This window comes from Lontra canadensis, unplaced genomic scaffold (genome assembly GCF_010015895.1).
Source record: "Lontra canadensis isolate GAN:19392208 unplaced genomic scaffold, GSC_riverotter_1.0 scaffold55, whole genome shotgun sequence".
Classification (NCBI taxonomy): domain Eukaryota; kingdom Metazoa; phylum Chordata; class Mammalia; order Carnivora; family Mustelidae; genus Lontra; species Lontra canadensis.
In genome coordinates, this window is record NW_022631049.1 from 3,323,475 (window position 1) to 3,395,563 (window position 72,089).

The following is a 72,089-nucleotide window of genomic DNA, read 5'->3' on the forward strand; positions in this document are numbered from 1 at the left end:
TTGTATTTGTAAGAGGAGGAGGAGTAATACCTCGATGGTGAGAATTTCAGGGTTTACGGGGGAGAAGAAAGCTCTATCTGGGGCCAGGGACCTCTCAAATCATTCTTCAGAAAAAGCCACCATCTCTACCTATCTAGGGTGATTTAAGGGGGATCCTCAAAGTCTTAACTTTGCCCCTTCATCAGACGGGCCAGTGTCCATGTCCACATTCTACAAAGAAAACCGCCATGAGCCCACAGTGAAATGGGCTGGCTAGGAGCCAGGAGCAAGCAGGAGAAGAAAGTCACCTCCATTTCTCTGCCCAATGTCAGAGTGTTGTGTCTGAGGAAACCCCCATGTTGCCTATCTAGAATGGTGTCTAGAAAAGCCTTCACAGTATTTTCATTCTCAAGTGGGAACAAGACCCACCACTCCCTGGCCATGAGATCAAACTTGCAAATTCCAGAATTTCCATGGTTGCTCCCAACGTCATTCTGTGCTGCCAAAATGGACTCTCCATTGGGCCATTAACTGATCAGGATCAGGTTGTCTCAAAACCATTCCTATGTTGGAAAACGGTTTAAATAAAATACTGGGGTGGGGGGGACCTTCTTCCATATGCATAACCATGCCGTAAAAATATACAAGTGTTAAAATATAAAAAAGAGAAAAACAATGGATTGGTATGTTTCAATTACATCAATACTTTTAAAAACTGGGACAAACCTACCTACAGACTGGTCTGTTGCGGTAATGAATAATACAGGTTTCTTTTTCCAGGCTTAGCCTCTACCCATTTGTTAATGACTTTGTCATTCATGCTCAGCAGACAGTTCTTGATCTCTCTTCATTCATAGTTCACCAGTTTCATTTAGGACAACTCTTACGTGAATCAACAGATATACAAATGGGAAGTCTTAAACATAGTGATGGGTTTGTCGAAGATTCCTAAAAATCCCACATCACAGCAAACTCCAGAAGCTGCGATACTGTCCATGGGTTTGTTTCTTTGGGATCTAGTGTGGACACTTTCAAATATCAGCACAGTCAAAAAATTCCTGCTAAAACACCTTCCCCAGAAAATTCACCCTTCGTTTCTAGTACAGCTGGTAAACTTCTGATGTTCTTCTTCGGTAAAAATCAGAGGAAATGGTCGAGTAGCAGTGAGTATGTTCATGATTTGATATATTGCTTTAGAATAAGCATCCAGCTTTTAAAACGCCTTGGAAAACAAGGCATTTCAGCATTGCCGTTCAGCATTGTTCCGGCAATGGGCACACGGAATGACAAAACCCCACTAACTCTTAGTCTGTTTCTTCACGTTTCCAATCAGCAGCTATCATTGTTTATTTTGAATTTATTGTTGAGCCACAGGAATATGTGATTTTACAGGCTTTAGAACAGAAGGGTTCCAAATCATTAGGGACTTCTTCTCAAAACATACTCTTGTGGGCAGATCCACTGGAGTTGGGGGTTAATTCTCAAATTAACTTTCATGTAGAATGCAAGGCTTGTTAGCAGATAAGTGATTTAAATGTGTTAATTGAAGCTTACATCCATATGAGGGAAACTCAACAGCAACCACAGCCATTATGTAGGACTCAGACCAATAAAAAATTGTTTTCAGAGAGGGTATTCTGATCACTGACGTGGTGCAGATTTGCCAGCACGTGTTGACAATAAAAAAATGACCGAATTTTAGTTTGTTTTATTGTTGTTTTAAAATGTCTAGATGATGCACCCCTGATTGCCTGCACCTGGGACAGATGCCCCCACTGCCCGCCCACCCCTGGTGTCCCCCTGCTCACACAGGGAGCGGGGAGACTGCAGCCCCAGGCCAGCTGACCTCTGAGTCTGGCCTTCTACTCCTTACTAGGAAGCCCTGGTGACAGAACTCACAAAGCAGAGGCCTGCATCCAGGTCATGGACCTATTTTGTTTGACAGAGGATGTTAAAACCAAAATGTCTTTCGGTGGTACGCGTGCTTCCAGCTGACCACAAGCCCTGCCACTCCTGTTTTTCAGACCTTGATTCACCTGCCCACTTCTGTCATCTGCCTGGCCCCTGTAGGCATCTGACTTTGTGACTTTGTTTCTAGAGCTGTCCTGATAGGAACCTGAATGTTCTCCAGTCATTTTGCTTTGTAGGGTTTGCTCTTCTGCTCTGCCCTCACTGACCACAGCTCACCAGCCTCCCGCTGGCACCTCGACTCTGCCACTCCAGATGCCCCTTTTCCTCGTCTCTAACCTGCGTTTTTCTTCTCTTACACCTCCTTTCAGCACTGCCCCTCTGCTTCCGGAGGCAAGAGCTGAGTACTCCTTCATGAGCATGAGCCAGGCAACTGCCTCTCTTTGGATGGGGACTTGGGTCTCCATCTTCGTCTGTGACACTCAGGAGGCCGGTGAGGAGTGGCGAGCATGCACTCCTCCTCCCAGAGTCCAGCAAGGGGCTGGCTCCCCCAGTTAGCAGGAGGGGAGATGGAGGGGAGACACTGCGTCAGGCCCTGAACGCATGAGTCCCGAGTCCCACCCATGGTTGGCTTAACTGAACAAATGTCACGGAAAACACATTCTTGACCATACTGCCCCATATCAACACAAACAACTACTTTCAACCAGGGGTATGTTGGAGCTAGTCACGCCAACTCCTGAGAGGCAACCGTTAAACACTCAGAATTTTACCAGTGAGTGGTATCTTGAAATCAGCCGAGGCAGAAGTGTTTACACCAAAGATATCAGTAAGTGTTCTAAATAAGGCATCTTGAGGGAGGGTTACCAGCCTATCACTGCTTTTAGACCGACCCAACATGTCCTGCCCACAGGGACTAGAGATCTTCAGTTATATCTGCTTTCTTTTCCTCCCTTAAGCTTAAAGAGAGATTGTCTAGTGCAGTTGGTGCTGGAGGGGGGAGGGCAGGGGCGGGTGGGTGTCACGCCCTCTGAGTTCAAGTCCACGTCCTGCCTGTGAGACCCAGAGCCACTGCTGAATCTCGGTGCTTCCTGTTCTCATCTCTAAGGTCACGGTGGTCTTAGCACCTTCTCCTGAGATTTTGGTGCATTTCTACGAGTCAGTAAATATGAAATACATGCACCTAAAAAGTGCTCCACAAACACTATTGTCCTGAGCCTGAAAGGTCCTACAGTTCTCTTATTTCAGCTGTGTAGTTAAAAGATGCAAATATCTAGTAACCAATTTAAACCTTGCGCTGCTCACTGACTATAAATATCACTAATATGCCATCGTTTTGATTGAATGTCTATCAGGTCAACTCATGTCGTCTTCCTCTCAAAAAGATAGCAATGGCACGGGGTAAAAGTCTATTGAAACTATTATTCCAATACGTGGGTATTGGTTTTTGTCTCTCAATTCCAGAATTAGAAAAAGTCTCTTCTTGCTTAGTTTTTTTATAAATTCTGCTTTAAAAAAAAATCATTTTTAAAGTGCACTGTATTTTTCACATGTTAATGGTCCTGAAATCAGAGCAGGTGTTTGAGTTGATGTGTGCATTTGATGTGGCCATGTTTCTTTCTCTCTCCCTAAAAGCAGTTATTAAACTGATGGTACATCTTACAACCGATGGTGTCTTAGAATCTGAGAAGTGCGATCGTAATTGTCAACGGCATAGTAAGTTATACGACCCAGGAGGCCAGCCTCCATGTCCAAACGTCATGTCCCCAAGATCACAGTGCTTCCAGGGGTGGAGTTCTGTCACTCCACCAAGGCTGCCCATCCCTACCCTGAGGCTCAGAATTGGTGTGAGTTGGCCCAGGCCCAGGGTTTTTCTGGGTTTGTTTTGTTTTAAGTGTGCGAAGATTCTTCTGCATTCTTCAGTTAGAAGGACCATGCACCATGCCCAGCGGCTGGCATCTGACCTCAGGAAGGGAAAGCAGTGAGACAATGTGAGAGCGAAGGTGGAAGAAGGAAAGAGGCTTCAGGACGCGGGGCAGGCCCAGCTGTGCCCAGCAAAAAACACACCCGCGGCCCCGGCGTTCTGTTCTGAGTCATCCCCTTCCTGGTTCCACATGGTTGGGCTATACGCCACACTTTCTCTATAATCTCAGTTTCCCCACCTGCTTTCTTGCCCAAACTTGTGGTGGCTTGTGGAGTTTCAGAAGGAGAAATCAGCACAAGACTAGAAGGGACCGTGACAGGAGATCTGGATGTGGACACTCAGGGGGCTCCTCCCCACCTGCCCCCTGAGCCCGTGCTCCCCTACAGGTGCCTCTGGGCACCTGACCCATCCCTGAGCTGGAGACTCTGAGCCACAGCCCCTGGGGCTCCTCTGTGTGAGCTGGGGCCATGCTGCCGGGATCCCAGGCAAGCAGCAGCTGGAGTAGAAGCCCCGGGAGTGACCCCCTCAAGGAAGCTAAGCTGCCACCCACACCCTGATCGTGTCTGTTCTGGCTTTGCCCGGACACTGCATCCCATGGCCCAGAGCCACTCCAGAGCCTCAGTGGGAGGGGAGCACGCAGTCAGGGCTGCACCCCACTGCTGTGGCCATATGCGCAGCCCAGCCCCGACCACCTTCTTCATCACAGGAGCCAGAAGCCTGGGGTGGAGGAGGAAAGGGAGACACAGACCTGTCAGGCTGAGAAGCCTCATAATGAGCATCAGAGTGGGAAGGCCAGGGGCCAGCTTCACCCAGCCACTGCCCCCACTGCTCTTTCCCAGTTCCTGTGGCACGAAGGTGACCACCATCAAGAGGCCACTCATCGTTCCTGCTGCAGAGAGCAGGCCGGCTTAGAGGTCCCAGTCGCTGCCCCTCGGGCTCCACCCCTACATTCAGCCTGAAGCCACACTCCCTGGACTGAGCATTGGGGAACAGCAGATGGACTCATGCGGGCCATTCCTGAGAGACCCAGGACTCCTCCAAAACAGTTTTGGCTCTGGCACTCCCCATGTTTCTGGCTGAACCTTTCTCTGAGCTGTGCTACTAAGACTCTTCCATCTGTAGTAAAAAATTGAGCCTTGCCCAAAAAGAGGTCTGGCCTTTACCCTTGACTCCTGGGAGCTAATCTTTCTTTGCCTGGGGGCATTGGGCTGGCCTGCTAGGAGCCCCAAGAGTTAGGGTAGGGGCTGGTCACTCGAGGAAGGACGATGTGGTTCAGGGTGCAACTTTGGTTCCCGCAGTTCAGGCAACCCAGAGACAGAGATGCCCTACGTGGGCAGTCAGCTGGTCATGCCTACGTGATGAAGCCCCACAAAAGCTCTGAAGACCAGGGCTCAGCTGAGCATCCCTGGTTTGTAATACTCAGTGCATATTATCTCACACCGATGCATGGAAAGCAACCCGTTCTGACTCCGTGGAGAGAAGACAAGAAAGGCGCTGGGTCTGACATGTCCCTGGACGCCGTCCTATGTGCTTCTTCCGTTGGCTGACTTCAGTCTGCATCCTTTCCCTGTAATAAACTAAGCCTCAGCTTTCAGTGCGTTCCATGAGTCCTTCTAGAAATCACTGAACCATGAGAGTGGTCCTGGAGCCTCTGAACTTGTAGTTGGTGTCTGAAGTCAGGGTGGCCTGATGCAACTGTTCCCTCGGAACTTTGCAGTTGCCCTAACTCTTCTCACTGTCCATCCCTCCCCCCCACCTTCACAGGGACCAGAGCTGCACTGGGGTTCCAGCTCACCCCCTTCCTGGGCTCCTACCCTTTGACCCTACCTAGGCATTTCCCCAGTAGATCTCATTTATGGCCAAACCCATCTTGGCGTCTGCTTCCTAGTGGACCTGAAGGAATGTAGGTGGTCTGTGAGCCACCAGCACTGGAAATGCTCCCCCCGAGCCCTGCTAAGTTAAACACTCAGGAGGTGGGGCCTAGTGATCCACACCATAGATAAGCTGCCCCCACGAGTCAGACTTTAAGGGCCACTGGCCTGGAAGTTGGGTGGTTTCTGAGCAGCTGCTGCTGGGGAGGCTCAGACAAAACGCAGCCGCAAGTGGGAGGTGGGTTTCTGAGGTACCGCCAGCCCACCGCCCCGGGTGGGACACTGAGCTCTCCGTTGCAGCATGGCTGAGTCCCGTGGCGGTCTGCTGAGTAGGGGTGAGTGCGATCACCACAGGAGCTGGCCCCACACAGGAGGCCAGGTGCTTCCTGTTCCCTGCATCCCCATTGCCTGGTCTGAGACATCAGTCCATTATCCTCACACTCATCCCAGCTCTTTGAGAACCCAAGCTTCAGACCATCTCCCTGCAGCATCTACTTTCCATCTCCCTACTCCACCAGGATGCTGGGCCCTCTTTTCCTTTCTCTGGATCTCTTGCCATCACGAAAGCTCCATCATTCCAGGGCTTGACAAACACGAGCCACTTCCTCTTTGCATTTCCACTTTTGACAACACTTCCATTTATGCACTCATTTATTCAACAAATACTATAGAACACTTGGTACACAGCACATACACACTGGGGGGAATCGTACCTTACCCCCAAATGGAATCAGCCTGGATACAGTGGACTGAAGAACCACAGATTTTGAGACCACAAAGTTACTTGATCTCATAACAAGAATAATAAGGTGGTTAGATTAGTCACTTACAGAAATCACCCTAGAAATAAACTACCATGAAATACAACATATGAATTCACTGCTGATATGACTAAAATGCCTCCAGAACTTCCCTAGGAGCTTGGTTCGTGTAAATGAGTGCTCGCAACCTTGATGACCACACCTCTAATCCCTTCCTCCAAGAGTGAACCTGGGTGGCCAAGGACTATATCTTCAACAAGCTGCTCTTAACATCTTTTGAATTAGGAATCTCTGAGAATTTGATGAAGGCCATGGACCCTTTCTCCACAAACAGTCTTTATACGCAAAATTGTGTATACATTCCAAAGAGCTCCAGCCCCAGCTCACAGACTGAGCCACAGGAATGTTCAGCACAGCATTACCAATATTAGTAATTAACAAAAAAATGATTTCTCTACTCACCACATTTCTGGCACAAAATGTGGGGGGAGGGATTGCTGCATCAACCAGTTCTCCAGCTCTCCAGGCACCCACTGAATGTCCTGTGATTTAATTCAATTCTGACACTAAGAAGGTTGGCACAGATCACCTGAGTCAAGGGCTCAGACCCACAAGAGCCTACTGCAGACATCAACTGCAAGTCCCAAGTTCTCACACATACTTCCGACCAACTGGCTATAAATGTGGGTTCTCACATCCCCCTCCTCAGGGTTGATCATTTGTTTTTATAATGAGCTTTTGTGACTCACAAAACTCAAAGAGACATCCACTTATATTTTTCAGTTTATTATAAATATATTATAAAGGATACATATGAACAGCCAGGTGAAGAGGTACGAAGGGTGAGGTCCAGAATGTGCCAGACACAGAAGCTTCTAGCCTCTCTGCATGTAGATGTCCTCAACGACCCAGAAGCTTCTGAACCTTATAGTTTTGAACTGAGGCTTCATCAGGTAAGTGCAATCATGAACAATGATGAACTCAATCTCCAGCCCCTCCCCAAGAGGCAGAGCTAATAGTTCCAGGCTTACAATCATGGCTGGGTCTTTTTGGTGACCCATTCCCCTTGTGAACCATCCAGGAGCCCACGCAAAATTGCCTCATTAGAACAAAAGACACTCCCATCAGGAAATTTCAAGAGATTTTAGGAGTTGTGTGTCTAGAACTAGAGGCAGAAACCAAATATATTTTTTTGTCATGTCACAGTAGTAAAAAAGAAATTAGAAATGATCTAATAATGGAATTGAGGTGCATTGTGACCATATAATAATGCATTATGTGTCTTTGAAGAGATTTTTAAAATATCCTTGCTGACATGATAAGAGCCAAAACATATTGCCTATCCTGTGACAGACATGATTTTAAGTAGTTTAAATGTATTAACTCATGTGCTTTTCACCTATACCCTATCAAATATGCCTTAATTTTACTCTTATTTTATAGATAAAGAAACTGAGGTAGGGAGGTTAAGTAGCTCGCCCGAGATTATACAGTTACTAAGTAGAGGAGCAGGATTTGAATCCAGGAGATCTGAGCTATAAACACAAAAAGGTAGGATACAAAGCCATCCATACAATATGATCCCATTTTAGGTTTAAAAAAAAATTTTTTTAAATCACGAATCCGTCGCTTAACCAACTGGAGATCACTGTGGCAGCTTTAATATAGGCCCACAGTTCCTTGATTCCCATCCTTTCATGAGTTAGAAGTTAAGTCCTCTCCCCTTAATTGTGGATTTGACTTAGTATCCTTCTTCTAGTGAGTACAATATGGCAGAGTGACAGTGGATGACTTCCAAGACTAGATCATAAAAGGCATTGCAACTTCCTCCTTTTTTTCTCCCAGATCACTTGCTCTGGGAGAAGCTAACTGCCATGTTGTGGACATTCTCAAGCAGTCCTGGGGAGGATCCATGTCATCAGCCTTGTGAGGGAGCCATCTTAACAATCTGATTTTCCAGCCCCACCCAAACCCCATTCAGAGGACTCCAGCCTTATCTTATGACAGACTCTAAGCCAGAACCCCCATTGAGCTGCTCCTGAGTTCCTGACCCATAGAGACTGCACGATAATAAACATCTTTTGTCTTCAGCCACAAGTTTTGGAGTAATCTATTATGTAACAGTAGAAAACTAATATAGCCCCCAAATCTTCACCACAGTGGGATTATAGGTGATTTTAATTTTTTATTTTTTGCCTTCCCTGTATTTTCAAATTTTTCTTCAATAAATCTGTATTACCTGCATATCTCAACAAGCGCACAGAAAGATAGAAAGAATAAACAAAGGGGCAACCACTGTCCTGGGTTACAGACACCCCACCAATGATAAACACTTGTGAGACATTGACCTGAAACATTTGCATCAGCCTTTGCAATCTGTGTTCTACTAACAAAAGTGGGCACAAATCTCCAAAGGGAGGCTTGGGCGCTCAGGAGGCAAAATGGCTGAACAGGGCAGGGCAGCTGGGACTCCTTGATTCCTGATGCAGTAGCACGGGGTTGGGGAGGAAGGAGCACCAGATCTGGGCCCAAGAGAACTAGATCTTATCCACTCAGTTTGGGTTTTGCTTTTTTTTTTAAGATTTTATTTATTTATTTGACAGACAAATCATAAGTAGGCAGAGAGGCAGACAGAGAGAGAGAGAGGGGAAGCAGGCTCCCCACCCATCAGAGAGCACGATTCAGGGCCCAATCTCAGGTCCCCAGGATCATGACCTGAACTGAAGGCAGAGGTCACCCAGGCGCCCCTCAGTTTGGTTTTTTTAAAGATGTATTTATTTATTTGAGAGAGTGAGTCATGGGATGGGGCGGGGAGGGCAGGAGAGAGAAAATCTCAAGCAGTCTCCATGCTGAGCACAAGGTCCAATCCCACCACCCTGAGATCACAACCTGAGCCAAAATCACAAATCTGTCACTTAACCAACTGGGCCACCCAGGCATCCGGCACCCCTTCTACCTTAGTTCTATGTGCGGCCCAGACAAGTCACAAGCTCAATGGGCCTCTGTTTTCTCGTCTGTCAAATGGACATTACTTCTGCAGAATTCATGAAATTAGGTAATTGCCAAATAGTTACTGTCTTAGTCCACTCAGGCTGCTGTAGGAAAATGGCATAGATTGGGTGGCTTATGAAGAGTAAAAATGTGTTTCTCACAGTTCTGGAGGCTGGAAATCCAGCCAACACAGTGATATTCTAGCAAGGGACTGCCTCCTGGTTCACAATCAGGGCCTTCTCAAAGCATCCTCACCTGCTAGAAAGGGACAGGGATCTCTCTAGAGCCTCTTTTATAAAGGCACAAATCCCATTCACCAGGCCTGCATTCTCCTGAGCCAAGTACCTCCTAACGGCCCCACCTGCTAATACCATCACACTGGGCAGCAGGGTTTCAACCTATGAATGGGGGCCGGGGGTACAAATGTTCAGACCATAGCATCTACCTAGAACAAGTAACATGATTATATACAATGGAAGGCAGATTACATGCAGTATAAAATGGAAACATTATTTCCCTCCAAGAATGCTCCCTGCAACCTATGGTCTTAGAAATGTAATCTTAGGGACTAACAATTCTTATTTTTAAATTCTTTTTTTTAATGCTGAAGTATTTTAAAATAAATTATATACATAAGAAACTTCACCCCTAAATACCCTCTCCAAAAAAACTAGAACATTTTCCTGCAAAATTGCCTGACATGTGGCCAATGATACTGCAAGGAAATTCCACCCGTCAGAAATCAGAAGGGACAGCACTCTCCCCACACATTCCTTGTTTACCGGCCTTCACTATCAGTATCTTGTTTAACTGGCAGGAGCAGGTGACTGACCCTTTGTAAATGAATTGAAGTGGGCCCACTGAAATGGAGAAATGCTCCTACCTAGCAACTTACGATAAAATAGGCTTCACCCATCTACAAGGGAGGGAAACTACAGCATGGCTAGGTTACACAAGAGCCAGAGGAGAGCCAGACAGAGACTTCCAGTACGTGCCAAGTTGGCGGACCCGCAGGGCCACTGGCTCCCTTTCCCAAATACGTGCTGGAAAAACTACAGAGGGAAACCGGGCTTTCAGGAACTAACACCAAGGAGGCTAACAATAGCAACAAGGCTTGAGAAGCCCCTGGGGAGGTGGCTGGGACAAGGGCCTGGCCTTGGGCACTGTCCTGTACACACTACAGAGCAGCAAGTGCTCCTGGGGACTATACTTTCCCTAACTGGGCCACCGGCACACTTTCAGAAGAAACACAGCAGACCGCACAAGCCACCGGTGCCATTTGAATTAGAAGGATTAGAATAAGAACAAACAGACTGAGAATCTGAAACAAGCATGAAGTAGAATTAAAGAGACAAAATAGAAGCAGTATGAGACAGGAAATATAAAGAACTCATAGAATTATTAGGTATGGAAATTCTAACAGTGAATACTAGGCACAGGTCCAGGCTGGGACTGAAATGAGACCCAAGGACAAAGTGAGAGAGGAAACAAAGGAGAGCTGCACCTGCCTGCCCCCTTCCCACGCCCCCACCCGCCACCCCCCCATGGCTGGGGTTCGCCTTAAGAGTATTCCTGGAAAGGGGCTGCTGGAGAAGTTGGCCTTGGGTTTCCAGTGCCCCTGCTCCACCTGCTCACTGTCCGGGGCCTGCAGCTCCAAGGTCCCTCTCCCCTCCCACCTGACCTTCTGGTGCCATAATTTCAGGTCGAATTTCTCCCTCTGATGTCCTACAGACAGGCGTGGCTATACAATTTGCAGTTCCCCATGCAAAAGAAGAATGTGAGGAGTGTAAGGTCCCTTGATTAAAAAAAAAATTTATATATATATAAAATATATATATATTTAAATATATTTAATTTAAATTATATTAATTTAATTTAAATTTAAATATATTTAAAATTTATTTTAAATTTATATGTATTATTTATAAATTTATAAACATAAATTAAATATTTATAAATATGAATTATTATTTATATTTATAATTAGTAAATATATTTAAATTTATATCTATAAATATACACACACACACACACACACACACACAGGCACCTGGATGGCTCTGTTGGTTAAACCTCTCCCTTTGGGGGCACCTGGGTGTCTCAGTGGGTTAAAGCCTCTGCCTTCGGTTCAGGTCATCATCCCAGGGTCCTGGGATCAAGCCCTGCATTGGGCTCTCTGCTCAGCAGGAAGCCTGCTTCCCTCTCTCTCTCTGCCTGCCTCTCTGCCTACTTATGATCTCTGTCAAATAAATAAATAAAATCTTTAAAAAACAAAAACAAAAAAAAATAAATAAACCTCTCCCTTCGGCTCAGGTCATGATCCTGGGGTCCTGGGATCGAGCCCCACATTGATCCCCTACTGAGCTTCTCCCTCTCCCTCTGCTACTCCCCCCTGCTTGTGCACTCTCTCTCTCCCTGTGTGTGTCAAATAAATACACAAAATCTTTTTAAAAAAGTAATTAAAATAAATTTTAAAAATTATGAAGACTTTCAAGATGGTGACAGCACAGCATTTAACCTTACATGGGTCCCTCCTGAGGGTGGGACCCTGTGGGGCTACTTAGATTTAAAGTCCAGGAAGCCTACTCAGTCCATAGGGTCTGGGGGCTCCCCAGCCTGACCCCCAACCCCACCTGTGCAGCTGGGGGTGCATCAGCTGACTTCAGGTTTGTTAAGGAGCTCCCTTCATCCCCTTGGCTAACCCCCCACCCACCGGGGAAGCTGTCAAAACTCATCTCAAACCTTTATTCATGCAAACATAACAGTCCCAGGTAAGAAACAGACTTGACTCAATTAGAATTTACAGCTCCTTGAAGTCTGAGGCTGAGAATAAACACTCAGGACACTTGGCTAGGAATTTTCGCATAGGCTGGCCTCTCAGAGCTTCTGACACCCTGCCAGACAGGCAGCGGAGCGGTAGGAGGCAGCACAGCAAAGAGCCAGGGCTGAGAGCAGGGCCTCTGGAGCCTGTCTGCCTGGGCTTAGATGCCAGCCCTGCCCCCACCCCACCCCCACCCCCGCTCACTGGCTGCACGATTTAGGCAAAGAATGAGTCCTCTCTGATTCTTAGTTCCCTCGCCTATCATCAGAGTACTCATGCCAACGTCGTAGGACTGGGGCAGTGAGGACATAAACTAACCCAGAGCACTCAGCACAATGCTGGGTACGTGATTCACACTAAATACAACTGAGCTGTTTTTTTCCTTTCTGCTCCACACTAGTACACTTAGGAGGAACCCCCAGTGCACAGTTGGAGGCAGGGGCTACAGGCAGATGTTTTATCATACTGTTTTTAAGATAAGGGTCTTTTGAGGGCGCCTGGGTGGCTCATTGGGCAAAGCGCCCAACTCTTGATTTCAGCTCAGGTCCTGACGCCAAGGTTGTGGAATGAAGCCCAGCCTGGGGGGTGGGCGGGGGAAATCCAAACTCTGCAGGGAGTCTGCTCCGGATTCTCGCTCTGCCCATCCCTCTCCTTACTTGTGCTCTCTCGAATAAACAAATAAATCTTTAAAAAATAATAACAAAATTGGGACGCTTGGGTGGCTCAGTCTGCTGCTGGATGTCTGCCTTCAGCCAGGGTCATGATCCCCGGGTCCTGGGATCGAGTCTCACATGGGCTCCTTGCTCAGCGGGGAGCCTGCCTCTCCCTCTGCCTGCTGTTCCCTCTGCTTATGCTCTCTCTCTCTGACAAATAAATAGAATCTTTAAAATAATAATAATAATAGTAAATAAGGGGTTTTTTTTGGTTACAGAAGTAATGACTAAAAAAAAGTAATGACTATTTATTGTATAGAGTTTGGAAACCATAAAACTATATAAAGAAGAAAAAAAAGTCACCCGTAATCTTACATACAACAGTGTGACCACGGATTCTTTTTGGTATCCTTCCTTCCAGATTGATTAATTTTTTTTATTTGTATTTGTATTTACAGTTAGGTAGTTTCTATATACCAAGAATTTTGATACTGATTAGTCACAGCCATGACCATTCCTTGCATCATTTGTCTTCTAAAACATCACTTTATAATTTAAAACTATCTATTGGTTTAGTTGCATGTACATCTTTAAAATCATAAACTGTATAAAATAACATTCTAAGGGAGAAATAGGACTTTTTCCCACTGTCACATTGCATGGCTTAATTTATTCAAATTCTCCCTGTGTCTTCCACGTTAGTGTCTTTTCTTCCCAGAGCCACTTTGTGAGTCTTCTCTCAGTTTTCTAGCGTTTGTTACCTTCTCTTTCGTCTAAAGTTTGCCTTTCAGCACTTTCTACATCTATTTGCTGTCACTGGAAATTTTATCCTAAACCACAACTGAACAGTTAGTTCTGCCTAAAACAGTTCAGTTTTTCTTTCTAAATACAAAATTAAATAGAAGGTAGATTTTTTTCACGTGCCATGTTATCTCTACAACATACCCATTTAGTGCATTTCTTTTACTTTTTAAAATTTTTAAGCTTTTATTTTGAAGTGATTTTTACACCCAACTGTGGAGGCCAAGAAAAACAAGGCTGTACCCACCTCGAGTCTAGCCCTGACATAAGTATAGCCATCTTGACAAAGCAAAAGCTGGCACCTTGCACCCCCTCTCCACCCACTCCCCTCCCCTCAGTAGTAGATGTGAACAAATAGTTAACTTGTACAAATCACAATCCCGCAAGACAGGAGCCTCCCTCAGTTTACAAATGTCCCAGTGCTCAATCTCACTGACAAGGACGCTCGATAGGAGGAATGTGACATTCTACCAGGAAACTCCCAACTGTCTTCATGTTAGTGCCTCACTAGAGGGAAAAATGGCCTTGGCTTGATAATAACCAGGCCTCCAATATCCTGACAGTCTTCTTTACCCTGATAGCCCTTCTGAATATCCCCTTTGTTCTCACCTACCGCCAAGTCCATCCCTATTCTGCCTTTAAAAACTCTGACTGTAGTCAGGTTCAGGGTCCAAGTCCCTACTCCGCTGCATCGGGTATACTTGGGCCCACGCTTAAGCATGTCACCTCAGGGTCCAAGTCCCTACTCCGCTGCATCAGGTATACTCGGGCCCAAGCTTAAGTACATCACCTCAGGGTCCAAGTCCCTATTCCACTGTGTCGGGTATACTTTGGCCCAAGCTTAAGCTTGCAAATAAACCCTCGTGTGATTACACCAGTGTTGGCTCCTGGGTGGTCTCTCAGACGTGAAAACTCGGGCACAACACCAACATGGAGCTCCAATTCACAATCCAGAGATCAAGAGTTGCACACTTTATGGACTGAGCCAGCCGGGTGCCCCTACTTTGTTTCCTTTAACTGTTACATTTCTAATAAGTTTCATATGAACATGATACAGTATTCAAAAGGAAAGGTAATTTTTCACCAATGTGTAATTTTCCTTCTAAAGATAGAATATGCACAGTTACTCTGTCCCTACTAATGGATATTTAACCTGTTTTTCATTTTTCATGCACCTTATTTTTGAAATGTCTTGGAGAAGAAGTAGGAGCAGGGGAAAAGTCAAGATCCACTTCAAGAGATAGCCTCTACTTTTGACTGTTCTTAGCCGTTCTTAGTTTGACTGTTCTCTGACCTCCCTGAACGGTAACCACGCCCATTCTACCCTCTCTAGAACCAGTGCTGTTCTTTGACTCCAGCTGGTGTTCTGGGGGCTGAAGCCCTAGGCCCAGGAATTGCTGGCGGTCTGGGGAAGGGGGGCATAGGGTAATAATTCTTCAGCCAGCCCCTGCTTGCTACTTGCTAAGATCTGGATACCCCAGGAGCTGCAAGTCACAGGGACACAGTCCAAAGGGCCCACCTTTAGTCCAGCACATAATTTAGCGATCAGTCCACATGTGCCAGCCTACACACTCCAGAGTTTCTGCAGGCCAGTGTCCCACCCTTTTGCCAGTTCCTTGTATTCTATAAATCAAGTTCTTGTTGAAAAGAAGTCAGGACTGAAAAAGGAAAGAGAAGGGATGACTGGGTGGCTCAATCCTTAAGCGGCTGTCTTTGGCTCAGGTCATGATCCTGGGGTCCTGGAATTGAGTCCCACAGAAGGCTCCTTTCTCATCAGGGAGCCTGCTTCTCCCTCTCCTGACATTTCCCCAGCTTGTGTGCTCTCTCTCTCTCTCTCTCTCTACCTCTCTAACAAATAAATAAATAAAATCTATAAATAAATAATTAAATGGAAAGAAAACTAGAACAGGGCTAGCCAAACAGAGGCTTCTGGCCTAACAATGGGCATCCCAGATTGGAGTTATCCCTGTAGACAAGCACACCCTTGACAGGGGAGTACAGGGACATTGATAGTTGATACTTTGGGGTCTGTAGATGTACAGAAAGAAACAGACCATCTCTCTCCTGAAAATCCTGCCCAGTTGCCCAATAACCTCAGGAAGCTGCCCGGTTGGTTTTGCAGAAGTCATCCAAACCCTAGCAGGGCGTTTATTTTCCTCAGTGGTTGAGAATTCAGAATGTTCAGAATGAAGTTAGAGGCAAGAAGTTGCTGAAGAAGTTGGGTTCCACCCAATGGTATGCTGGTAAATGTTAACAACAGACAGCTCTCCAATGGGGAGGGGGGGCTGTGGCAGAGGGAGCCCCAATTAGTAGCATCTCCCTGTTCCCATGGTGTAAACACTCCTGCCACAGCCAGCTTCAAGCCATTGACACAGGTCACTGAATGCAGAGTTGTAGAGACATACTTCTACCGTATGGATGCAATTGATAGAAATAACTTCAAGAGCGTAGAGAACAGTAAAAGTCATAAAGTAATTAAGATATGATGTTTTAAATATTTATTTTATTTTGCTTTCAAGATAATTTATTTAATTGCAAGCTTATGTAATTTAATTTTTAATAATGGGTGTTTAACCAATGGCGTGAAAAATTCCTGACAATCCACCAGCTTTCAGAAGCCAGCACATCATCAGGACTTTCACCCTCCCCTGTCACCGACATGTGTGGGTCCCCACTCCAATGCCGAACTCGCAGAGTAAGCTCAGGCCATGTTGAATCTGAACGGCATTTGAGTCGTTCCTTCATTTCCCCATTTCTCTGATGGCCCACTGGATATTAGGGTTCTCCAGAGAAGCAGAATCAACAGGAGATGAGATAGGGAGGGAGGGAGATAGATAGAGATAGAAATAGATGAAATTTATTCTAGGAATTGGCTCACATGATTATGAAGGCAGAAAGTCCCACAAACAAGTTGTCTGCAAGCTAGAGAACCAGGAAAGCCGGTGCTTTAATTCAGTCAGAGTCCAAAGGCCTGAGAACCAGAATTCCTGATGTCTCAGGGCAGGAGAGGAACATCCCGACTCTAGAAGAGAGATTTCCTCCTTCCTTCACCTTTCCTCCCACTGAGGCACGCAATGGATTGGATTATGCCTTCCACATTGGTGAGAACAGATCTCTTCATTCAATCCTCCAATTCAAACGCTAATCTCTCCCAGAAACACCCTCACAGACCCGGTAGAAAAATATTTTACCAGCCCTCTGGGCTTCCCTTCCCCCAGCCAAACTGACACATAAAATTAACCATCACACAACTCTAAACCTTTCTTTAAAATTTGTTTTAATTACAAAATCTGGCAGGTGTGCAAATAACCAAGGCATAGACAATAATATAATGAGCACTTTCGAACTATCCACTTTAAAAAGTAAAACATTATGGGTCCCCTGGGTGGCACAGTCCATATAGGTGAAAGCCTCTGACTCTTAATTTCAGCTCAAATCATGACCTTGGGGTTGTGAGTTGAGCCCTACGTGGGACTCTGCGCTCAGTGTGGAGTCTGTTAAAGTTTCTCTCCCTCTCCGTCTGTCCCACCCCCCGCCCTCAAGTAAATAAATAATTCTTTAAAAAATAATAAAAAGTAAAACATTACCAATTCATCTGAAGTTTTCTGTATATCTTCCTCATCACATCTTCCCTCCTCCTCAGAGATGACCACTGTCCTGAATTTGATGTTTACCATTCCCATGCTTACCTTCATGATTTTAGTACATCTGTATGTAGGCACGTGTTTGTGTGTATGTGTGTGTATACATATGTGTATGTGTATATGCATTGTTTCCAGTGTCTTTTTACAGACAGGAAAACACAAAAAAGCTCAGAGTCCAACTTGCTTGAATAAAATATCTTTTTCATTCTGTTTTCTTTTTTTTTTTTTTTTAAGTTTCTGATTCTAAACAAAGAAGCTCACCCAGAAGAGGCTTGGAGATGAAACCAGCCTCTTTATTTCTAGCCTGAGGATAGTTTAGAAGGATGGGTGCATGACTGGCCATTTCAGGATTCAAATAAATGCTAATGAGCAAAAGACTTTTTTTTTTTTTTACACTTCTAGATAATGGCCTGTCTTCTATTTCACTGGGAATGCCATAGGGGGCCAAACATGGTTGTCACTAAAGTTTGCATCTTTTGGCTTTTATAGTAATTCCATATAAATGCCACTGTAAAGACAATCTTACTCATTGAATCCTTTACTAACTGTAATTTCCCCCCAAGAGGTGAGAGTTTACATAGTATTTCTATTTTATCCCTTTTTTAAAATGACAAATATTGACAAAATCAAGGCAGGATGATGTTATTTACGCAGACTGTTGTAAGCTAAAAATCACAGGATGGAGATTTGTGATTCTTTATCGAACTTGATTATAAAAGTTTTTCTCGAGTACTGTCACACTCGTAAGCTGGGGAGAGACTTCAGATTTATAACTTGGTCCTAAAGGGGCAACAGCAGATATAAAATCTTGGAATTTAATATCAGCTTTGAAAATGTTAAATTGAGAGTTCGAGTCGTTTTTGCTTTATGAACTGACACATTGTGGGACGCATGGGCTGTATTGATTTCTGACAGAAGAGGCTGTCTCTAAAATAGATTTGACCTTTTCATATTCCATTTCATCCTAAAGTCACATTTTAAGCGATGTCCTCTTCATTTCCATTTAGTGTGTGCAGCTTAATTGAAGAAGAAAGAAAACAGCCTTAAGGAGGACCTCTTTCGAGAGCCTGTCTGGGTCACCACAGGGGTGGAGAAAAAAATTAAGGAAATCTGCTAAATGACTTGAAGTTCATGCCATGGGGTTGTTTTTTTTGTTTGTTTGTTTGTTTGTTTGTTTCCCCACAAGCATTTCAGCTCGAAGCAGATTCAAAACTATTTCCTTGGGCTACTTTTGCGGCAGAGTAACAAGAGGAAAGGTGTCTTTCATGTCACTCCTTAATTTTTTGGCCAACCATCCCTGCCTGGAGAGGTCTCCTCACAACCTGTCTGCCTTTCTCGCTTTCTGGGAACACAGTGCTCTGGACTCAAAGTTCTGGGAGATGCAGGAGCCCAGAGACCCTGGTGAGCCGCTCAAAGGACAGGCCTTTGAGCATGCTTCTCACATCAGAAGCCATGTTAGCATCAGCTATGCATGTCATGGGCAGTCAACCACGGCAGCTTTTCTGCTCAGGATTCTAGCCCACACGTGTCTGTATGGAAACTCAAGATTGGTTGGCAAAAAAAAAAAAAAAAAAATCTATCCTAGAGGCACCTGGGTAGATCAGTTGGTTAAACATCTGACTCTTGGTTTCGGCTCAGGTCATGATCTCATGGATCATGGGATGGAGACCCTCATCAGCCTACCCACTGAGTGGGGAGTCAGCTTGAAGATCCTTTCCCTCTGTCCCTCCCCCCACTGGAGTATCTCTCACTCTCTCTCAAATAAATAAACAAATCCTTAAAAAAAAAAAAAAAAAAAGCTACCCTAAGCAGGTCTTAGGGTAGCCTGTGGTTAAAGGATGTTGGAAAGGAGCCTCTACCCTAAAGATATCCTTTGTGTTGGTTTTCTATGATTGCTGTTAGAAATTACCTCAAATTTAGTGGCTTAAAACGACACAAACTAATTTCTCTTACAGTTCTGGAGGTTAGAGTCCAAAATGAGTTTTATGAGGCTAAAATCAAAGGCCAAGATCCTTCCAGGGGCTGTAGGCAAGAATCCTCACCTTTTCTAGCTTCCTGAATTTCTCGGCTCATGGCACCTCCTCTTCAACCTTCAAAGTACATCAGTCCAACCTCTGCTTCTGTTGTCACATTTCCTCTCCCAGCTTCTGACCCTCCCGTCTCCCTTACAATGACCCTTGTGGTTATACTGGCTCTACCTGGATAATCTAGGATAGTCCCCACATCTCAAAGTCCTTACTTCAATCACTCCAACAAAATCCCTTTTTCCATATAAGGCAACATACTCACAGGTTCTGGGGATTGGGACATACCCATCTTTGGGGGGCCATTATTTAGCCCAGCACTCTTACCCCACTACTAAACTTAAATTTTGCCTTTTGAAATACATTCTTTCAGGTCTTAAGTTTTGTATGTTTAAGAGTCCCTTTTAAAATGCAAACACAGGGGCGCCTGGGTGGTTCAGTTGGTTGAACGACTGCCTTCAGCTCAGGTCATGACTGTGGAGTCCTGGGATCGAGTCCCACACTGGGCTCCCTGCTCAGCAGGGAGTCTGCTTCTCCCTCCGAACTTCCCCCTCTCATGCTCGCTCTCTCTCATTCTCTCTTTCTCAAGTAAATAAATAAAATCTTTTTAAAAAATGAAATAAAATGCGAGCACTCCTGGTAAAGGTGATACCAAGAGTATCTGAGAGCTCCCTGGCCAGCTCTTGAGTTCTTTCTACCCTTAACTCTTTTATCCAATGGGGCTGAATTCTGTTGGCTTACAAGGCCGCTCTGATGAGCCCCCACCCCAGCCCTAAAGCCTTGAGAAAACAAAGAAAATAGGATTATAATATTGCATTAATGAGTTCCTCACTTACCTGATCAGAACAGAGATACCCAGAGTCATCTGAAGGAGAGAAAATGGTTCTTAGACAGGGAAGACACCTCCCTGAGTCACCAGATTAAGGAGATTATTCTGGATGGTCTCCAGCAGAAGCAGCATGGCCTCGAGGGAAGTAGGGGAAAGAGAGGGCACAATGCTTGCAGGTCCATGTACCAGGGATCTCTGTTTGCCCATCTGGAGCTGTTCTTCACCTTCTCCATGTTGCTCTATGACCCGAAAGACTGGCCTCAACCAATGGAATCAAGCCCTCTGGCCTCCAGTTATGTTCAACCAATGGGAGGCACGAGCAGGATCAGAGGATAGGAGGAGAGAGAAGCCCAAGGATCTCTTCCCAGGTCCCCTCCCTGCTAGACAGCTTCGGCAATGGCTGTATCTATTCCCCCATCAGAGAGCCATGGGTCCTGTGGAAATGCTCTCCCTCAGACCTCCAAATGCAGCCTTCTCCAGCTTCTGGTAACTACTTCCTCCTTTTGCCCTGGAGCTGGTAATTACTCCCAGGGTTTCTAGATTGGGGCTAGATGAGGAGGGCTTGCTTCATCATCTCTTGTTGGCTTTGAAACACCTTTGAAAAGAATCCCTTCATTAAGCTCTCTGCAATCAGTACACCCTTTCGAGTATGCTTTTTCTCTCTTGGCCCGACATCTGCCATACTCTAGCACTGTCCAGAAGAGAGTATGCCTAGTTTGATGGAGGAATGCATCCCACCGTTCTGACAAGTATTTCTTTCTGGCAAAATTGGTAGCCCCAGACCTTAGCTCTCAATGCCATTAAATTCTAGTCTTCTCTACCTAATGGCCCCTGCCCTGATATCAGGACCCCTGAACAGCTCGTTGATACTATGACTCTCCACATAGCTTCTCATCCTGTGAGAGAGAAGTCACCATTCGGGCTAAAGTCACTTCAGCAGCCTTATATCTTATTGTACATTAATAAATTGGCTTTTTTGGTTTGTATTTCTCTCTGCGCGCCATTCCTCTGAGTGATCGTGGCTCATCCAGTCAAACTGAGGGCATGAGGAAAGAGAGCTTCTGGAATAGCAAGGCTGTGAACAGACACTGGACCAAAGCAAATGCCCCCAAGGTAAAGGCCACCTGCGGGCCGGGACTTCTGGCATCTCTTGCAATGTCTGTCCCGACACACACTTCTCGCAGACTTCTGTAGCCTCTAATATCCTCCACTGGACCCACATCTTATGATCCTCCCGCAGGCTGTTATCCACCAACACCTTGTAGGGATTATGACAGCTGATTCAGAGCAAGAACATGTGGAAATGGACAGGGCTCAAGGCAGGGAGAGCGTGGGACATGGCCGGGGAGGAAGAGGAGGGGTGATGAGGCAGGAGGAGGTTGACAAGAAAGGGGAAGTCAACTCGATCTGCTTCACTTGGTTGCAGCTGTCCCCTGGAGCTCTCATTCCCTGTATCCCCTCCATGGGTCCGGGTTCTGGTCTTGGCTCTGCTACTACCTGCCTGTGTGATTTTTATCTCCTCCAAATCTGTTTCTTTAACTGAAAAAGGAATACTACAAACCCTCCAGTCCATTCCGCATGCATTTATCATTTATATTCAAGTACTTTAAGATACATGTATGTGTATCCTAGCGGCATTTTAGCTGGCACGCAGAAACTCAGTTCGACGTGGGCTCTTTAGGTTCAGGTTTAGAGCACAGGAGGCCCCATGAATTTAGGCTTGGAATCCAGCTCCGCTACTTACAGTGTGACTCTGGGCAAGTTATTTAACCTCTCTGAGTGTTATTTCCCTCATCTGTAAAGCAAGAACAATGCCACCTACCTTACATAAAGGTAAGGATTAAATGAGATAATAATATGTATGTACGCCAGACATAAACCAGGGTCTCCTGTCATCCAGTCTGCATGGAGTGACATTTGAAGAAGACAGTCCTATAAGCAAATGTAACCCATACTGCTTTCTAATCGCACTAGCTTCGCTCAGAGAGAGGGTCCAGTCTATAAACCACAGCAAGCTTCCATTAAATATCTTTTTCTCTTCTGCCAATCCCCCCCAACTAGAAAGCTCACAAAACTCCTCTCCCAACAGCACTAGACTCACCAGATTTAACAAAATGGAACAAACCAAACAACAGAAAAAGATGTCCAGTTTGATTTTTAGATACATAACAAATCTTTTTTTTTAGTATTAATATTTCCCATGCAATCTTTGGGACATTTATACTAAAAAACACATATATTAGCTTAAAAAATGACTGGTTTATCTGAAATTCAAATGCAATAGGCATCCTGTATTTTATCCGGCAACTCACAGACTTTTTTCAGTTCTTCATGCCTCCCCATCCCATATTTGCTACATAGGTTGACTGAGGTCACTAAGTGAGTTTCTCCCACTTCATTTTTAGATTTTCATTTATGCCCTGACCAGCACCAGCATCCTCGACAATGAAGGAGAGCTTTGGAGGGGGCCCAGCAAGAAGAACCCTTCCCTCTCCCCCTGACCCCCCAATCTCCCCTCTATTCCATTCCCCCTATTCTACTCCTCCAGAAGCTCAGTAGCCAGGAAAACCTGAAAGGGCAGGAGAGAGGAAGAAGCTAATTTGCAAAGGCCACATTTTTGCAAGTGTCAGGGAGTGAAGGCATTGCTCTCGCACGTTAGTGAATAAGGTACTTAGCTTGGGATCTGCAGTGCTGAAAAACACAGAGCTCTGTTCCTCCTCATTATTATGAGAGAGACATCCTTTCCCAGCCTGCCAGCCCAAATCCAAGATCTCATTCTCTATGGAATGCTCCAGAAACCTTAAAAGACACCCTCCTACCCAGGTGTTCCCGCTGAGATGCGGTGGCGCTGTCAAGCCTCCTGGGTCTGGAGGCCCAGAGTAGCCTCCACTCCAGGATGGTCCCAGCTCCATTACTAGGAAGCCCCAGGGGATCCCAGCATCCCTCTGTTCTCAGGGTCACATGCCACACCGTCCTGACCACCCAGGAAGTTCAAGATTTCCAAAGGCCTCTAATGAGCCAGGGGGTTCCTTCTGAGACGGTGGCCTCGGCTCTCTTTAAAGATGTGGCTATCCCACTGTTGCTGAAGGCAGTAATCTTCCTCCAACCTGGGGCCACCTGAGGGAGTTAAATTCCCATTACAAAAACAAAACCCATTGAACTGGAATAGGGTTGGTCCTGAGCGCCTGCCTGCAAGAGCCTTGCTTCATTCCCAAGGGGGTGCTGGGTCCATTAAAGCTTTTCACAGCTGATTGCTCACCTGTTCTTCATTTTCCACTTCACTCGGTACACTAAACAGTGTCCTGGAGAGAAGGACCCAGTAGAACAAACCAATAAAACTGAACATTTCCCCCTCAATCCTCTTTGAGGCAGACCCTCCAGGCTGTCTCAATGGGGAAATGCAGCTTCATTTTTTTCAGGGTTTTTTTTTTCCCCACTTCTTCTAAGACTGTTAATCCAATCTGGGACAGATCAGACCCAAGGCTTTAAAAAAAAAAAAAAAAAAAAAAGGCACCACAATCATTTCTCCTTGTAACTACCAAGGGGTTTCTCTCCTGTTCTTTCTTCCTACATCATTGCTACTTACCAAAAAGCATCACAGAAGAAACGGGGGGGAAAAGAAGGCTGGGTGGCATGGTACATTTCCTAATTTCAATTCATTTCAACAAATATTTGCTCTGAGGGACCAACCCACCACTGGGGATCCCAAGTAGGATAAAGCCACAGCCCGCCCCCGTGAGGCCTACCGGGCACAAAAGCAGCATACTGTCCCCGCCACCGGCCACCGCCGCCAGGCTGTGTGCTCACAAGGAACAAGGCAGGACGAGAGCTGGATGGAAGGTCTCGAAAAGAGGAGCAGCACCGTTGTGTGTGGGTTGTTACTGTTACAGGGTTTTGTTTTGTTTTGTTTTGCTGTCTCTCCTTCTCTATCCCCACACCGTTTTCTCATCAAGCCCATCCCCCCACTCCTGGGGCATAATCCTCCAAACCCCTGACTCTAGAAAGTAGACCATTTTGTCCAGCTTTTCCTATAGGGCTTTATATCCAGAAAAACTGCAGGGTGCAGCATGTAGCATATATTGTATATGTAATTTGTTTTATTGAGCATCTACTATGGTGAGCACTAGGAGAATGCTCTGGAAAACAGTCATGAACAAAAACACACCTAGACCCCAGCTTTTCGGTGCTCACAGAGCCACGACTCAGCGTGGAATTAAGGTTATACATGCATAGACTTTGGAGTTGAAAAGAGCTGGGTTGTCTTATCATCCATGAGACCGTCAGCTAATAGAGTCCTCTGTGACTCAGCTTGCCACTGTGTAAGAGGCAGACAATAATGCCCACCTCGCAGGTTGGTTATGAGATGGGAGGAGAATGTGCGTTGGTGCTTGGTGCGTGTCCGAGATGGTCTTCTACCACCACACATTTTGGCCCCTCGTGTTGACTCTGACGACATGACTGTGCTTTGCTGGGTTCAGATTGTATCCGACTCGTGTCTGTTTCATTTCACCAACAATATCGGAAGCCCTTCAAGGGCATGACAACGAGGCGTATCATAAACGTTCAACAAAGAACTGTGGAATTTAGGTTGCAGGAGAAAGTGGCATTTTTCTGCAAAGCCACTGAGGTTTCCATTTTAGGCCGAGCAAAGCGGGCCAGAGAATTTCCAGGGCTGAAACGCCAAATGCGCATGTTCGCTCTGGAATAGGGCAGAGGGAAAGATAAAGTGACTTCCAGTGGGGCTGACAGCCTCCTGTGACAGATAGCCTGCAGAGCCCAGGATAACTCAGCTGAATAAGCCGGGGCAGAGAGGAAATGAATGCAGCCAGGGGGACCCTCGGCAGGATGAAAGATAGTAGTAGGTCAGCATGAGACTGGAAAGGAAACCTCATTAATGCCCAGAGAGAGGCCAGGGCTGCTTTTTAGGTGGGGTAGTGCTCAGGGAATCCCACAAAAGGTGGTTGCATGGAGGTCAAATGGAAAAGCTACTAGGGGCAACCACTCACACGGAGGGCAGGGAAGGTAAGTGATCAGTAAAGGAGTAATTGAGTCAAAAGATGCTTATAGCCACCTTCCCACCCTGCCACCACCACCCCGTGGTCTGGGACAGGTGGCTGGGCTGTGGCCGCCAGAAGAGAAACCTGTGGGATACTGAAAAATTAGAAAATGTTTCTTGTCCTGAGGGATCTCTAGGGGCACCTGGCAGATAGAAAATGGTCAATAAATGTTTGCCAATGATTAGTTGAATCCTGAGCGTCAGAAACCTCTAATGAAGCTTCACAAGGGGATCACCAAGACCCGTCTCTTTCCTTTACTGTGTGGAAACCAAAGTCCAGAGCAAGGAAGTAAAGTGACTTGCCCAAGGCCATGCCAGAAGCTAGGAGCGAGGTTCAGATCCTCCAGATCTCAGTTCACTGCTCGTTCTTCGGGCAAACCAGTCTACAGTGAGCATCAGTTCTGTTTCTCATGGCCCGGGCCCCAGCCGCACCTCAACCTCCATTCAAGGTCAGATGACTTCCACGTGGGGTTTTCTTTTTCCCAGGTTCTCTTCCAACCTGGATAACACGGTTGCTCTGGGCTGGTTTTCTCCCTTCGGGTTCTAAACACATCTTTCAAAGCTGGAGAAACTTTAGAAACTCTCTTCACAGAGCAGAAGACTCCATCCAGCCCAGCTCTCATCATTAATATTGTCATTATCAATATTATTAGTGGGGGGGTGGCGTCTGGGTGGCTCAGTTGGTTAAGCATCTACCTTCACCTCAGATCATGATCCCAGCATCCTGGGATCGGGTCCTGCATTGGGCTCCTTGCTCAGCACGGAGCCTGCTTCTCCCTCTGCCTGCTGCTTCCCGTGCTTGTATTCTCTCTCTCTGTCAAATAAATAAATAACATCTTTAAATATATGTATATATTATTATTTGGTCACCATCTACAGGCGAAGGCCCAGGCAGTGACACACAACAGCCAAGGCCACTCCCACGCAGACACGTAGAGCTGGCCTGCCCCTGTGTTCCTTGTCAGACACCGCAGGCCTCCTACAAGCTTCCACAGCACTCACAGGAAGGAAATGAGCGAGTCGATGCTGGCCTGAGCTGAGTCATAAGGCCTCAGACGGGAGAGTCTGAAGGAAGGTGGCTGGAGCGTCTCAGCTTTGGAAGCACACAGCTCAGAGAGAGGTTGTAGAAAATTCACTCCCTGCCCGTTCCGTTGCCAGAGCCCCTGCAAGTGACCCACGAAGCCCGGGGTGAGCCAGGGCTCCTCACAATGGCATTTTACTGCTGATTTTTTAAAAAGGTACCAGTCACTGCCAATCTTGTGTTTTATATCTTTTAATTGTTTTAAAATTGTGGGCTCTGGGCCCTGAGGTGATTTGAACACTGAGGGCAGCATTTTTAGAAAACAAATAGATAATGAGCTATATTCCTGTCCCTTCAGGATGGAGAGGGAGCCAGCAGGGGTGGGGTGGGAAGGGACACAGAGAGAAGCCTTCTGAGGGCCTGCGGGGCTCAGGGCCTCACTCCTGCCACCCACTCCTTCCCCTGTTCCTCCAACTGTGCCACACTGGGCTTCGGAGCACCAGCAGGAGCCGGAAAATCCGAAGCTCGGAAGTTTCACGAGTCGTTTGGAAATGTGTGAGGGCTTTGCTACTGCTGTGCAGGCCAGCCAGGCAGAGCCGGCTTGAGAGGGTAGAGTACCTGTGGGGACTGTGTCCTCATGGAGCTGGACAGAACACAGCCCCAGAGTCAGGAGGGGAGAAGTAGGATTGAAGGGAAAAATCTAGAACCACAACTTCCCAACTCCAACCGAAAGGCCCAAAGGCCAACCAGGAGGTGCTGACTGCATCCACATTTTTCTCCCTGAGGACCAATTCAGTTCAGTGATTGAGAGGGAGGCCAAGAGCTCTGGATTCCAGCCCCTTCTCTGCCTTCTCTGAGTTTTAGTCACTTCATTGTAGTAAACGGTGGTGATGGCAATAATATCTTTCTCACATACATGTCGGGAAGAGCAAAGGAGCTGGGTAATCCAAGGAAAGTGCTTGCTTAGCCAATGCCAGGCACGGGGCAGACAGTAAATATTCGTTTTATTGTTCTTATGTATTTAGGGCTCTGTCAGTCCTTCGTGAGAGAAGCATAAGGAGCATAGACACTCACTTCCCCTGAGGAATATGTTCTCCAAAGCCCCACCCTGCCTCCCGTCTGCCCACCAAATCTGATTCCTCTTCAGGAGCTTCCCCTCGTGGTGGAGAGAGCTGGGCTGTGCTCCCTTGCTCAGCATTCCTCGGCCCCGGGCTTCTACTGAGGTCAGCAAACTTCTCTGAGCCTCAGTTTCCTCTTCTGTAAAGTGGAAATACCAAGAAAGCCTCTGCCTCCTTCACGAGGGCATGGCGACATTCCACTGCGATTATGTGTGAGTGTGTCCCAAAAGCTGCAAGGTAGTATGCAAAATAGACGCTTAGTGTTCCATGATCCCAGAGTCCTGGGATCGAGCCCCCAGTCAGGCTCTCTGCTCAGTGAGGAGCCTGCTTCCTCCTCTCTCTCTGCCTGCCTCTCTGCCTACTTGTGATCTCCATCTGTCAAATAAATAAGTAAAATCTTTTTAAATAAATAAATAAATAAACCTAGAAGCTTAGTGTTCTCCTAATCTCAGAGGTTTCCCGGAGCCCTGCCTTGTCCCACTTTTTCTGTGAGAGAAATCCAATTCCAACTGTCTTAAATGAAGGAGAACAACAACAAAAAGAGGTTTCCTTAGCTCTTGCAACTAAAAATCCAGGAGCAAATTCTGGAATAGCGTCATCCAGGTTTCCAAAATGATGGCATTAAAAAGCTGATTCTCTCCTTCTCTCAGTTCCATTATCCTCTGTGTTGCCTCTACTCCCAGGCGGACTTAGCCGATGAGATGGCAAAGGTGCCCACGAGCAGCTCCAGGCTTGCAATCTGTCAGCTTGGCAACCTGAAGAGAAACAGCCCACCCCTTTCTCCATAATTCCAGCAAGTGCCAGATTTGAGTCTCAGTGGCCTAACTGGGTCATGTGCCTGTTCATGGCCCTTTCACCTATGGCCAGGAGAATGGAACATGCCAATTGGCCAAGCCTGAGTCATGTGCCCCTACCTGGAGCCAGTAGACATGGTCACTCCAACCCCAACCACATATAAGGAACAAGAGGAGGAAGTTCCTGAGAAAAAAAGCAGGCCGGGGCTTCCGATAGAAGAGAGAGAGAGAAGGAGATACCAGACAATGGATGTCCATGGCACACAGATTTTGCTACTGTATTTCCTGGCAGGATGTCAGAAGGAGAAGTGAGAGCCAGACAGAAAGTCCCAGAGAGCAACCACATATTCGCTGGTGTTCTGTGGTTCAGTCAGCACTTCCTTTCCCTGTAGAACTCTGCCCAGTAACATGGCTTCAGGGAAATGAAGGTCCTGGTCCATTTTTGGAAGAGAGAAATACTCTTGCCGAGAAACACCACTGTGAGTGATGAAGGGAAAGAGAACCCTATTTCCTGACAAATTAAAGCAAGAAAGTGCTTAATAAATACCATTTGAGGATAAAGTTCTGACAAGGCCACTCAATAACCCATGATTCTGACTGCTGCACTTAAGAATCTGCCTGAGCCCGATCTCAGCGGCTATTAATAGAGGTCCTCTTGTTGGCAGGCTGGGGCAGGTTCTGGCGCAGGAGGGCAAACACCAAGTGGGGGACCCAGGAAACCACAGGTATTTCAATCTAAGTCATAATGTCATTTCAGCCCCATTCCACTTCCCTTGGGGGCCTGGCCTGCTTCCTGCCAGTCCATCACCACTTCTACCTCCTAAATAACTTCTTGTGCTGGTTTATTATATATAAAAGGTAGATACATACTTATTTCAGGAAACTCAAAAGGAGAAGGGTCCCCATATCCTACTCATCCTGGCTGCAAATCCTCATATCCTTTTCTAGGTGTATATAAATAGATACCATATATAAGGTTTTTAAGTAAGATTATTCTGTTTTATAACATATATCGAAAATACCTCTCTATGCCTATGATACACTCATCTAGCATCTACAACACATCTATACACATCTACCACATTAATAAATTCAAGGGTTCTTAAAAATTATTTGGGTGTGCCATAAATTATATTTATCTAATCCCCTCTTGTTGGACAGCTAGATTGTTTACAAGTGTAAGTATTATGGTGTTCTCTGCAGTCATTTAAAGGTAAAATGAACACACCCCTGGATAATGGGATTACAGCAGGGTAGTATAATGGCCAGAATGTTAGGGTAAGAAATATGGGGCACAGTACAGAAAAAAGACTATGAGAGAAAAGAATTGCTCTCAGAAAAATATTATTTCCATCTGACATCGTATAGACCACAACTGGGATCCTCAAGTTTATCTCGGATCTTCTCCCAACTCAGTGGAGTTTTGCTAATTAAGTGACATAAAGAAGCTTTATGCATATGGGTCCTGTTGTTTCTATGTGGTGGTGGTGGTGGATGGGTCACTAATTCCATTAGATTCGAATACGTATGTTTCATGTTAAATAACTAGATGAAAAAATCACCCCACAACTTACTGGCTTAAACCAACCATCACATTTGCTTATGCTTCTGTGGGTCAAAACACAGGACCATATTGGGTGGTTTTTCTGTTCTATATGCCATTTGCTGGGGTCATGCACTTGGCTTCCTTCACGTGGGCATTAGGTCTGAGAACAACATAATAAATACGTCTGACACCTCAGCACTTCTCTGCATGGCCTCTTTCTCTCTCCACATGGTTAGTTTGGACTTCCTCACAGCGTGGAGGTCTCAAGGTAGCTAGGCCTCTTACGTGGCAACTATTTCCAAGTAAGACAAAATTGGAAGCTACTGAAATCTTTAAGACCCAGCCTTAGAAGATACACAGTGTTACTTCCAGTCCTTTCTGTACATCAAAGCCAGTCTCAGGGTCAGTCTAAATTCAAAGAAAAGGGAAATGGAGTCTGCCTCTTGATGGGAGGAGAGGCAAAGAATTTGCTTCCATCTTAACCTACTACAATAAATCCGATGAAGACAGAAGGGTTACAAGGGTCTTGCATAATGAAGCAGAACACTATGGGGTTGCAAATTATTAAGACCCAAGTGTGACCTCAAGTGTGAAAAGTTTCCTCCAACTCAGAGCAATAAACCAAAAGAGACCATTACCACAGTTGCATGTGGGAAATGGAATCTTTGGCAGAACTCAGACCCAGGAGACAATAGTGACACTGATCCTGCCCCATGGCCCTCACCCCCAGTGCCTGAGAAGGGCACTTCGTCCCAGCTCCTCCCTCTGCTGTGGAGTATATCCACCCCTGGGCTCCCCCAAGACACCGCCTTCTCCTTGTGCAGATTCCTCACTCCTTAAATACAGTAATTCTGTCCCAAGCCTGTACCATAGGAGCTTTGAGGTCTTCGTGAGAACCTTCATGCAGAAATTACAAACACTTCCTCAGACTGTCAATAGAAAAGAAAGTATAGGTTGCCTCATGAAAAGAGTGAATTTCCCATGTCAGAGTTAATCATTTGTTTTCATATGGGGGCCTTGAGAAAACCAAAATCCCTTTCACGCCCTTGGGCTCTGGAGGTCTGCGTGATCCTCCACTCACTCAGGGAAGGGCCCTCACTCTCCCCCTTCACAATTACTGGGATGGCACAGGAACTTTCTGGTCACATCCATTTCCATCTGGGAGCTAGTCCTTTAGCTTCTTACAGGTTTGTCCAAGTGCTGGGCTGGCCTAAATTTAATATCAAGTCATTCGTTGCCTGATTCCCTCCGGATTGATAAATAAGATGCTGCTACTTGGGATATAGTACCTGTGAAATAAAGACATTTGTGGGGTAGTATATAGGCAAATGGGCCATGCGATGGGCAGGAGGTTGCATCCTCTGCTATAATCTGGATGGAACCCTGGGCCCAGCCGTGATCTCTCTTCTCTGCAGAAATGTACGTTGTGGCCTCTTTAAAAAGGGCTCAGACTTCGAGTCTGTTTTCACTCTAAACTGATCAGATAAGGGCTGGCCATTTCTTTAATATTTAAAGTTTCTTTTTCACAGACCAGCCTGAAGCTTTGTGCCTATTTGATTTGTACAACACAGAGCTGGCTGATGCTGGCGAATTGAGACAAATATCATCTTTTCAGAACTGAAAATGACTCCATTGTTTCCTGTGCCTCCCTCCAACCATAAGGCTGTGTTCAAAAAGCTGGGGGTGGGACAGATGGCTGCTTTCATGGGAGAGGAGAATTCTGATTCCCCCACCCCACCAACCATCATACTTTAGGCTTCTCCTGTTATCATTCCTAGACCATTGGGAAGAAATCAAGACATTACTTTATTGGATCAGGATCATTTATAAATAGCAGAACCACTTTCTGCTTTGCTGCAGTTCATGATATTGAGACGAGTGAATTAAAGTAAACGGCTGTTAGAGAAAGGAGGGGAGTGAATTTTAATGTAGCATCCGCAGACCTTCCTTTGGAATCTTTTCCAATCGCAACCATTGTGTAGGCAATGGGGTCAGCACTTTGGGACTTGTAACCAGGTCCTTGCACCTGGATACAAGGCTCTGGGCAGGCCAGACCAAATGGAGGAGGATGGAGCTCTGGGCCTCACACCACCTCCCACACCCCACCTCACCTCACCCCACCCCCTGCTGAGTCTGAAGTTAACATTTCCACTAAGCTTCATTCTGTGGTTCCAGAGGAAGAAAGTATCTCCTTCTGTGCAGAAGTGTTCTGTCTCTGATAGAAAAGGCCCCAGAGTCAGGAAAAATTCTAGGAAAAAAGAGGAAAGGGGTATGTGTATGTGTGTGTGTGTGTGTGTGAGAGAGAGACAGACAGACAGACAGACAGACAAGCAGAGGCAGAGACAGAGACAGAGAGAGGAGGAGGGAGAGATAAGGGAGGGAGGAGTTGAGAAAGAGGACATGAACTCAGTCCCTGGCTTTCTCACATCTTTGGCTCTCTGCTCTCAATAGGCTGGGTCAGTACATCCTGTTGAAAACACACCCTCCCGTCCCTCAGAAACCTGAGGGAAACTTTGACTTCATTCACTGGTCTGGTTTGGGCGTTGGAACAAATACTTTAACTTGGCTTTATATTTGGCTTTTCATGACACCCTGAGGTAGTAGCTGCATCTTTCTCTCTCTCTCTCTCTCTCTCTCTCTCACACACACACACACACACACACACACTTCATACTCCCATATTAAAGTAGGATTCTCCTGTTTTATGCAGGGAGCTGTGAGGACCGAAATACTAAGGTGTAGTAATAGAGTGCAAGAAAGAAAAGAGTGGGAGGAAAATTCACTCAAAAGGACTTTGAGTGTGCAGATGGGGCTGTTTTTTACATTTTATTTTGAACTCATTTCAGGCTACAAAAAAGCACAAAGTACTTTTTACAGAAAAATACAGAAAGGACAAAGAATTCCTGTGTACTCTTCATCTGATTTGCTTATCATTTTCTCTCTATATATACATATTTTTTTCTGAACTAGTTGCAGATAAGTTGCAGATATGATGCCGCTTTATCTCTAAATACTTGAGCATGCATTTACAAAAAAAAAAAGGACATTCCTTTTCATAACCTCAATACATTATCAAAATCAGGAAAATAATATTGATGAAATACTATTCTCTAAACTACACATCTTTTTAATTTCATCAGTTTTCCTAATAATGTTCTTTACATCAAAAGAGAAAAATGTTTTTCATCTGAAATCCAATCCCAGATTACACATTGCACGTCTCTTCAGGTTCGCTCAATTAGGATAGTTCTCGAGTCTTTGTCATTCTTGACATTGACATTGAAGAAATGGAATAGACTGTCCCTCATTCTGGGACTGTCTGATGTTTCCTCACAATGAGATTCAGGTTGTACATTTTTGGCAAGAATACCACAGAGCTGATATTATGTCCTTCTTAGCGCATCACCTCAGGAGAAACAGGATATTGATCTGTCCTATTTGTCCCTTGTGACGTTAACTTTGATCACTTGGTTCAGGTGGGATCTGCCAAGCCTCTCCACTCTCCATCTATTTTTTTCTTTGAGATCAATAAGTATTTTATGAGGAGATACTTAGAGATTGTATAAATATACTGTTTCTCATCAAACTGTTATCCACTACACATCCATTGCTAGTTCTTGCCTGAATCAATTATTGCTCTGAAAGTTGCCAAATGATGACTTTCTAGTACCATTATTTCTTCTATATTTATTAGTTGAAATTTTACTGTATGACAGGGCTTTCGCTTTCCTCCATTTATTTATATCAGTATGGACTTATAGTTCTTATTCAGTAGATTTTAAACTACTATTTTTTTTCCCCTAGAATTCAGATTGTTCCAGATTTGGCCAGTGGGAGCCCCCTCCAGGGGTCTCCTTTGTCCTTTTGACATGTCCAGAAAGGGCTATTTTTGAGTGAGGACGTGCCAGAACTCTGGTCCAGAATATTTCCCCAAATGTTGGAAGTTGAAATCGCACACAAGAATGTCATTTTCACTATTACGGTGAAACACATATTATATGCCAGTGCAATTTAGAGTTCCAATGGAGTAACGAACAGTTGATGAACATTCATTTCATCGACTTTCTATACACCAGACTCATTTTGGAAGTCAAGGCTTGATTCCTTCTCCCATGTCCTGGTCTTGATGTGAGGCCAGTCCACTTCACAGTAAACCCACTGAAGAATAGGAAATACAGAAGAGTCAGGAAGTTGAGGTCGGGGAGAGAGGGAGGCAGAGAGGAAGGGGAAAGGAAAAGAAAGAAGGCAAGAGAAACTCCTCTCCTCTTGTCCTACCCCAGGTGGCCTGGCATCTGCAGCTTCCTCAGGGCTCCCATGTACACTGACCCCTCCAGAACGCTAGCCTTCTGCCGTCACTGGCATCAGTGTGGGCAGAATGCAGGACATTTTGTCACCTTCCTCTCAGAAAAGGGGCTGGGAGACAACACGGGCTGTGCTGAAGGAACTCAGGTCTCCTCGGCACAGCCTCACCACTGGAAGGGATGGAAAGACAGCAGAGAAAACACTGGGCTTGTGATGGCCCCCTCCCTCTCGTCTTTGGGACTCGCACCACAGGCGGGAGGCGCTTCCGGCAGAACTGAGTGCTGGGGGAAGCCTGCGATAAATCAGCTCTGTCTTCACTAGCCCCAGGGTTGCTATGGCAATAAGAATACACTGTAGGTTTTAAGAGATGTAATTTTCTGTGATTCACTGTATATTTTTAGCCATTTTTCTTCCCGTATTGTCTCCCTGTGGCAATTGCCTATTAATGCTGGTCTGCACCAAGATTGGACTAAATGGTGCATTCTCAGGAGTGATGAAAACCCCGGAGATCAGTAAGTACAAGAGGGTTATGGCCCGTGGATTTAAGGGTGACCTGGGAGAACAACCACCTGGGTTGAGGGCATGGATTAATTAGCATGGGCCATACCATACCTCAAGAAGAAGAGAATGAAAAGCTCCAGAAATACGGTGCTGGGTTGCTTGGGATGGGAAACTGAGTCACACTACCCCCTGCAGTCAGGGGGGCTCCCAGGGTGTCAGGGGCAGGTCCCAGGCACCAGAAACTAGCCTCCTGAGTGAGGAAAACTAGGACCTGGGTTTCTGAATAAGGATTCTGAACAAAGCATACTAACATTCTGTTAACGTAGCTCACGTCTCACTGCCGTTATTCTTTCCTTTCTGTTCCTTCCTTCTTGCTTTCCTTCCTTCCTTTAATTTTTCTCATTTTTTCCACCATAAAATTCGGTGGAGGGACTGAGAGGAGGTGAAAATGCAGTCAGCCCACTTGGCTCTTTGTAAATAAGGATAACAGGAGTCTTCCCATTCAGAACAGCGCAAAATCCAACCTTTTGAAGCACGAAAAGAACTCACTTTCTCTCCTAACTGAAAAGTCCAAGGGCTAGTCTCAGGCTAAGCTATTCATGGGGCCAGATGACATCATCAACATCTGGGCTCTTTGTCACACCAAGTTCTACTGATGTCTTGGCATTTTGGGCTGTAATAACATAAAATTCAGCTAAAGGAGGCTTCAACCAAGGGGGGTTTCTTTTCCTCACATAAGAAGTACAAAGATAGGTTTGGTTTTTGTTTTTTTTGTTTTTTTTTTTTTTTCTCCCTCATATAACAAGTCGCCCAGAATAGGCGCCAATGGCGTGACTATGCTGCAGCTCATTAATGTTATCAAGAACCCAACCTCTTTCTTCATTTCAGTTCCACTGGTCTTTAGGGTCCCAGGAGGGCTGCTCCAGCTACAGGCATTCAAGGCAGAAAGAAGCAGCTGTATTTGATTCTTTTATCTAGAAAAGCAAATCGTCCCTCAAGGCCCCCCCGCTCATCTCTGCTTCCGACTGGTTTGACATGTCAGTGTCGCAGGACACACAGCCCCTCTGTGGCTACGAAGGCGACTTTTTTTTTTTTTCTGGCCCCTACGGTAGAGGCAGTTTTTGTTTTTAAGTCAGAGAGAAGCCATAGCCAGGACGGCGGGATGGGTCTACCTCTTCATCGCTGCGTCCGCTTTGTCACCCCAGGTCGTCCTTCCTCTCTGGGCAGGGAGAAAGCATTAGAGACGCGCAACGAGCTTCCTCCTAGGCCGGGATACAGAGGTTGCGCTCCCGGCATCCCGTCTGCTGACATCTGATTGGCCAGGATCTAGTCACATGGTCCAACTGGCCGCAAGGGAACTTGGGAAATTGAGCGTCTGCGTAGCTATGCGCCCCGCCAGAAAGGGGGTAGTTGCATTACTAAGTGAAGAAGGGGAACAGGGCTGCAGACAGTTAGCAGCCTCCTCCAGAACAGTTACGAGAGAAAGAGTTTGGATGGCTGTTGGATTAGCCAGCCAACCATTTCTGCGTCGGCCTCATTCCCAGACAGGCCAAGGGCTTGTGGCCTTCGTGGAGACTGAGACAGCTTCAGTGGCACCACCCTCCGAACTCATTAGTGAAAGGGCCCAGCATCTATGCAGCTACCCCGGTCCGACTCCGTACGTCTTGGTTCTGATTGGATCCTCCGCCCATTCTTGAACCATGGGGAGTGAGACGACGCAACGCTCTGATCATCATACCTGAGTTACTGGCTCCACCAGGTCCCCAAGACCTTTCTGGGCCTCTGTTTGCTCATCTGTACCATAGGTGTAACAGTAGGACTTACAGGGAGGTGGGAGACTGCCTGTAGTGACCGTTGTCCATAAATGCAGTCTCCCTTGACCCTATGACCAGACTCACCCTAGCAATGTCATTTTAGAAGATGACACTGTTAAAAATCAAAGTAAAGCAAAGGTGGTGGGGCAGCTAGCCTGTATTTCATCTCCAAGTACATGCCAGAGTAAAAACATTGACCCAGCACTTGCTGGTACTTGGCACTGTGTTCAGCACCTTCCCTGAATTCTAGTCTCATTCTCATCGCAACTCCGTGGAGCGATCTTTTCACTGTTTTCAATGAACAGATGAAGAAGTTTAGGCCCTTGTCCTAAGGTCACAGCCAGTGCAGTGATGGGGCCACAAACCTAGGACTAGTAATAGCACACATTTATGGACTCACGGAAATCTGGCTGATTGGGGCAGTCATGAGCTAGCATAGTTTAGATCGCCCCTTGAGAGAGAGCACGCTCTGAGGGTGCAGCCGGCTGACAGCTCCCAGCCATGGCATTTTTGGGATGCCTGTAGCGTTCCCACTGAGGCCTTGCTCTCCCGGAGCACAGCAGGGGTACGAGAGCTGGGCCAGGCCTGGCCACAACTTTCTTGGAGCTGTGGTCTACTCTGCATTTCTTCTTCCCCAAGCCTCCTTCCTGTCCCCTCTCCTTTGGCAAGCAGCAGACCTGCATTGTTGCCGGAAGCCTCTCTTCACCCATCCCGGCTCCCACACCCTTCTTCCTTCACAGGTGTTCTCCTCAGGACATTTTTTTGCATACCTAACTCCATACTGACATCTGTTTCTCAAAGGACCTAAAATGGCATGCTTGTTGAGACTTGCCTTTACTCCCTGCATGGACCACACCACAGGGTTGCATGGTTCCAAGGATTCCTGAGTGTTGAAGAGCAAATGAGCAATGGAAAGATGAACTCAAAATCTGGGGGTGGGGAGGATCTAACGCAGACCCATGAGGAGGCTGCCGGCCTGGGCCTTCAAAAGTGGAGTCTCCTTCTCTAAGCAAGGTTCTGACAAGAGGGCAGAACAGCCCTTGTTGATCATACAAGTGTGTGGGGAGGGTCTGAGGCTTGTCTAGAGTCACACGACAGGGTTGCAGATAGATTCCAGGCATTCCAGTTCTCCATCCAGTAGCATCCAGTGCTTAGATGAGGAATTGATTCTTTACAGAAAGAGCAAAGACTGCTACTTAACTGAAGGGAGAAAATGATCAATGAAGCAAAATACACTGACTTTTGACAAGAATCTCCAAACTGAAGTGGGATTACCCTTGTCACCCCTGGGAATACTGGCCATGGGTCACAACGACCTCACCCCACCCCCAAGATGATATAGTGCTTCTCATATTCTGTATGCAGTGATTGTTACCTGTTAGCCTCCGAGTAGGTACAGCCCACAAACATGTTTGCTGTTGTGTTTTATAAAACTTAAAATGAGTTGACAAGATTTATCAACTGGGATATTCTACATAAAAACCTGGAGGCCTGGCTTTTCTAGAAACATCAGCAAATCTAATCATACTCAGCCTGCACGCCCCCTTCCAGCTTCAGATGGGACCAGACTCCCCACCACTCCTATCTCACGACACCTGAAGTTCATCAAGCCAGGCTTCAACCTCCCAGGGGCAGTCAACCCACCTGATGTTGAACACTCAGATTCAAGTCATGAGGCCTGGGGAGGACAGGCCAAAGTGAGCTGTGAGCTCTTTGAGAAAAGTGAGTTACTAAGCCAATTCATAGCCTAAGTAGGATTTCAAGATGGAATCTTTTTGTTTTTAAGATTTTATTTATTTATTTGACAGATAGCGATCATAAGTAGGCAGAGAGGCAGGCAGAGAGGGAGGAAGGGAAGCAGGCTCCCTACTGAGCAGAGAGCCCTATGCTGGGCTCCATCCCAGGACCTTGGAACCATGACCTGAGCCAAAGGCAGAGGCTTTAACCCACTGCACCACCCAGGCGCCCCAAGATGGAATCTTTTTGAAAGCGGTTTCTAGGCACTCCAGTGGGAATGGAGAGCATTATTAGCCCAGCTGGGAGGTTTTCAGCAGTGACAGCTGGGGGACAGGTACTGGCCAGAGACAGAGACCCCAGGCTGAAAGAGGTGAGACTTCTGTCCTGGCTTTGCCCTTACCGGTGATGTGACCTTGAGAGATTCCTTCACGCTCAGATCACATCTGCAGAGTGCTTCTTACCTGCAGGGCACTCTGTCATTTCACACCAAGCCCTGAGGTTGAGTCTGGGTGTTTTTCCCAAAACCTAGGAAGGTTTGGTGACCTGTCCCAAGTCAGAGGGTCGGCAATGGAAGGAGCCAGGATTCGAAGCCCAGCTGCTCTGACTCCAGAGCACACACATATATTGGCTACACTGTGGCCCGTCCAGCTGCCTGGCTGGCTCCTCTTCAGAACTAGGCAAGGCCGTGCAGGCCACGTGCTCTTTGTACGTTGTAAAGTGGTACAGCAATGTCCACTATGATCACTTGAGCACTACATTTCTTTTCCCCCAAAACTGATGCTTTATCTAAAAAAAAAATCACTGATTCAGTTAGCCCCTTTCTAATTCATTCAAATTAATGTTTTTTTTTCTTTTAAAGAGAGTGTCAGAGAAGTGTGACTCAAGACACATCATTAGTCCTGCAGCGCCCCCTGCTGATAAGAATCATGAAAGTGACGCAATTCTTATAGCAGGTGACATTGACCCCTTCGTCCCCCTTGAATAAATATTTCTGGAGCAGCTTACTTTGTCCTGGGCGTTGGACTAGCTGTCACGTGCTCTAGAGCATAGGAATGGAGGACATAGGAGGTCCCTTTCCAGCCAAGCCTGCCCTCTGTGACTCAGATATAGGAAAAGGAAAGCAGAGAAAGCCACAGGCGAGAGGGACCCCATTTCCCATCATGACATCACAGACAGGAGACCAAAGCCAGGCGTTGTTGTCATCCTCTCCCTCAGAAGAGCACAGGAAACCCCAAGCCATGAGGTGAAGGGTACACCTGCTCAACTAACAACCAGCTCTCCGGCACAGGGAAGCCCTGGTTTGTCATGTTTGCCAATTTCCATGGTGTAAATACTCCCACTTTGACCAATTTCAAGCTACCAACATGATGATTCACGAGATTCTTGAAAATTTCACAACTGGTCTCTCACAGGCTGGTGGGAGCTGGCTCTAACGCACCACTTTTTCTTAATCTCTAGAAAAAATACACCCTCTCATCTTCCTTCCCAATCAGCTAGACTCCAGACTCCTTCCAGCTGGTGCATGTCATGGAGCAGGCACAGATCAGCCTCGTCCCAGCAAGGCTAACCCCTAACAGAGAATGCGGGGAGCCAGCTGAGGTCCCCTCAGCCTCCACGGGGAGCCCTACACAGGGATCCACTTCACCTTCCATTCCCTCCCTCCCTCTTGCTAGTCTTTTTCATTTCTAACCAAGCGAAGAAAGAGGGACTGTCCTAAACATCATGAGCATCCCTGAAAGAGAATGTCTTTCTGACTTGACCTTCCTGTCTTCACCTCCAAATGCTCTCCCCGTAGACTGGGTTCACAGGCCTGCCTCAGCCCAGAAGCTCTTACCCCAGCAGAGGGCAACTCCTGGCTCCTGGAGGAGCCCTGAATCTTCTGGTGTGAGGAGGCTGGCCTCAGGACCACGAGCCACTCCCTTTATTTAAACCCCAAGGAAGAAAGCCCGCCTTGGGCCCAGAAAAGGAGGAGGAATGTTGGGCTCATGCACAGCCTGTGGGAGCAGATTTTAATTGTCTCCAGCTGGAGAGGTGAGCCAGGCAGAACCTAGCCCAGCTGTCAGGAGCCCCAGAGGACCAACCTCCCCAAGGCATGCTCTCTACTCAGCTCAGAAATCACCCAGAGCTCACTAAATAAACCCCAAAGTCTCATGTCCCCAGCTATTGAAGCACCAGCCCCCAAACCCTCACCTCCCATGAGATGAGCCGTTCCCTTGCTTTCTCCCTGAACCTGCCCCTGATTTCCTTTTGCAGCCTCAGTCCCTCATCCCAAGAACCTCATATTCTACCTACCACATGAGGCAACCGAAGGGAAAAGACCAGCTCCCTCTCTGGATCGGCGGCTTGGGCTTGGAGTCGTTTGTCCTTGAGAAAGTTCCTCAACCTCCTGAGGCTTGTGTTCTGAAGCTTAAATGGAAATTGTCATCAGCGCTATTGAGAGAATGAAATCGGAATGTGTATGAAAAAGACTTTATAAATCAGAACATTACATAAATGGTTATTTTTCTGCCTGAGAGAGGTATTTACAATGTGTTTTTTCTCTTATAAAAGGAATGTGAATTCTTTGTGGACATTTTGAAAAATACATTTAAATAAAAAATAAATAAGAATCACTCAGAGTTAACTGATATGCACATTTGGTATTTTCCCCAGGTCTTTTTTTCCCATCTGTATGGAAATATGCCTTTGTTAAAAGGGATGATGAAGATATTTATGGCCCAAGGATGGTGCCCTTGCCCCTCCCCCCCACCCCTCCACCCCGCCCACCAGCCCACCAGCCCACCAGCCCAGCATTCCCCTCCATCTTCGCTGCTGGGAAGAGGGCAGACTTAGTCTCTCACTAGACGCAAGGCTGAGGGGCTTGCTGTGTCCCCAAGTAAGGAGACCTGAGACACAGAACCTGTTCTTCCTGATAGAGACCTTCAAACTTTGTACTCTGCAAACCATTTTTGAAAGATTGTATGCCCTTATGGATAACTTGTCTGCCTATCCTCATTTTAAAAATAAATTTTTAAAAACCAAAAGAGGGAAGCTTTTTGCTTAGTAGCGTCTAGTGCTGCAGTCGTTCGTTAAAATGTTCCTACTCACAGGGGCACCTGGGTGGCTCAGTCGCTTAAGTGTCTGCCCAGGTCATGATCCCAGGGTTCTGCTCAGTGGGGAGCCTGCTTCTCTCTCTCCCTCTGCCCCTCCTCCCCATTCTTGTGCTCTCTTCCTCTCTCTCTCTTTCTCGCTCAAATAAATAAATGAAATTTGGGGGGAAAAATGCTTGTACTCAGACCCTTTTCAATGTGGAACTGAATTTGCTGTAGGAAATACTTCTGCAAACCTCACACATTTTTCAGTGACTGGCCCGTGAATCACCAGAGGAACCCATGTAGAACATGAATGCAAATTTGCTCCACTGGGTTCTCTCGGTACCTGACAAAATGTCATCTTTCCATCAATGTTACCAAGATTATCCCTTGCTTCTGCCCTAAAACAGGTGTTTCTTGGCTGTCAGCAACTGTCTGGGTCTCCTCTCATCTGTAATGACAGTGGCTGGCCCCTCCTGCCTGAGTCCACCTCCCTTTGACTTCTTCAATATTCCCATCAACTGGGAGTAGGAGGTAACTTGGGTCTCTGAATCCTTGGGAGGGGGTGGCAGATGCTCAAGGGACTTAAAGTGCATTATTAGGAGAATGTGTCGCAAGGCAAGTTCGAAAAGTCACTTCTGAGTGACTTGTGGCTAAATATTTCCACTCCAGCTGTTTCAGGATAGAAAACAGTGAAAACCAGGGCAAGTACTCTTCCCTTGAATGTCCACAAGTACGGCAGCTTCTCACTAACATTTCTCTCCAGACCCACATAAGCTCAAGGAGCAAAGGACACCCACTCCATTGGTCCTCTTGCTGCTGCCAGTGAAAGGTCTCAGTGACTCCTGTCTCCTAAGAGAGTGTTCACCCCGAGGACAAGTCCAGCTGTATTCCTTCAGAGTCCCTCCCGTGTGCAGAAGGTCACTAGTGTGCACAGTAAACACCTGGGCTTTGGCCGCAGGCTGACCTCAGCTTGAATCCCCACTCCACCACTTCCCACGAACTTTGGCCTCAGGCAAGTGCCTCTACCCAGGGACGCCTGGGTGGCTCAGTCAGTTAAACCTCTGCCCTCGGCTCAGGTCATGATCCCAGGGTCTTGGGATAGAGCCCTGCATTGGGCTCCCTGTTCAGCCAGGAGCCTGCTTCTCCCTCTTCCACCCCTCCTGTTTGTGCTCTCTCTCTCTCTCTCTCTCTCTCTGACCAATAAATAAATAAAATCTTAAAAAAAAAAAAAAGGAAAAAAGTACCTCTATCTGGAGCTTGAGGCAGGGGCTATGTGTCCAGAGGACATTTGTAAAGAATGTTTGCAAGAGACAGAGGGAATGGAACAAGACCCCTCCAGCTCCCCACCACAACCATGCACACAGCTTCCCCCTTCTAGGGACAGAAGTCAGTGTAGAGTCAGAAGACCATCTAAGTGTGGAGACCATCAGGATGATTTGATTACATTTTTCATGTCACCACCAGAACCCAGGACATCCAGTGCATCCCTTTTCTCCAGTGCTCTTCTTTGTAAGGCCCAGATGGTACCCATCGGTGAGGCTACCCCTGGACAAGTACACCCTCCCCACCATTTCCTGTCCCCCACTAGCTACTGAAGGCAAAGTCTCATTTCCCACAAAGAAAAGTTTAAGAAAGCACTCCTCCTCCCAAATTCTCTTGAGATGTGACTCAAACCATGTCACCCTGCCAACATCTTAGAGTCCTTGCCTCAGGAAACCAGACTTCTGGCCCCTCCCCCAGCCCTGGGAGCTGCTGAGATCTGTGGGGTCAGTAGGATCATTGTGGGAAGCACTAATGCTCTCTCGTTCTGAGGCCAGCACCACAGTTATGACAAAACAATTTTCAAAGATCCTCATCAGACAAATGGGGAGCCCTTTGGACCAGTGGAATAGTAATGAGGGATAAACCTCTGCTTGTTTCCCCACTGGAAGCAGTCCCCTGCCCAGGTGATAGAGGACCCCGCAGGTCTGCAGAATGGGAAGGCTGCAGACCCAGGGAAGCAGGCTCTGACTGGGAAAGTGAAAGACACCAAAAGCCCAGAAGCTCAGATGACTTGTAGGGGCTGGTCTGGGAGGCCACTGGCCAACACTTTGGGCTTAGAGCCGCAAGAGACAGCGTGGAGACAAGGAAAGTGAAACTGAACCCTGGTGTTCCTCTGTGCCTCATCCACTGACCCACCCCCAAGGAGGAAGTCACCTGCTGTGTCTACCACAAGCACTTCCTAGACTCAGGAATCAGAGCGTGACCACAGCTCCAGCCAGACCTGCTCACCCGTGGCTGGGAGGGTACCCCAGCCACCCCCCTGCCCCCTTGTCCCCAGGGCCACCACAGCCCCCAGGGTGAAAGCCTCAAGCCCCATGGGCCCCTGGGAAACATGGTGGACCTTGGCAGGCTGCTGCCAGAGCAGGAGGAAGCAGGATCCTCACTCCTCAAGGTCCCCCAGGAGCACCCAGAGGGAGAACTGTCAGGGAGGCCCAGAAGACCCAGGCAGCTGAGCAGAATGAGGATTCCCGTTCATGTGGGCCAGCGCAGGTTTGGGGCAAAGGGATGGACAAGAGAGAGGGTCGAAGCTGGAGAAAGGCAGTGATAGGGAAGGCAAGGGAGGGATGGAGGGGGAAGGGAAAGGAATCTCATTGGCAATGCCTGCTTTCAATGGAGTGGAATATTTCCCAGCATCAACCCCCAGACAGCTGCCCATCATGTTCACAGCTTTACAGGAAAGTCATTTGTCAGGTGGCCTAGTGGCTGAGGGATCTGGAGTCTGTTCTGTGTAGATTCACATCTGTGCTCTGTGTCTCCCCCTAGGGGTCACCTTGGATAAATGTCTTAACTTCTACAAACCTCCATTTCCTCAATCTATAAAAATGACAGTAGTTCCTAGCTCTTAGGGTTGTTGTAAGGACAAAGTGAGGAAACGTTTATAAAGCCCTTGGCACTGTGCCTGCCACATAGTCAACTCTGAATAATTGCTTCTCTTTTAATTTATTGCTGTTGTCATTAGTGGCAGGTAAGCGTCTGGATAACAGAGCTTCATTTCCCATGGCTAGCCTTTATGAAAGATGCATGTCCAGCCTAAAGCAACGAGATCCAGAAAACCAAATTCACCAGCTACTAATGGTGGAGTGTTAATGGTTCCAGCTACAGTGTTCAGTGGACATAGCTTGACCGAGGAAGTGGCTATAGTCAAACCCGCTGCGAACGTGCTGCACTATGACAAAAGCAGGTAATTTGATTTCCCTAGTTCTTCTTTCTTCTTCTTCTTTTTTTTTCCCCCCTTATGGCCAATTTTCTATGCTTCCCTCCCAGATGACATCAGCAAGGACAAGGAATCTTACTAATTCACAGGAAGGAGGAAAGCATTGACACAACAGGGCCCAGTCCCCCAGACCTGCTCATGGCCATCAGTTGGTCCATAAGCCTCTCGGCTCCTCTCCCCCAGAATATGCACGGAAGGGGTGAAGATGCCACTGTACATTTCACGTCTCAGGGGTGAACTGTGATATCAGGAGATGGGCCCAGCACTGGCCGCTTGAGGCCACCCCGCTTGGTGTTCACAAGGTGACCTTCACTGTCTTTCAAATAGGAGAGGATCAGAGGTTCTCGAGCTATACAGTTGTGATGTATCAGGAGCCCCTAGCTCTGTGGCATGAGTTCAGAGGTGCTGCAAGAACTGCGCCCCCCCCACCAGATCTCCCTTCTACACCTTTGTCCCAAACCTGAAACTTAGACCAAGAGAATCATTCTTTGGGTCACGGGGATGGCAAGTGGGTTTCACAGTCAGTGCCGACTCTAAATTATGGAGAGTAGAATTTTTTTCAGAAAGGTTCTGAGGCCTTTACTGGGCTTAGCAGTAGGATGTTTGTGCTCAGGTAGCAGTGTCTACCAGGGCACTGGAAAAGAAGGGCCAGGGGTTTTGCTACAGAATTGTCATCCTTGAACATTTTTTTGACATTTATGGTTTCAGCTATATGGCCAAGATAGAGCATACAGGAACCTGTTATGGCTAATGACCGTATCAGCAGGGCCCCAAGGGCATAGGAGTCAGGACAGGAACTTTCCAATGAGGGGGTTTGGGAATGGGGCATACTGCCTGGTATTAGCAGTTGAGGAAGACAAACCCATATGGGGGTGCAGATGGGAAGCTGGAATGGTCTTGGAGCAGCCCCATTCCTTGGGTTTCTTGGGAAGGGACCAAAATGGAGATACCAGCCTCCAAATGAGTCACCAAAGCAAATTCTAGTGCAGCCTCATATTTTCTGCCTTTGAGCCCTAACAACCCTCCTCCAGTCTGCAGCACTCCCATGCCCTTTGCCCAGAGGGGATCCTGACTCCAATGTAAGTAGTAGCCATCATATACCTTTCATCTATCAGCTTCAAGCTTGGTGTATTACACACATTTAATCCAATCCTACATGGTAGGATTTTTTAAATTCCCCAATATTATACATAACTGATGAAATTACTTCTAAAAATCATGTGCTCATAGTTTTAAAAAATTCAAATAGTACAGAAGGGTCCAAGATAAAGAGTAACAGTACTCTCTGAGCCCTGGGCTCACTTTCCAGGGATAACTATTCTTAAAAGTCTCTTAAAGAACCCGTATGTTCATAGCAGCGTTATTCACAATCATCAGAAGGGTGGAGGCAAGCCAGTGTTCATCAACAGATGAATGGAAAAACAAAACATGGCATATATGTACAATAGAATATTATTTGGCCACAAAAACGTATGAAATGCTGACACAGGCTACAACATGGATGAACCTTGAGGACATCATGCTAAGTGAAATGAGCCAGACACAAAAGGAAAATGTGGTATGATTGCACTTTATATAAGGCACCTGGAATAGGCAAACCCGTAGAGACAGAAAGTAGGAGGCTGTTTACCAGGAGTTGGGGGAGAGTGGAGAAGGGAGGGCGGAGCTATTGTTTACTGAGTACAAAGTTTCAGTTTGGTATGACGGAAAGTTCTGGAAATGGAGAGTGTTTGCACTCATTGTAACTGTATTTAAAGTCATTAAATTGTACACTTAAAATAACTAAAATGGGGGCACCTGTGTGGCTCAGTGGGTTAAGGCCTCTGCCTTCCTCTCAGGTCATGATCCCAGGGTCCTGGGATGGAGCCCCTCATCGGGCTCTCTGCTCAGCAAGGAGCCTGCTTCCTCCTCTCTCTCTGCCTGCCTCTCTGCCTGCTTGTGATCTCTGTCTGCCAAATAAATAAATAAAACCTTTTTAAAAAAATAAATAAAATAAAATGACTAAAATGGTAAATGTTACATCATGTATATTTTAGCACAATTTAAGACAACAGAAACACCAACAAAAGACATTCTGCCCTGCAGGACCACAGGTGACCGGCAAGCTAAAACCGTTCAAAGGGACCTCAGTCATCAATGGGAAACATTACAGCTGCTCTTAGACCTTTAAATTTCTTTATCAAAACACTAAAAACTCTGTTATTCTCAGTTTTAAAAAGAGGATTTAAAAAAAAATAATAACACTAATAATTACATGGCACATCTGCTATTTTAAACAGTAGGAACACTGAGGGTTAACATGTTCTATTTCTCTGTAAAGAATTTACAAGGGTAGTTTGAACAGTGTTTGCCTTCTTTCCTCATACAATTTACAACACAGCACGAGCATCACGTATACACTTGGTGACTGTTCATGCTCCTTTGGATCTTAACCTCTTTGTACCTCAGTTTCTTAACCAGCAGACGGAAAGGAATGGTACCTGGCTCTGGGTGGTTTTGTAAGAATTAAGTATGTGTATGTGGGAACTCCGAACAGTGCCTGAGACAGAGCGGGTCCTATGAATGTGGCCCCAGGTCCTCAGCCTGGGCAAAATGTTAAGCTCTCCATGTGGATGAACTCATTTAACCCCGGAAACATTATCAGTATTTCCGCTTGGCCTCTGAGGAAACCCAGACCTACAAGTCCTTCAGCCCTGAAGCAAAGGAGCCAGGCTTCAATCCCAGCCTCTAGACCCACGCGCACCGTACACTACAAACATACATGGAGCACAGCTCGAGAGATGTTCTAAAGTAAAACAAACAAGTCGTCGCTTCATTCTGGTCTCGAACTTCCCCCAAGCGCTCACCCGGTACTACCTCCAAATCCCTTTGGTTTCCTCTATCCGGTTGCTTCTCAGTATCAGCGTCCACCTTTTCATTTTAGAAATATTATGCCCAAGTGTGCAGAGTGCACTAGAGCATGGGGACGAACACGATATTTGGACTATGTGAGAACAGGCAGGATTAATGAGAAAGAGAAGAAAGGGACAGGTTCAAGAGATACGTAGACCCAAGCACCCAGTGACAGGTACATAAAGAGCTTGAAGAAGAGGACAAATCCCAATTTTCTCAGCTGAGCCTGAATGACTTCTATATCCTCAGTGGAGTAGCAGGCGAGTCAGTGTTGAGAGGGGCAGGAGACTGGGACTGGACTTTTGTCCCCTGCAGAGCTGTTACCTTGCTCTACAAAGAAGGTGATCTGGATAACTTCTCTTTTAAGTCTTATTATTTCATTTCAATTCACTTTTACTTTAAAACCATTTTATTTTAAATTAAAGATTAACTCTTTTTTTAAAACACAATTTTTTAGCTTTTTTTTTTAAGATTGCATTTGTTTGACCGAGAGAGGGAGAGCAGGAGGAGGGAGGTGAGGAGTAGAGGAAAAAGGAGAAGCAGACTCCCCATGGAGCAGGGATCCGACTGGGAGTTCCATCCCAGGACCCCGGGATCATTACCCAGGCTGAAGGCAGACACTTAACCAACTGAGCCACCCAGGTACCCCCAGATTAACTCTTAATAACAAATAATGGCCAAGATTTTCCTCTTAAGTGATTATCTATCCTCAAACAGCTCTTCATCATGTTAGCTACGAAAAGCTTCAAGAAGATAATCACCATTCTCAAGGTTCTTCTCTGAGCTTTACATGCCTTGGCATCTGAGTACTGCTCTGTGTAAGACATTGAAGACAAAACTGAGGCATGGGAGACATATCTCCCCCCTCAATCTTTTGTGTGAAATGCTTCAAATCAAAAGCATAATGTTTGGATACTAATGCTATCAGTCTCTTCCATTGACTCTATTTTATGTCTGGTGTTTGGAAAAGTGATTTTTCTTAGGTTACAATTAACAAAATTTCTAAGCAACTTCAGGACCTTCTGGATACGGACACTTAAAGGAAAGAAGAGTTTCATCTCTTAGCGAGGGACATGATTGAAGAGGTTGGACTGGGCAAGCAGATACACATCGTTTAAATCGGGGCTCTGGCATTCACTAGCTGTATGTATTAGTACAACCTGTCAAGCCTCAGCTTTCCCATCGGTAAAATGGGAAATAATCTGCCTCGTGGGCTTAATGTGGCAGTTAGGTGAGATACCACATGAGAATGACTGAGAATGCCTAACACTTGGAAAGCATTCAATAAACAGTCGTTTATATCGATCATTAATTCCTTATTCATTCAATGCTCTCAGCCAGGACAGGTGAGCTAAACATGGTTTCTGCCTCTTTTTCCCCATGTTCTCCATCACTCTAATCAAAACCATGTTGGCTGGCAGAAGAAATTCTACTCCCCTTTGTCTTGGAATTTTTTCTGTAGATGATGCATTACACATTCTTTATTTGGTCAGAGTGCCTCCTGGCATATGACCAGCTCCTCTCCAAGGTCACTGCTGAGGCATGAATTGAGAACCAGAACTCAAGCTAAGATCTATTACCATCCTTTTCTGCTGATTCCTGTCACCAGTGATGAATAGTGACAAATTAAGGGAGTGTAAGACCCTCGTTAGATTTACTTGTAGCATAGAGAAAGGCGCACAGTAAAAATTGACGATTAAATATCTCAGATGATTTTTACATATTTTCAACATGTTCCCCCTAAAGCATAAGCCATATGCTATGGGGAACCCAAGTGTTGGCCATCTGGCTGTCTCCACGTCCTCCAGCTGGCTCTGGTCACTTGCATGACTGGAAACCCAAAATGTCTGCGTCCTCCCAGTGGGACTGTGTTCTCTCGGCCACCTTTCATCCAATTTTTCGTTTATGCTGAAATCTGAGTCTCCTTATAACTTTGCCTCCTGACTACTGTTTTGTTCTCTCAACTGGCATAAACCCAGTCAAGGGAATCAGTCCCCTCTGCCTTTAATTTGACGGGGGGCACAACACCAGGCTGTTCACACAGCAGCTTTTTAGCAAGAATATGGAAATAAAGGTGTGGGGACTTCTTTTCAGTAAAAAAAAAAAAAAAAGGCAAAAGTGATGAGACATCATGAGAGCTGGGCTCGTGGATCTGCAACTAGTGAGGTCTCATAGGGCTCTCTGCTCAGAGGGGTCCCTTGGTTGGGGTTCAAGCTCTGTAGCCCCTGTCTTAGAGGCTTAATAATTCTGTGTTTGAGTTTGTGTTTGTAAGTGAGGTCCAGTAGGTCAATGGAGTGTGTGCTAAGGACTCAACGTTCAGTCCTGCGTCCCATCAACACCCTGCCTTCCTAGGCCAGGTACTTGTCTGACCCCCAGCTATATTTCCCCTCTGCCCGGTGTCCCAGACCTCCTCCCCACGTGCACCCACTGACCTGTCCTCCACCTCCAGCCTCTCGCCAGTCCACCATGAGCTAGGGCCATGGGAGAAGGTCCGACTTCCCCACTCCTAGCTTGGACATGGCACCTGGGTCCCGAGGCTGGCATGAGGGGGAGCCTTCAGCCAGTGGGCTGCCCACATTGGCATCAAAATCACAAAGCTGGACCCCCGACTGCTTACAAGCAATCTGCACTGGTGGATTCCCTATGCCAGACTCAATATTAAATAGCAAATTAAAAACAGCATGACAAAGGCACAAAGAGATTGCAGTTGAAAGGAAAAAGCTTTACATTTTAGTAGCTCTAACAGCCCCTTTTGCTGCATTTTGAACATTTTCATTTTGCAATGGGCCCCACAAATTATCTAGCCGGTCCCGGCCTGTCATTGTTCTGATGTTCTATAACCCTCTCTACCGTAGGGAGTTTCTCACCGGCCAACTTTCCCCACCAGGTTTCTTTGATCTTCTCAAAGTCCCACAGACCCTTCCATCTCTCTTTTTCTGTCATGTTCACCTCTCAATCCCTTTTCCTAGGCTAGCCCCAAACCCTGAATCACCCTCACAGTGCTGTGTAGAATTACTTAATGTTCTCTTTGTTTCCATTTTCAATCTTCCAGATCAGTTCCTGGAACTTAAATTTTCGTGACCAAATGACCTACTAAAGTGCTTTGTGAAACAAAATACAGGTTTCCCTCTGAGAGAAATTCTACTACAAGTTTTTTTATTTTTTAATTTAAGTATCATTAACACACAGTGTTGTAGTAATTTTAGGTGTACAATACAGCGATTCAACATTCTACACATTTCTCAGGGCTCATCATGATAAGTATACTCTCAATCCCCTTCACCATTTTAGCCATCTCCCCACCCACCTCCTCTCTAGCAACCATCAGTTTGTTTAAGAGTCTGGTTTTTGGTTTGTCTCTTTTTTTTTTCCTTTGTTTATTCATTTTTTTTATTCCACTTATAAGTGAAATCATATGGTATTTGTCTTTCTCTGACTTATTTCACTTACCATTATGCCCTCTAGGTCCACCCACATTGTTGCAAATGGCAAGATCTCATATTCTGTACATATATTCATACACACCTGGTCTTTATCCATTCATCTATTGATGGACACTTGGGTTTCTTCCATATCGCGACTATGAAATGTAATGCTGCAATAAATATAAGGGTGCATATCTTTTCAAATTACTGTTTTCACATCCTTTAGGTAAATACCCAGTAGTGGAATTGCTGAATCACATGATAATTCTATATTTAAATTTTTGAAGGACCTCCATACTGTTTTCCACTGTGACTGTCCCAGTTTGCATTCCCACCAACAGTGCATAAGTATTCCTTTCCCCCACATCCTCACCAACACTTGTTATTTATCATCTTTTTGACTCTACCCATTCTGACAAGTATAAGGTGATATCTACAAGTTTCTTAAGTAATAGGATTTTCCCCCCCAATGTCTAGATATAAATAATTAATACTTTTCAGTGGTATTTATCAATAAGTTGTATTCCCTGAAGCATTAGTTCACAAAAACAAACAAAAAAACAAACAAACAAAAAACATTAAAATAGAATGAAAGAAAGAGATTCCATAGCCAATAAGCTTGGGAAACACCAAGTACTCTGCTTTCCTCCTCCCTTTTTTGTAGATTTCCAAGCCTCATTCACTTATTAAAGAAACTGTTTTTGTTTTTAATATAAAATAGTATTTCCCCAACTTATTTGTCAATGGAACCCTTTTTTTTTTTTTTCAGGGAACAGCTACTAACTGCCCACTTTGTAAGCATTGACATAGAGCAGGCAAACTTTTTCTGAAAAAGGCTGCTAGTAAATATTTTAGACTTTTAGGGCCATACGGTCTCTGCCACTGCTCACCTGTGCTCTTGGAGCTCAAAAGCAACCACAGACAATACATAAATGAATGAGCGTGGCTGGGTTCCAATAAAACTTTATTTACGGACACTGGAATTTGAATTTTCTATTATATTCACATGTTACAAAATATTCTTCTTTTGATTTTGTTTCAACCATTTAAAAATGTAAAAACCATTCTTAGCTCAAGGGCCAAACAAAAACAGACAGTGGGTGGTTCTTGGCCGGCAAGCAGTAGTTTGCCAATCCCCAACTTAGAAGAGGACCAAGAAAAAAAAGTTATTTGGAAACACAAGTTGGATATGGTTTCTCTACCTTAACTGTTACTGATTCTGAATTTTTTCTAGTTAATCTTTTTATACTTGGGTTTTTTTGTTTGTTTGGTTGGTTGGTTTTTTTTTTTGTTTTTTTTTTTTTTGGTAAGCATTATTACCATTTCTGGTTCAAATGGCTTCAGATTCTAGTACTTCAGCTCAGAGTGGTTAATCTTTAATTATCTCTCGTCTGCTGCCATCACTAAGCATGCACCCTCCTGGTCTAAGCAGGTTAGCCCTGTGGAGCATCTGTCTCTGCCTTTCATGTTCCCTCTTCACTCTCCATCCTGGAGTCACTCTGTTACTTGTCAGGATAGAGTCTGGATACAGCAGAACCAGTCACGTTCCTTGATCTCTCCCCGTTTGCTCGTCTGAAGATAGATAACTCCCCTGGAGCCCAACCCCAGGGCCAACAAACAAACCACAAGGCAGACAGCCACATTCTTTGCAGAGAACTCACCCATTTCCAGTCTTTTCATAATTACACCCACAGACACGTGTTCTTGACTTCATGACACATTCCATTCTCCTCTTAGTAATACATGGGCGCTCTATTTTCTGAACCAAGATGAATTAAAATTAATTTTCTGAGAAGTTCATAATTAAGATTATCCCCTGTGATAGCTGAAGATAGCCTTGGAGTTGCAAAAACTCAATTTTAAATCACAGTGCATGACATACAACACAAGTTCTTAAGTACATTTACGTTTTGTCTCTCTGTTTTAAATTTCCTTACAGTAGGTATGTAATGGGAATAGAATCAAACAAAGAGGAAATCATAGGGCAGCACCTTTGGACAGAATGAAAAGGAAAGATGCATGTGACTGCTTTAGTGTTCACGTGGCATCTTATCTCTACCTATTTTAGAAACAAACAGAAACTGAATGACAGAAAGTCACTGGTGAGTTTGAGAAACTCCATCAATTCCTGGAGGACACAGAACAAATCTTCTGTCCTGAGAGGCATTCACAAAGACATTTTAAGAAACTAATATGAAAATATGACTGAAGACTTAAACGAGAGGTGTCTCTTTAATGGCCCACCCTTGGTCAATAAAGTGTTAAAGGAGGGTACATTGGAGGACTGAGAATCAGGATGGTGGCAGCGGGTGGGTGGCTGGCTGGGGACACTTGCTATCTTGAAGCAACTCCAAGCATGTGGTTTGGCTGAGCTTTGGGAAGACAGATGGGGGCAGTGATCAAAGCAATACTCCAGGAGAGAAGCCATTGGTATCTTCCATGTTTAAAGCTCTCCAAAGACCTCAGGCCTCACTCTAAGGAAGGGGAAGTTGAACACCTCTTTGGTCACTTTTGACATAATGCCTTTAGCATAATTACACCTCAGCCCAGCCATTGCTGTGGTGAGTGTCTCGGGGCATTGAGTGGTGAGTCAGAAAACATAGACTGTCGTCTCAGCCCTGCCACTGGCTTGTTGGCTTAGCTTGAATTCCCCTCTCCAGCAGGCTTATAGCACATCAAGACCTTGTCATTCAGTGGCTGAGAATATGAACCCCGAAGCCAGAATGTTTCCAAATCCTGTTTTTCACCTACAAGCTGGGGCGCCTTCTTCATATTATTTAGCATCCATCTTGGGGTTTGGTTTCCTCTTCTGTAAACACTTGACAAATATTAGTTATTATTGTGAAGATTATGAAATTGGGGCACCCGGGTGGCTCCATCAGTTAAGTGCCCAACTCTTGATTTCAGCTCAGGTCATGATCTCAGGGTCGTGAGATGGAGCCACATGTCGGGCTCCACACTGGGTGTGGAGCCTGCTTAAGATTCTCTCTCCTCCCTCGGCCCCTACCCTCCACCACCCCACCATGCACGCACTCTTCTCAAAAAAAAAAAAGAAAGAAAAAGAAGAAGAAGGGGAAAAAAGAAACACTCTAATTCCCTATTACACTCCAATTCCCTGTTAGCCCTACCCCAGGGGGTGAAGGGGGAACCAGGTCTAGCCCAGGTGGCAATGAGAATCTGGGAATTTGGGGGATACCAGCAGAAAACTTTCACTGGATGCAATGAGACACTGACAACAAGGAGGCGACAGCGTGCTTACTGGGAGTCTTTGTGTTCCTTTGAATTCCTGTGGTATTATGTACACAGAACAACTCTGTGTGGCCTGATACTCTGATCATTACCAGCTCCCTTTTGCAGATGAGCAACCAAGACTTAAAGAGATTAGGCAAATTATTCAATGTCCCAGAGCTGGTAATGAGCAGAACCATTAATCTAGCTTGGGTTCCCTGGCTCTAAAGTGCATTCACAAGCTAGGGACCACAATGCCAAGGTTGGGATGTTATTGTTTAGTGGGGACAGGGTTTCTGTTTGGGATATGAAAAGTTTTGGAATTAGTGGTGATGGTTATACAACACTGTGCACCTGCTTAAGGCTACCTAATTGTTACTTTAAAAACGCTTAAAATGGTAAATTATACATCACTTATATTTTACACACACATACACAAAAAAAATGCCAGGCGAGAGGTTGAAAGGGCTTTCCAACAACCTGGGGTCAAAGACAGATATTGAAGTCAGAAACCAAGTTTGAGTTAGCAGTTGAGAAAAACAAAAACTAGAATGTATTTGTGTCCTTCCCGTGCACAGAAGATCATTTGTAAAACTCTGGAGCAATCATCAACTTGAATTTGTTCCTTGAAGAAAGCATTTTGCACCTTTGGAAGCCCACAGGTTCAAACACACCACTCTTCGGAGCCATTCCTAGGGCTTCGTAGAGAAAACTTACTGGAAAAGCTGAGGAACTACCAAGGAGAGAGAAATCCCACCTTTTAAATTAAGAAAACTTTAATCAATACAGTAAGAACAGTGTCTGTTGGACAATATTCCTTTCTTATATAATTAAGATTTAGAATACAAAATGTTCTTGCCAAATAATGACTGAATTGAAATAAACGTGTGAAAGAGCAGAAAACTAGAACAGATGACATCTCTGTAAATCCCACCAGAGAGATTTACAATAAGCAGGTTACTTCCAGTCATAAAAGAAGCTATAAAACAAAGGCATAGGATGAATGCTGGTTCTCTTTGTTAAGGAGGCTCTGGATCATCTAGGAAAAGTCAGGAAGTCTCACGCAGGACAAGACTGGGGTTGACATTTGGAAGGTACCTGAGCCCTCTCTGTTTTCTTTCTTTATTTTTAATTACTTGTTTTTTTAACTTTTAATTTTAATTCCAGGGATATATTAGTTTCAGGTGTACGATATAGTGATTCAACACTTCCGTACGTCACCCAGTGCTCATCATGACAAGTGCACTCCGTAATCTCCATCAGCTACTTCCCCCATCCCCTCCCCATTCCCCTCTGGTAACCAGCAGTTTGCTTTACGGAAGAGCAGGAGCATCTTAAACAGGTCTGGGGGAGGGGAGCAAGCAGGAAGGACTGCGGTGTCATTGCAATGTCATCACGATGGCTTTTGTTTCCCTATCCAGAGAGCGAAGCGGTCTGAAAATAAGCAATTAGCCTGGCAGACTCTGACATGATTAACAACATCCTCCTTGTCTCCTTTCCATTCGAGGCATCTGACTGGATTCCAGAAAACATGGGAATGGCCATTTTTCTATTTGTAGTAGTGCCCCCAATCCATGCAGTGGTCCTTGGCAGTTGCTAGAGACCTGGAGCTGATAAGAAGGTGGTTCACTGAGTACCTTTTAGACTGGTTTCCATGTGGCACTGAACCCTGGCCCCGTGCCTCCCTACCGGCTTCTTCCTTGGTGGTCCAGAGCACGTGTGAGGCCAGGAACATGGAGAAGACAGTGTCTCCATAGAAGAGGCAAGTCCTGGAAGGGGAGCTGTTTATTCCTGGCAAGGAATATGCCTGGGCGAGAGGCACCCACCCACCCCACCCCCCGACAGACCCCAGACATCAGAAGTCCCCTCTCCAGCCCTCCATGGGCAACTGTCGTCCCTCAGAGTCAAAGAGATATATTCACCATACACCCAAGCCCCAGCCCTCTCTTCTAGACAACACAGTCTAGGAAGTCCAAGAACTTCCTCCCTGAAGAACCCTGAGCCTACTTAGAGGACCTATGTTAACCCCTTCTCTGGGTCTGCTCTTCTAAGGACACATCTGCACACGAGCGAATGCTCCCCATACCCAAGGGGTGGCCAAGGAGCCTGGATATGTAGGTTGGGGTGTCCACACACATGTGCACAGGCCCTCACGATCCAGAGCAGAGCCAGGGAGGGAAGAGAAAGACAGTGTAGGGCCTTTCTGGGGCAGTGTAGTGCCTGGGCAGGCACTCCCTGGACTGCCATGCCCCTGTGCAGAATCCTAGAAGTCCACAAATTTTAGTTTGAACCTGACCTTCTAGGTGATTATGAAAGCATATATGTCATGTATACGCATTCTTTTATTAAGCAGTTCACTGGCTTGGTGTACAGCTTTCAAAGAGGTGGACATACGGAGTGTGGGCCTTCAGTTCTTCCCTTGCTCCAGGCCCTGCAAATGTGAGGGCGGGCCTAGCTCCTGGACTGCACCCTTCTCTTCCACAGGCCGTTTCTGGGGAGCAGATGGTTCCATTTACCCGTCTCCCTCTTATATCTAGGAAGTAAATCAGCTCATCCTTGACTGGCAAAATGTACCCACGGGGGTGAAAGGATTTAAGCCAAACCATCAGTCCTCCAGTTAGCTGAACCAGGCAAGAGGACCAACACCTCTTCAGGAGGAGTAAACAACTCAGTCGTGTCCTGTACAAGTTCAAAAGTCTTGAAAATTCCTGCCTGTTCTTGGGGTGGCCTCCATTGATCTGGAAGCAGAGAAGGGAGGTCAGACTTCTCTCTGCAGCTGGGAAGCAGCCCTAATTATTTATTTATTTATTTTTTAAACTTTAAAGGAAGATACATGTGGAAGGCACCTGTGGGGTGGGAGCTCAAAGCATTTCCCTTTTTCTGTCCCTAGAGAACCAGCCCGGGAGGAAACGGGAGGTAAATTGTTCAGAATAACAAGCCCAGTGAGACTATCTAAATGGGCCCTAGCCCGTGCTGCTTATGAAAGGAAGTGGGGTAAAAAGTCTGGCAAACCCTGGATATTAAGACAGGTTTGACAGCAATCTTCTGGCGCCTAAGCGTGCCGAGAGGGCACGGGGCAGGCCTCCTGGGTACACTCCTCATAGTCCTAACGTGTCTCAAAACACTTAAGAAGAGCACCCAGGTAAAGTTATTGATGTTAATGGTGCAGAGGGATGACGGAAGGGAATCAGGCCCAGGAAGAGGGAGGAGTGAACAGTGGGTGTGAGCCCAGCTGTCATGCCTGTCAGGCCGAGCTTGGCCAGTGGCCTCAGGATGGCAGTAAAGATCAAGCCTGAGAAAGGCTGGCTCAGGCCAAGTCAGCCCAGCGCAGGGAGAGTTGCCAGAACCCAGGGAATGGGGCACCTGCCTGACTCCAACAGTGAGAACCTCCTTATACTTCATGCCCTAGGTGGCCCGCTTGCACTCTCTTGCCACACCCAGCAGGTGTCTCTGGGGCCCTATGCTGACCACACACTCCAGAGTTTCCCAGGTGTGCCCTGTCTTGCAAGAGCAAAAGGAAAGCCTGTCACAGAGAAGGGGTCCTGTGACGGATAGTGGCTCTCCAAGCCTAGAGCAGACCTGGCTCCCTTTCCCCAGGAGAGGGGGACGGGGCCTGCATTCAGCCACAGCCTTCTGCGGACTCAAGCCTGCTTTCCCAAACTGACCTTTTCCTGCCCTCAGCTGCCTGCCCGGCATGCTCACTGGTCTTCTCTTTGCGCCCCCCATCCCCGTGATGTGCTCCTGGACCCAGAAACTACCAGCACGTTCTCAAGTAGTGGGAAACCTGAGCAGCATAAATGCAGAGGCAGACTATCTGTCCCTTCCAACTCAAAGTGCCACTCTGACTTCTGTGTGCTGGGCACTGTGGGGTCTCAGACAGACAGACACTGCCGGGATGTGTAGGTGGCCTTTGGCATCTCCTGGGGGCTTGGCATGGTGAGAGAATCTGTGTGTAAGAAAGAGTGGTTTCAACTAAAACCTGAAGAAGCCTGAGCTGTAGGGCTCCAGAGGGTCCTTGTCAGGCTCTCCCAGTCCTCCACGCTGACATCTTCCCAGAAGATTCGAGGGTCTTCGGACTACAGAGAAGGCCAAGTGTCATTCTATAAGGTGGAGAATTTTGCCCCCATCACCACCTTCTCAGCCATGTTTACTGAGAACATCTTTCCTTGGTTCTGGTTGTCCTCAAAAGGCGCCGGTATCACTCTCTACTCCTAGAAAGAGCAAATTTGCTTCTGAGCAAATTCCCTCCCAGGAAACTCAGGGTGGGGGTCACAAGCATCCAGGAGCTGCTGTGTCCGGAGGACATGGGACTTCTGTTGCTTATGGGACAATCTGTGTGGCCGACAACATAGCAGAAATGAAACTAACAGGATACTCCTAACCAGGTACCTTCCCCTATTTTTGCGTGGTAGTCAGACTTTTTAATTTATTTATTTGACAGATAGAGATCACAAGTAGGCAGAGAGGCAGGCAGAGAGAGAGAGAGAGGAGGAAGCAGGTTCCCCGCTGAGCAGAGAGCCCAATGCGGGGCTCGATCCCAGAACCCTGGGATCACGACCTGAGCTGAAGGCAGAGGCTTTAACCCACTGAGCCACCCAAGTGCCCCAGTAGTCAGACTTTTCAGAGCTCATTCTTTTCTTCTATTTTCATCTTCACCAAACACCATTTAAAATTCTACTTTGACCTCTTAAATAAAACTTAACTGACCTGCTCTAAAAACTCTCTTCCAGGGACACCTGGGTGGCTCAGTTAGTTAAGCATTATCAATAATCATATTTAACATGTACATGTTATTTCCATAGCAAGAATGTGATGTGAGGACAGAAACCATGCCTCTGTATGGTCAACATAGTATCTTAAGTATATTCCAAGCAGACCTTGCAACATGAGTATGCCACCACCTAACATTTTTCTAAGAATTTCTTTCAAAATATGTGGAGCTGGTATGTTCAGTGTGGCTTTTTAAGGACAAAATTAGCTGCGCTCCCCACTCTGGTCTAGATGACACTTCCATTTTTATTGATAGCAATAAGACAGGCATCATAGAGCTTTGTGGCAAAGACTGACCAAAATCTACCCAGTGCAACGTCCACACTGTTCCCTGCCTGAAGATAGGCTTCTTCCATTGTCTGTGTGGTCCCAAAGTGAGGCAGCTTACTGGGATTGAGGCCAGAAGGGGCAGCCCATACCTGTAATGAAGGGAGGTGTTCTGCCTCCACTTACTACTTTCCTCAGAACAGAAATTGTCCTCTGACAGTGACATCTGTCACATCTCATACCAAACAGGGACCTGAGAAGATACGAGTCTCTGTTCTAAAATATAAAGATTGTGTGTGGGGCACCTGGGTGGCTCAGTCAGTGAAGCATCTGCCTTTGGCTCCAGTCATGATCTTGGAGTCCCCGGATGGAGCCCCGCATCGGGCTCCCTGTCCAGCAGGGAGTCTGCTTCTCCCTCTCCCTCTGCCTGCTGCTCCCCCTGCTTGTGTGCGTGCTCTGTCTCTGTCAAATAAATAAAATATTCTATATATATACATATATATGTACGTGTATAGTATATATGAGAAGCATGTGTGATTTCTAAACAAAGAGCTGTTTTAACAGGAAATTTGTGAGATGTTGTTTGGTTTTGTTGTTGTTGTGGCAACCATCAGCCTATCTCCCGGGACAGGTGTTGAGCTCTTGGAGTTCAGTGCTCAAGTACAATAGACAACACCATAACAACACACTCTGAAGACTGACCAGACTGACTGGATTCCATCCCAGCTCTGCCATTGACTGGCTATGATATTTAAGGTAAATCGCAACCTCCCTGTGCCCTAGCTCTGTGGAACCAATGTCAGTCTTGCCTCAGAGGGCTGTTGGAAGCTTGCGTGAGCTACCATTCATACAACACTAAGAACAGTTAGTCCTATAAAAGAGTGTAAAATTAATATATAATTACAAGTCTACTCATTTTATATGCCTCCTATAGGAAAGCTAAAGCCATTTCTTGGTAGTGTGAAGAGGTCTCGGGCCCCAGAGAGGATTTCCTAAGGGTGTCCCATAAAGGAAGCTCAAAGACTTGTAATGTCAGCATCATAGAGCTGAACAAAGTCTCAGAGCTAAAACAACACTTGATGTAGACCCTCATCTTAGAAAAAGCTACATAAAAATTACCCTCAAATAAGCCCAGTTAAAATTGAATGACCCTGAATCTACTATAAACAGTAATTATTTTACAGAAGGAATTTAAATTACTTATACTTAGAGATAGGTTTTACAGATATCCCTATATTGATTTGGACATGGACACAACTGGTTTTTTTAAAATAACTTATTGAGGTGAAATTCACACAATTGTTTTTTAATCTTTAAACCACCCAATTGAGAAAATTGCTGGAAAGAGTACTTCGAGCTTTCACTTGTTTGCAGAGTTACTCCCAGCCTATCCAACATGAGCCCTCCAGGTAAGATTTCACCACCTCACTGGGTAAATGAGAATGATTGTCCTCATACTATAAATATACTGATTCATACTATATGAGTTGTATGTTTACTATGTGGTTATTACTATGTTGTGAAACTGTAATGGGCAGATTTTTACAAGACCCTTCCTTGTGGATCAGGACTCATGTGAATGCATCATTGCAAAAAAATTTCTAGAGTGGAGCCAAAGACCTAAGTAGGAAGGGCTTAAAGATGCCCATCAGTATTCCCTGACAGCTCAGTTGTGAACTAAATGTGCCCTTATGCCAACTTGTGCTAGAAGAGAATGAGAAGCTTCTAGAGGTTCCAGAGGGTTGAGTTTTAATGGAGCTGGATTTTTTCCTTACATGGAAAAGATGTCTTACAGATGTCTTTGTTGGACCAGCTTCCCTGGACTAGGAAACAAGATGGCACCCAAAGATCACAAGGCTAAGTGCAGGCAGAGGAACTGGGAGGATAGAAAGCCAGACCAGATGCCTGCAGACTGAAGCTTGGGCCTTTAAGAGTTAGTATGAAATTATTTCAAGAGCAGAGAAACTTAGGGCTATGTACTGATCTTAGATATTTTCACAGAATTTTTTAGAATAAGGAATCAAACATAGGTGGCTTATTTTTGTGTTGTATTATCAGACAGTATTTTCTTTATATAGTCCCTTGTTTTTTTATAAAAATTTTCATTCATGTTAACTCTTCCAGCTCTGTTAAAGGAGTTTTGTTCCTGCTTTCCTGGAGTGACTAAGAATGTGTTTTACCCGTAGAGCCCTGAACAGTGGGGAATGAGGGGGAAAAAATGAGAGAAGTTAAAGGACAAAACTTGGGAAGACAAAACTTGGGAAGGAATCTACTTACCTTGTCACCTAAGCATCTCCCTCTAGCTACCCACCCGAGTGGGTGAACCAGGGGCCTACTCTTCAAGTCTCGGAAAACAGCCTTATCTCTGCCTCCTATGACCCTCTGCTATTCAAAATCCTCAAAATCCATCTCATAACCAAGACCTTTCCAGTTGTGCCCCAATTGTTCAGTTTCTTTCAATCCTCCCATACATCTTTCTTTCCTTTTCTTTATTTTTTTTAAGATTTTAAAATTATCTATTTATTTGAGAGAGGTCGGGGGGTAGAGAGAGAAAGAATCTGAAGCAGTCTCCATGCTGAGTGCAGAACCCAATGCAGGGCTCGGTCCCACGACCACAAGATCATAACTTGAGTGGAACAAACACTCAAATGCCTGAGCCACCCATACATCTTTCTTCCTTCCTATTTTCTCAAATATTTTTTTAAAGCTGCAGTTTGCCTCTAAATTTGTGTTTTCTCTATGTTGCTTTTTACAAATATTTTGTGCCACATAAATATTTTTTACACTGTCCTATTAGATTTGAAGTTCTTTGAAGGGGAAGAGCTTCTATTGGTCTTTGCATGTACAGAAATTGACAGAAAGGGGGTCTTGCTTCATATTCTTTTTTATGACTTTCTTCTCTTAGTTTATGCTGCTACATAGAGCTATTTCAATCTTCAGAGTAGCCATATAATATTCCAAGACACAGATGTTTCATAATATTATTGGTCTATCAATAGATATTTCAATTGCTCCAAATGGACTTTTAGGTTGTAAGAAAGCTGCCAAGGATGACTCCCTTGTTTCAAGCTTAACTTTCTGGATGGATGGTGGTAATGCCAATTAAGATAAAGAATACCAGAGAAGTAGCAGGTCTTGGGTAAATTGCTTCTTTTTTGCTGATTATTTTCTCTTTACAATATTATAACCATTAAAATCAGAAACCAACATCAATACATTACCATGATCTAATTCTCATATTCCATTCAAGCTTCACTAATTGTCTCAATATCATCCTTTATAGCAAAAGGATCAATCCAGGATCATCCCTAGCATTTAGTTACCATGTCTCTTCAACTTGCTTCAATCTGAAATTTTTCCCCAGTGTTCCTGATCTTCCACAAACTGGAGACTTTTAAATATTATAGGCTAGTTGTTTTATAGGAAGTTACTTTTATTGGATATGCCTGATGTGTCCTCATGATTAGATTTAGATTATGCATTTTTGTCAGGGGTATCACAAAACAGATGCTGTGTGCTCTTGCTTGCATTCTATCAAGAGGTACTTAATGCCCATTTGTCCCATTACTTGTGATGTTGATTTTGATCACTTGATTAGATGATATGTGCCAGACTTCTCCACTGTAAAGGTACCCTGCTTTCCTTCTTAATCATCAAATATTTGTTGAGAGGTATTTTGAAGTGATGTAAATTTCCATTCTCCACTCAACTTTCACCTACCATGCATCGCTTGATGATTCTTGACTGAATTATTTTTATTATTTTGGTTGCCAAAGTGATTCTCTAATTCCACCATTTTTTACATTTGTTAGTTGACATTCCATGGTAAAGAAGAGCTTTCTCCTCTCCCCATTTATTATTCATTTATTTATATCAGCAGAGACTTGTTGATTCCCATTTTATTGAATAGGTTATTGTCTATAATTATTATTACTTACCTCGATGTTCAAATTATCCCAGATTTAGCAAGTAGGAGCCCCATCAAACTGGCTTCTATGTTCCTTTGACATGTCTTCATTATTCTTCCAGCACTCCTTCATTTCTGACACAAAAATATATCCCAGACTCATCTTGTACTTTCCCTACCCTAGGCCTTGAACCAGTCATTTCTCTGAAGAACCTAGATTTCCTTTAGTGGAGAATGTTATTTAGAAGCCAGCATCTGGGTACTAGGTGTACTCATTGCTGGGTTGTTATTTCTCCCAGAACCTCTCAGAGGATAGAAGCTATAGAGATCTATTTTTCTATATCTGTTGAAATATGTGAAAACTGTAAGTTTACACAGTTACCCTCCTTGCTATTCCAACATCACAAGATTCGTTCATTCTAGTTACCTTCCTCTCTATATCACAACTTCTTTCTCTGATCAGGAGACACCTGTCTTTCATTATTTTCAATATGTTTCTTTATTTTATCAAGGCCCAATGTGTAACCAATCTTCTGTTACGATCATCACACCCCTGCACAGTTGCCCTCATTACCTCACCTACTCTGGGCCCACCCTCACCCCCTACACTGGCATAGAGGCCCTCCTCTCTCAACTCAGACCCTGACAATCCTGTTGGGCCATCACCACACCAATTGACTGATGCTGCCTCACCCCATTTGGGCTCCCTATATCTGACAGGTCCCTGAAACTCTCACTCCCCACTAATGCATACTTTGCTTGGCACAAGCTAATGGCTTTACACTAAATTATTCAGAAGTGCTGAAAAGAGAGAGCGAGGAAAAAAGTTTCCTTGATGATTTTTTAATTTAAAAATTAATTCAAATGTTATTAAAAATAAAGAAAGATTGAGGAAATTTTTTTAAAAATAAAGGATACTAAGGAGACATGACAACAAAATGCACTTTGGGATCCTGGAAAAGAATAAGGCCATTACTGGGAAAGTGGTAAAATTTGAATAATATATATAAATTCATTAATAATAACATATTAATTTCATTTCCTGGTTTTGATAATTATACTACCATTATGTAAAATGTTAACATTAGGGAAATCTGAGTGAAAGGTAAATAGGAACTCTCAGTACTATTTTTGCAATTTTTCTGTAAGTATACAATTATTTCAGAGCAGAAAAATTTTTTAAGCATTACATTCTCTTTAGGAAAAAATTCAAATAATGTAGAAATATTCAAACTAAAAAATGAGGAAGAAAATAAGGAAAATGTACCAAGTTTACACAAACTCTCTCAGGAAACAGAAGAAGGAAAAACACTTCTTCTTCATTATTCTGATATCAAAATCAGAAAAAGAAATTACAAGAAAACTGTGAGCCAATATCCTTATTAACCTAAACATGACAATTCTTAACAAAATATTAGCAAATCAAATTCAGAAATATATGTATATCAAATACATATCAAAATATACATAATATTTTGAAATCAAATATATATATATTTAAATAAATATATATATATATATATATATAAATATATGTATATATATAGAGAGAGCCATATATATAGTCAAGCAGAGTTTATCCCTGGAATGCAAAGTTGGTTCAACTTTCAAAAAAATCAATAGTGTAATTCACCATATCAACAAACTGAAAAAGAAAAAACATATGGTTATCTCAATTGATTTTTTTTTTTTTTTAAGCATTGGCCAAATCCAACATCTTTTCATAATAAAAACCCTCAGGTAACTAGGAATAGAAGCTTTCTGAAACTGATAGAGGACATCATACTTAATGGTGAAAAACTGAATATATTTCCTCTAAAATTGGGAACACAGCAAGATGTCTGTTCTCACTGAATCAGTGCTCTTTGACGGTGCAATAAAAAAATAAAGAAATAAATGGCATACATTTTAGAAAAAAATAAAAATATTATCATCTACATAGAAAATCCCAAAGAATTAGGGTGTTTGGGTGGCTCAGTCAGTTAAGTATCTGATTCTTGATTTCGACTCAGGTCATGATCACAGGGCTGTGAGATCTAGCCCCACATTAGGCTCCAAGCCGGATGTGGACCCTGTTTAAGAGTCTCTCTCTTCCTCTCCCTCAGGCCCTCCCCCTCCTTCTCTAAAAAAAGACCTAAAACAAAAAAAAAGGAAAGAAAATCCTGAAGAATCTACAAAACAATGAATAGAATAAATGAATTTAATAAAGTCAGAATATAAGGTCTGTATACAAAAATCATATTTCAAGATACTAACAGGAAACAGTTGGAAATTGCAATGTTAAAAACAACATTTACATTACATTATTCATGTTCATGAATAAAGAAGACTCAATATCATTAAAATATCAGTTCTTCCTAAATTAACTGAAAGATTCAAAGCAATCCCAATCAAAATCCTAGCTGGCTTGTTTTTTTTTTTAGAAATTAACAAACTGATTCCGAGATTTATATGGAAATGCAAAGAATGTAGTCAAAACTATTTTGAAGAAGAACAAAGTTGGAGGCCTCACATGATCACATTTCAAATCTCTTATAAGTCTTTATTAATCAAGACAGTATGGTTTGGGCATATGGATGGACATGTAAATCAATGAAACAGAATAGAGAGTTCAGCGTGACTCACACATAGAAGTCAATTGATTATGGACAAGGATGACAGAGTAGTAGTTCACTAGAGAAAAGATAATCTTTTCCACAAATGATGATGCTGTAACAATTGGACAGATATGTACAAAAATGAACTTTGACGCTTACCCTTACCATATATAAAAATTAACTCAGTAGGTAAATCTATAGAGGCCAAAAGTAGATCAGAGTGTGCCAAGACCTGAGGGGGTAGGAACATAAATATGAAATCACTACTAATTGGTAATGAGGTTTCTTTTTGGTTAGATGAAAATGTTTAAAATCAGATCAGATGACTGCAACCCTAAATATGCTAAAAACCATTGAATTGTACACTTTGAATGGATTAAATGTATATTTAAATAGGTATATGAATTATACCTATTTAAAAAGCTGTTAAAAATTAATTCAAAATGAATCATACACCTAAAGGTAAGAGGAAAAACTATAAAGTTCTAAGAAAATATAGAGAAAAAGTCTTTGTCACATTGGATTAGGCAAATAATTCTTAAATAGGACAAAAGGAGGAAAAACTACATAGGGAAAAAAAAGAATAAATCACATTTCATCAAAATGAAAAACTTTTGCTCTTCAAAAGACACTATTCAGAAAAATGGAAAAACAAGTCAGACTGGGAGAAAATATTTGCCAAAACAACTCACTAATAAAGAACTTATAACCAGAATATATTAAGAACACTTACAGTTCAATATCAGAAAAATAACACAATTTTTTAATAAACAAAAGATTTGAAGACACTTCACTGAAAATAATATACACATGGCCAACAAGCACATGAAAAGATGTTCAATATTATTTGTCATTAGGAAAATGCAAATTAAGACCATAATGAAGTAACACTACATACCCACTAGAATGACTCAAATCCAAACAACTGCGAACAGATAAAGCTGATGAAGGTGCCAGGCTCCTGGGATATTCGTGGTGGGAATGCAAAATGGTATGGCTGCTTTGAAAAATAGTTTGCCAGTTTCTTATAAAGTTAATCATACACTTCATTTATGACCCAACAATCTCACTCCTAAGTGTTTACGCAAAAACAACAACAACAGCAACAAAAAACCAACAAAAAAACCTCATAGCTGCACTGTAACTTGTACGAAAATGATTCGAACAGCTTTATTTATAATTGCCAACAGCAGAAAACAAGTCACATTGGTGACCAGATAAACTATGGTACAGTGGAATAGTAGTCACCAATGAAAAGGAAAAAAACTACTACCAGCAACAACATGGTAGAAATTCAAAAGCACTGTGCTACTGAAAGAAGCCTGAATAAAAAGCTACGTGCACACCGTAAGATTCCATTTATGGACTTTTTTTTTTTTTTTAAGTAAGATCAGTGGTCATTTGGGGCAGGGAGTAAAGGCAGGAGATTGACTGCAAAGAAGCAGAAGAAAAACTTTCCAGGTGATGGACATGTTCTATATCTTTATTGTGGTGATGGTTACATGACTATCGATTTATCAAAACTCATCTAAGCGTATACTTTTAAAAGAGTGCTTTTACTAACATAGATGTATAATTACTATACAATATATGTAACTTCGACTTCAGTAAAACCCGACTTAAAAAAATGATATTGTAATAATTACCAAAGAATACTTGGGGGTGGGGACAATGCATTCTCTTTAGGAAAAATTCAAATAATAACCAAAGTATACTTAGTCAAAAGTGAAAATCACCTCTCTGCCCTCTTCAATCCTACTTGTATATATTCTTTTAGATAATTTACCCATACTCATTTGTTTGTAAAAGTACTTATATGTGATATTATATTACATATTGTTTTTGTAGCCTGCTTCACAGCTGTGACTCTCCACTGTGGACATCTTCCTGTTGTTTATCAATACAGAAAAATCTCTATCATCTCCTACCTCAGCACATCTCACTGTCAAGGATGGAGTGGGCTTTCCATAAATGTTGTTGACCTTCTCCACTTGCCCGGAGCCAAATGGCCAAAGAGGGTCGACCTGATCGTCAAGAAGAACACACTTACTCCAGCAGCTGTCAGTTTCCAGAGGACACTGTGTTCTTTGGACCTGTTACCAAACCAGCCAGGTCAGTTTCTCCTCCTATTTCAAAGCAAATTTCCTCTCATTCTCCTTGAATTGCCACAGCCTTTGGCCTGTAATCACGATACAGAGGAGGGGGAAGTGTGGCCTAGAAGAGTATCTTTCTATAAACACAGAACAATTGTTCACACATTATCATTCCTATTTATGTTTATTTTAATCAATATGCTTACAGCCTGAACTGTCCAACTGAGCCTTGAGAGACTCGTTCAAAGCCACATAGGTCCTGGCAGTGGCGGGAAGGGAGAGTGTGAGATGGTTGCGCTGTCTTCAGCCAGCAGGCAGGCTGTGCCCGGAGCTGCCATCCCTACCAAGCCCAGAACAGAATGCCAGGAGCATGGGGTTCAGCACTGACAGTTGGAAGAGACTGTTGGATTTTGGAACATGGTATGACAGCTTCAGGAGCATTTTCCCCACCTACCCTTGGAAAGAGTCTCCGAGTGCTCTAGACACATCAAGGTCTACTTTGTAGCCTCAGGGAAGCAGCATCTGTGACTGCTGCCTTTTTGTTACCCTGACACCCCTCAAATGCCCACCTCGGTCAAGTGTGTGACAACTTCAGACTATGCTGACCGCACAGGGGTCTCAGGGCATATAAGGGATTCACAAGCTAGGCTTCTCCGACTCATTACTCTACCAAATGGAGTGGGCAGGGAGTAACTTAATAGAGATATAGGAACAAGTATATGATTGTTGATCAGAAGGGGCTCAGAGTCATCTGACTAGGTCATTTTCAGCTTCCTTTCCGTACTAAAACTCTCCCTTATGTTGCTAATCAAGGTTTCAGATCCTGCTCCTGCCACCTACCAGCTAAGTGACATTGGGCAAGTTACTTGACCTTGCTCACCTCCAGCTTCTGGGAGGTTTCTGTGATGCGATGCAGGGCTTGACACCACACCTGCACAGCGAAAATGCTTAGTACCAGGCTATCATTATTTCTATTATGTATTAAGAGCTTTATCTTTCTGGGAATACACACAGAAAGTTTTTCTAGCTCCAAGGATCTTTTCTTCTAAAACCATGACTGAGTATAATAAAGGGGGATGTGAGAATCTGGAGGAAAAGACTGGCCAGATAGTTCTTTTTAGTTTTTTACTTTAAGAGATCTGAATGATGGCCAGGAGGAGCAGTCAGTTCTCAGAGGTAATCACTGAAGATGAGTGAGACGAAGGGGCACCTGGGTGATTCAGTGGGTTGGGCCTCTGCCTTCAGCTCGGGTCATGATCCCAGCTCGGGTCCTGGGATCGAGCCCTGCATCGGGCTCTTTGCTCAGCCGGGAGCCTGCTTTCCCCCTTCTCTCTCTGCCTGCCTCTCTGCCTACTTGTGATCTCTGTCTATCAAATAAATAAATAACATCTTAAAAAAAAAAAGATAAGTGAGTCGGGAAGTTCAGGGACTGTTCAAGAACATAAAACTAATTTGACAATCCATTCTTTGCCTCAAATTTCTCCCGTGTCCCAGCCAAACGTGCCATTTGAGGTACCACACAGCCTAACACTAACTCTGCTCCGAGAAACGTTGATATTAGAAGTGTCACTTACAGTCTCTGTGTCGTATCAATAATAACCATGATTTATTTATTAAGCACTATGATTTGCCTGGCCCCAGGCTCTATTCATTATTTATTCAGTCTGTAAATCACCCTGTGAGTATCACTTCCTTACTTTATGGGCAGAGAAACTTAGGCACAGAGAGGTTAGTCACCTTACCAAAGGTCACACAGCTGGTAAGTGATAGAATCAGAATTGCATAGTGAATTAATTCTGTGGGTCCAAGGGGATCAGAATATGTGATCTTCAGGGTCCCTGTCAGCTCCAAATCACAGATCTCTGGATGTTAGGATTCCAAGGCACTTGGAGGAAACCAACATTTGGAACACAAGATGATCTCCCTAAAACTCTTCCTTCTGGGGCTTGTGTGGTGGCAGGAACAGACAGACATCCAAGCAAGAGCTGGAGAGGAAGAATTGGCTCCAGTTCTTGGCAACAGGACTCTCATCCCAACCTACTCAATCTGGAAGGGAAAGGTCATTCCACTGGACTTTCCTACATTCAATGGCAAGAGGCTTTCTTCCCAGAATACTCTCCAAAGAAATGACATGTGGCTTACAGCATAATTAGGAGGAAGCTGAGAAGGCTGAGCACAGAGGACTGAGCCCAGTTTGGATGGGAAAAACAGCAACAGAAAGAGCCAGAGCGGCTGGGCACAAAGCTTGAGTTCTGCCTCAAGTTCCTGGGCCCGGTTTTTGGTGCAAGGCAAAGCTGAAGGTAGAATCTGATGAAAGCTAATAACTAGTAATTATAAGGAGCTAAAAGACCAGCACAAGGGAGAGTTTTAAGGATACAGTGTCTGGAAGGCAACACACCTGGACTTTATTCCTGTTAGTTTTCCTGTAGGTTGAGTTGCCTTAGTTTGGTATGTTATTTACCCTTTCAGGCCTCGTGCCCTCACCTATAAGGTAGTCTAATAATAAGGCCATCATGAAGATCCGTGTAGATCATGAAACCCAAGACCCAGGGCATGGTAAGTTCTCGATAAATGTCTGCTACTATTTACTGTGATCCTAAATAAACAATATTCTTTGCAGTGTTGCTCCAAAGACTCAGTCAATATTCTCAGCTGATTTCCATGCTTTCTGCTGGCTAGGCTGGCAATCAATTCAGTTGTCTCTAAGTTGTCCCTCTCAATCCTGGGAAAATTGCTTCCTACCTGCTTTTATAAGTGTTGCGTAGAAATTTTTATTTTTCAAAATATTGTCACAACGCTGATACACTGCTGGTGGGGATGCGAAAGGATACAGCCACTTTGGAAAACAGTTTGGCAGGGGTTTTTTTTTAAAGATTTTTATTTATTTACTTGACAGACAGAGATCACAAGTAGGCAGAGAGGCAAGCAGAGAGAGAGGAGGAAGCAGGCTCCCTGCGGAGCAGAGAGCCTGACGTGGGGCTGGATCCCAGGACCCTGGGATCATGACCTGAGCCGAAGGCAGAGGCTTTAACCCACTGAGCCACCCAGGTGCCCCCAGTTTGGCAGTTTTTAATAAAGTTAAACGTACACTTGCCGTAAGACTCAGCAATCCCACTTGTGGGTACATATCCAAGAGAAATGAAACCTTATGTTCACACAAAAACATGTCTGCAAATGCTTAGAGCAGCTCTATGCATAATCGAAACTGGTCAAAACAGGAAACAACCCAAATGTCCTTCCACTGGTAAATGGATAAACCGACTAGTACATCCATCTATGGAATACTACCTAGTGATCAAAAGAAGGGACCAGTGACATATGCATGCATGAATCCTAAATGCAAAGCAAAAGAAGCTAGACCCAACAGGCTACATACTGTATGATGCCACTTCTGTGACATTCTAGAACAGGCAAAATTATATATATAGAAAATAGGTTAGTAGTGGTTTTCAAGGGCTGAGGATGGCAGGAGGGCTTGACTAGAAAGGGGCACAGGAGAATTTTCGGGGGTGAGGGAACTGTTCTATGTATTGATTGGGGTTTTAGGTTGCGTGACTGTATGCATTTGTCAATACTGACAGAAATATACACTAAAATGGGGTCCCTGTGTGCCTCAGTGAGTTGAGCAGCCGATTCTTGGTTTCGGTTGGGGTGGTGATCTTGGGGACGTGGGATCGAGCCCAGTGTTGGGCTCCGCACCCAGTGCAGAATCTGCTAGTTCCTCTCCCTCTGCTCCTCCCCCCACTCACTCTCTCTTTCTCTCAAATAAATAAATAAAATCTTAAAAAAAAATACACTAAAAAGTGTAAATTTTATTTTATGTAAATTGCACCTCAATTAAAAGAAAACAAAAAAAAATTGGTATACACATAATCTCATTTTATTCCCATATCCTCACCACCTAGCTCAAGTTCTCTCATTTTCTCTAGGAAAATGAGGCTTGCAGAGGAAGTGGAACTCCAGCAGAACCAGCACCCCCGGGGGGAGGGGCCTGCTTGGAGCTACTTCCGCTCTGAGCTTTGACTCCCTCAGACACCTCGGTGTTGGATCCCTGCAGCCAGTTCTCTCTCCCTCTTCCTTTTCCTATGAATGTCTAATGTCTTAAGCCATCAGCTTAACTAACACCATTAATTAACCAATGATTTGTTAAAAGTTTGGCAGTGGGTACCTGAATGCCACAAAGCTTCCGAGAAACATTTTCCTCCCAAGGTTTCTAATTTTGTCCTGGGGAGGAGACAAAGGACATGCTTCCAAGGAACCACATGTCCTGGGGCATCCATATTCCTCTGATGTAATATTTATAGGCAAATATTCTTGCTACAGAAACCAGGAAGCTGGATCAAGCTGCGGGATCTGTCACACTAAGCACTGACTTCCACATTGCTCCTTGGAATACATATTTGCCTTTTGGAAAGTGCTCACAATGGAGGTTGATTAATTACTTAAAATAAAAGTTATCATCCCATGCAACCTCACACATCTCCA

The 72,089-nt window shown here is 44.8% G+C and overlaps 1 long non-coding RNA gene across 1 annotated transcript; it reads left to right on the forward strand.

Moving 5' to 3' along the window:
• Positions 1-34,426: 34,426 nt before the first annotated feature.
• LOC116877999 lies at positions 34,427-40,735 on the forward strand. The gene is made up of 3 exons (XR_004384753.1): positions 34,427-34,555; positions 38,957-39,048; positions 40,349-40,735. It is a non-coding gene; the product is annotated as an uncharacterized LOC116877999 (long non-coding RNA).
• The last annotated feature ends 31,354 nt before the right edge of the window (positions 40,736-72,089 follow it).